At 46.8% G+C, this 71,142-nt stretch overlaps 1 protein-coding gene and 1 long non-coding RNA gene across 5 annotated transcripts; one reads left to right on the forward strand and one right to left on the reverse strand.

Annotated features, from left to right (window-relative positions):
* Positions 1-448: 448 nt before the first annotated feature.
* Positions 449-26,412, forward strand: SPARC (secreted protein acidic and cysteine rich). Of its 4 annotated transcripts, XM_063643158.1 has the most exons (11): positions 1,575-1,718; positions 1,974-2,030; positions 12,654-12,723; positions 14,173-14,235; positions 15,608-15,695; positions 17,131-17,252; positions 19,042-19,162; positions 21,257-21,390; positions 22,350-22,498; positions 24,611-24,759; positions 25,247-26,412. In XM_063643158.1, exons 3-11 carry the CDS (start codon positions 12,667-12,669, stop codon positions 25,273-25,275), a joined length of 912 nt encoding a protein of 303 aa, XP_063499228.1. In that variant the 5' UTR covers positions 1,575-1,718; positions 1,974-2,030; positions 12,654-12,666; the 3' UTR covers positions 25,276-26,412. The 4 variants fall into 4 exon arrangements, with proteins under 4 accessions (XP_055141539.1, XP_063499228.1, XP_055141540.1 ...); XM_055285564.2 differs by having other exon boundaries at positions 449-2,030; XM_055285565.2 differs by lacking the exon at positions 1,575-1,718 and having other exon boundaries at positions 1,889-2,030; positions 14,176-14,235.
* Positions 5,985-11,910, reverse strand: LOC129486137 (uncharacterized). Its single transcript, XR_008658866.2, has 4 exons — positions 11,805-11,910; positions 9,512-9,632; positions 9,101-9,169; positions 5,985-6,087 (listed from the first exon to the last, which is right to left on the reverse strand). It is a non-coding gene; the product is annotated as an uncharacterized lncRNA (long non-coding RNA).
* Positions 26,413-71,142: the final 44,730 nt, after the last annotated feature.

Here is a 71,142-nt window from a genome sequence, read left to right on the forward strand (position 1 = left end):
CAGTCTGGCCAACATGGTGAAACCCTGTTTCTACTAAAAATACAAAAATTAGCCTGGTGTGGTGGTGCGTGCCTGTAATCTCAGCTTCTTGAGAGGCTGAGGCAGCAGAATCACTTGAACCCAGGAGGTGGAGGTTGCAGTGAGTTGAGATTGCGCCACTGCCCTCCAGCCTGGGCAACAAAGTGAGAGTCTGTCTCAAAAAAAAAAAAAAAAAAAAAAAATCCTGGGGTGGGAGAAGCTTTGGAGTAGTTGAAGGACTGGAAGGAAGTTGGCATGGCTGGAGCAGCGTGGGTACAGAGGACAATGGTAGGAGGAGAGAATGGCAAGAGAGACAGGGGCCACAGCAGATGGAAGTGTATCATGAGGGTGTTCTCTGCCTTCTCCCTTTCCATGGTATTCAAACCCAACCTATGCTTCAAGGTCCACCTCTTTCAGGAATCCACCAATCTGAAGCCCTGGGATAAGCCTTAGAGTCTGTACCACTCATGTAAGTGGGTGTATGTGTAAGGCACAACCTTTCCAAAGCTCCTTAAATGGTGAGTTATCTCTATTGATTGATTGTTCACAGTCAGTTACAGATTGAATTCCTTGTTGTACTTTTTTTCCCTTCTCGGTTCTGCACTTAACTAGTCAAAAAATTAAAAAACAATTTAAGAAACCACAAAGCTAAGCTGGGTGCGGTGGCTCACGCCTGTAATCCTAGCACTTTGGGAAGCCAAGGCATTCAGATTGCCTGAGCTCAGGAGTTCGAGACCAGCCTGGGCAACATGTTGAAACCCCATTTCTACTAAAAATACAACAAATTAGCTGGGTGTTGTGGCATGTGCGCCTGTAATCCCAGCTAGTCTGGAGGCTGAGGCACGATAATTGCTTGAACCCGGGAGGCAGAAGTTGCAGTGAGCCGAAATCATACCACTGCACTCCAGCCTGGGCAACAGAGTGAGTGAGACTCTGTCTCAAAAAAAAACCAGAAACCACAAAACTTTTTGAGGACGAGGACCAGGTATTTATTAATTCTCATACCTCCCAGAGTTTTAGGCATGAAATAAATGTTCAACCAAGACCTGTTGCACTGAGCAGTTCATATACAACAGGAGTGACCCAAGTTGAAACGTAGAATCAGCCCACTCATACCACTTTTTGCCAGGTGATCATAGGCAAGTTACTTAGCATCTATGTTTCCTTATTATTAAAATGGTCATAATTACAATGTCTAAGATAAGGGGTTGCTGTGAAGATTATTAAATCCTCAGTAAACTTTGGCTATTGTTACTCCTATGATCATCATCAATATCATCAATTACCTTATCTGTTCGATACTGGTGGCACAGGTCCACAAGCTAGATGTCTAATCCCTTATGTGTCTATCGGTGGTACAAGTGGAGTTTGAGTGGGATTTTTTTTTTTTAAGACCAGTTCCAAATCATCAAGTATGATACCACTAGTAGCAGCTTGTCTTGTCTGTACAGTGGTAAGTCCTGGCCTTGCCTTTGTGGCAAATACAACCCCCTTGAATTGCTTGGCCCTTCTCAGCATTGCCTAATATTAGGGAGGACTCCTGTAAAGCTCACTGGTTAGAAGATCAAGACACTTGGGCCTGGTTCTGCCCCTGGGGGCTATTGGGTAATTCCTTGCAGTCTCCAGGCCTCGCTTGCCCTCTGAACAAGAAAGAGGCTGTTCTGGGTCATCCCTCCAGGCCTGTCCAGCCCTGGCACTCTGTGAGTCGGTTTAGGCAGCAGCCCCGGAAGAGATGAGGCAGGCAGGGTTGGGACGTTTGGTCAGGACAGCCCACCGCAAAAAGAGGAGGAAAGAAATGAAAGACAGAGACAGCTTTGGCTATGGGAGAAGGAGGAGGCCGGGGAAAGGAGGAGACAGCAGGAGGAGGGACCACGGGGTGGAGGGGAGATAGACCCAGCCCAGAGCTCTGAGTGGTTTCCTGTTGCCTGTCTCTAAACCCCTCCACATTCCCGCAGACCTTCAGACTGCCCGGAGAGCGCGCGCTGCCTGCCGCCTGCCTGTCTGCCACTGAGGTATGTGTGACCCCCGCCCAGCCTTTCCCTTCTATAGTTGCACCAACCCCAACACCCTCGTTCACGCCGTCAGCTCGTGTGAAAGGGAGGGAAGCTCTGCTGAGGATGTGCCTCTCCTCCCGGCTTCATCACGGCTCCCCTTAAGAGCATGGTCCTCGGTCCTGTCTGCCTGTTGCTTTTCAGAAGGTGGACTCACTGTGTAACTTTGTCTTCCCTTATAGGTTTACAGAAAATAATCTCACTATGTCTTCAGGGGAGCATTTTCTCACTCTCTGTTTCTCTCTGTGTCTGTCTCTGGTTTCAGAGGCTGCCTGCCTGTCCTTTTTGCTCCCTTTGCAAATGTGGCAGCCTCCTCCTTTCCTGGGAATCTGATCCCATCACAGCTGCCACAGGGACCTGGCCAACAACCGGAGTCTGTCCTCCAGATCTCGGTCAGGGGCTCTGTTTTCCAAAAGGGACTTTGCACGAACAATCAGTTGATCTCTGAAAGGCAAAGGGGGAGGCTTCACCATTAATCCACACCTCTGGGAAGCCTTCTGTTTTCATCTAATTCTCCCCACTCCCAAACACCACATTCCGTCCCCCCAGTACACAAATTTCAGTGCCATCCTGCCTGAAATGGCACCATCACAACCTCAGTCTTGGGCTAGGTGTTGTTCCTGTCCTGAGTTCCTTGGGATGGTAAACACAGGCAGTAGCCCTTAGTTTATCTAGATCTGAAGAACCCAGACATCAGATATCGCCAACCAAGACATGGGTGTAATGGGAGGTGGAGTGTGGGGGGGGAGATGTTCTCAGAAGGGGGAAAGGAGGAAGGGAAGAGGGAGAGAATTCCAGGGTCCCCTTCCGTACTCCACCCAAGACTGGTGTCCAGCCTGTCAGGGTGTCAGGTCTTCTTCAGACAAACCCACTACCTTTCTTCACCGCCACTGGCTCCACGAACTGGCTGTCAAGTGGACTTCCTTAGGGAAAGGGACTCCAAGGACTCCAAGGGAAAGGGGCACTGGGATGAGTTATGTCTTCCAGGAATCCCAGTCTGCCCAAAAGGGAACAGAAAGGCATGCATTTTCCTCAGGAAAGGACAGCATTTTTTTATTAGAGAAAATGTTTTCTCTAGTAATGTTTTAGAGTTAAATTTCTATACGCCCCAAGTGCTGGTGGTTTAGTGAGAAGCAAAGCAGAAGTAGGACACAGTCTTCGGGCATGCATTTTATGTGTGATCTTAGGTAAGTGTCTCCCCTGGATTTAGTGCCCCATCTGTAATGAAAGAAGGCTGAAACTGAAGGCTCTTCGGGGTGCTTTGTGTCCTCTAAAATATTCAAAGGAAGATTTCTTAACCAGGGTCTACGGAGTGGTCTTCGAATGGGCCTCAAGCCATCTGTAAGCCCCTAAAAATTGTATGCACTGTGTGCGTGTGTGTGTGTGTGTGTGTGTGTGAGAGAGAGAGAGAGAGCGAGAGAGAGAGAGAGAGAGAGAATGAATATGGGTGATCACAGCTTTCAGCTTTAAGATATTCTCAAATGGATTAGAGGGCATGACGTGGGGATGGAGTGAGGACTGGTAACAAATGTGTGTATTTGCTGGAGGATGAAGCCTTTTGAAAAGGGAGTGGTTGAGGAAAGAGTTAACTCGCAGCTATCAGCTGCCACATCGACAAAGCCTAGAGCAAAGAGGGGGAGGGAGGGAGGGGAGGAAGGGGGTTGCCTGGAGAAGGAATCAACTTTTGAAACTTTCTCCAAGTCCCACCCACCAGAAGGCTCTTCTCTGCCTGACTCACTCTCCGAGGAATGCGAGTTGCCACGGTAACCTTTTTTTCAGGGTCTCTGCCTGCTGGCTGGGAGGGGACGCTCGAAACCCTCTAAGAACCTCAGTCTGAACGTACCCCACCCCCAAATTCAAGGACTGCAGCAAATTCTAGGCCCTGCCCTTGTGATCTCTCAGGATTCCGGGGAAGCCTTGGGCCGTGATAATCTCCTTGCAAGGGTGTTTGAAGACCTGGGTTTTAGCTCTGGCTGTGCCCTGAAGGTACCATTTGATCTTGAACTAATACTTCTTTCTGGGCCCCTTTCCCTCTACAGTTAAAGAACAGTAACAGCATCCACCTCTAGGGAGTAGATAGTGTGTAGAAGAAATGGGATAATGAGCAGGGAAGCACTTTGCGAATTGTGGCGTTCCCTCATAATGCAAAGGGTTTTTGGAACTGATGGATTAATGGCATCCAAAGACCTGGTGAAATCATTCTCAGCTTTTTTTTTTTTTTTTGTCCTGGCAGCTCCATCATCTTGGGGTTTGTATAGAACTTCCCTTTACTAGAAGTACTGACAGGAAAAATTTTAAAATCATAATATTGTTTATCTTCATTTTGATTTGGGGACCTTCTTGTGTATTTCCCAAGACTGTTGTGCCCTCTGTGTAGGAAAAGCATTGGCTAAGGGTGGAAAAAAAAAAAAGTATGTTCTAACTCACAGTGCCTGACATTGGGAAAGACACTTCCTCTCTTGAGGCTGCAGTTTCCCAAACTGTTAAATAGAGGTTCTAAGCTAGATGATCTCCCAGGCATCCTTCTAACCCTGAAGTCCTGTAAACCTAAATCCCAGATACCGCTTTTATTCAAAGGAATAGCTGGCCTGCATTTTTAACACCCCCTTACTGTACCCCCGGTTGAAAAGAAAACAAGAAAGGATGGGCTAGGGGATCTTGAGTTGCATAACCATCATGCTGTAATCCTTATCCATCTGTAGAGATTTGTCAACCAATAGTGTGGCTGGGGTTTGCTATTCATGAGAGCAGCTTTCCTTGGTGAAAACAAGCTATAAATAAGAAAGAATGGTGAAGGAAAGGAAAGAGCTGAGGGTGTGAGGTAAACAGTAGAATATTTGGCTTTTGAAGTCATTTATGTAGGTAGATAAATATGCAGAGACAAACAGGGACAGGTACAAACCCATAGGGATGAAGAGTATAAACACCGATTTCCATCAACAGGCACCCACTGGCTCAGCTAAAAGTAAGTGCCTCATTACAGGAGCAGACACAGAAAGTCATTCACTCACACACCTCTTCCTGGATGACACTGATTTACAGACAAGTTCCAGAAATATATCTTAATGAATGTGAAAATTCTGACCCTCGCCTATTACAGGCTGAAACAGACAGATGCTAAGTCAGGCTGTGTGTAACTTACACAGACATGCCATCAGGTGTACAAACACACACCACCACTTGCAGCGACACGTGGATGGATGTGCACAGTCAAACATAATATGGATCATGACAATGAGACAGACATGTAACCTACATATATCACCAACCACCTCTATGTCTCAGAGAGAGAGAAACTGAGGCTCAGGAAGAGAAAATAACTCACTGGAGGTCACATAGCAAGCTAGCGTCTGAGCCAAACTTCCAGGTGTTTGGAGCCATTTAGATGTTCACCTTGCCTTCCCCTGCCAATCCCCATTTGTTCAGTTTGGAAACACACTCATGCACACAAGCCCCATGGATACTAAGTGGTGAGCAGCACTTTGTCTCTCCCGTTGGCTGGCCTGCAATGCCTATTCCAGCCCACATGGCTTTGTCATTAGGCCCAAAGGCCCTGCATGATGTGCCTGTAGGCGGCTGCTCCCTTGCCTCTAGCTGGCTCCCTCCCAAACGTCAGTCTCAAAGGAGAGAAGGGAAAACCGGCCTTGAGCTTTCAGCAACCCTGAGGACCTTGTTTCTACAGCACAGAACCTGATGCCTCCCTCCATTCCCTCCCTCCCTCCCTTCCAACCTCAATCCTGAACCCAGGGACAGCTGGGCTGTGCAGGGCCAGGGCCAGCAAGTAGTGACTTGACAGAATTATTTAGAAAAACAGCCTCTCCTCAGCTGGCAGCTTAGACAGGAAATCATCTCTGCTCTCACCCATCAAGCTATAGAGCTTTACATCTGCAAGGAAAACACAAACATAGACAACAATTGTTTTCAGAGCTGGTTTCTTTCAGAAACTTGGTATTAACTTCTCTCATCTGGGGATCCCTCTGGGTCATCTTGTGTTAGTCATGGCATTAGGATTTCAGACCTATCAGATAAAAAAGCAAAGCAAAGTAAACATCTGGATGTTTTTGAACATCTGGAAGTTTGGCTCAGACGCCAGCTTGCCGTGTGACCTCCAGTGAGGTATTTTCCTTCTCTAAGCCTCAATTTCTCTACCTCTACAATAAGAGGCATCACACAGAGGTTTCATGTGGCCTGACAACATCACTAATTCATCGGTAGTGGCTGTCAGAACTATGTTCAGGATTCTGATGACTCTCTAGGCTTTAGGAGAAGAGGTCAAGCGATTGATTAGTAATGTCTGCCACATGTGCAGGAGGGGTAGGTGGAGGCCACGTATTTGTCACGTATGCCACATATTTGCTATCTTTGGGATCTCGGAGGCCTTTCCAGATGCAACAGCCTGGACACTTTGATGTTATTTCTCATCCTTTCATTTGTGGTCACCACGATGCAGCAGCGGTCCCCTAGAGGGAGCCAAGGAGGAAGCCTGAAGCTCCACCCCAGCCTCTGCTTGCCACAGTGCAACGTGGCATCTCAGATGTCTTTATGGAATCTCAGGCTGATTCCGGCCCCAAACTCTGGAGCCACCTCTGAGTTGCCCCAGAAGCTCTCCAGTCCTAAGTTTTAGCTACCACACCTTAAAAGTTTCCTTTAGCGTCTTCCCTTCCAGCAGGAAATAGAAGTGGAAGCAGAGAGACAAGGGGCAAGTGGAGAGAGGCAATGCTCTAAAAAGTTTCTGCCCAAGTTGTTCCGGAAAATCAGAGCTGAAAAGAACCTAAGGGACCACCTTGCCCAAGGGTTCCATATTGTGTTCCTAGGAGAAACTATAGATGTTCCAAGGTATCTTAGGGAATGTCCCCGTGTGTAGGACTCCCAGTCCTCAGCTCCACTCCATTTTTATCTGCCTTTCTTTTTTGTGGATTTTTTTGAGAGGGAGTTTCACTCTTGTTGCCCAGGCCAGAGTGCAATGGCACAATCTTGGCTCACTGCAACCTCCGCCTCCCGGGTTCAAGTGACTCTCCTGCCTCAGCCTCCCGAGCAGCTGGGATTATAGGTGCCTGCCACCACGCCCGGCTAATTTTTTGTATTTTTAGTAGAGATGGGGTTTCATCATGTTGGCCAGGCTGGTCTCTAACTCCTGACTTCAGGTGATCCACCCGCGTCGGCCTCCCAAAGTGCTGGGATTGCAGGTGTGAGCCATCGCGCCCAGCCTGCTCTTGTTTTTTAATTTCACACTTATTGATTAACTAGATAATACCCATTCACATGTTTCAATACATGCTAAAAGATTTCAGCTGTTTGAAATATCGGACTCTGCAGAAGACTTCATTGAAATAAAGGATTTTCTGGCTTACGTAAGTTTGAGCACTGACCTTATACAGACAAGCTGGGGGTGTTAGTTCTGGAGAGCAGAGGAGACTCCCCTAAGTTCGCACAGTCAGCTGTGAGACATGCTGACTTGCTCTCAGCTCTCCTGACTTCCATGTCATGAGGCCACCTCTGAGCTGCTGTGTCTACCCCCAGGGGTGTGAGCAGGAGTGCCATTGTAGCTGCATGTGGCCACCTCTCTGGCCTGCCTGGCTCGGTCCCCACGTCAGCAGACCCCAGGCTCCTTCCGAGTCCCAGCTCCCTGGAGGGCCTGGCTCCCGGCTTCCTTTATTAGCCTCTAGACTTGTTTTCCTCTCTTTGGCCTTGTTTACCAGCAACATGTGTTTTTGGAGCCCTTGTTCCAAGCCAAATAGTGAGAGTGAGATGCTTGGCTGGTATCAGCTGCCCAAGTAAGAGGCCAACCCTGGGCCTGGTCTTCATCACTGTATCCTCTGGAGGCTGGACTTACCCAGACCAACAGGGGCAATATGCCCTTTGTTCCACCCAAACACCCCTTTCTCCCTGGGCTTATAAAGCACTGGAATTTTGCACTGAATTCTTTCGGGAGCTGGAGATTCTGGGAACCTTGCACTTTAAGATGCTCTTCCCAACAATGACATTGCTTACCTCTTTATTTGGATTCTCTTGTGTAAATCACCCATGAGCCTTTCAAGATTGGTATGTTATTGTTTCCATTTTACACATTGGGGAACAAATTGAGGCCCCAAGAGGTAAAGTTGATTTCTAAAGGTCATACAATTGCTAAGTGGTGAGCCAGGATTTGAACCTGTATATTCTGGCTCCAGAGCCTATGAGCTTACCTTTATGCTATACTGTCTCATAGTTTATTACCACTCTGTCTACCATGGTAGCCACTAGATACATGTGGCTATTTAGATTTAAGTTGACTAAAATAGACGGGCATGGTGGCTCACGCCTATACTCCCACCTCTTTGGGAGGCTGAGGGGGGCAGATCGCTTGAAGTCAGGAGTTCAAGACCAGCCTGGGCAACATAGTGAAACCCCATCTCTACAAAAAAAAAAAAAGAAAAATTCGCTGGGTGTAGTCACATGTGCCTGTGATCTCAGCTACTCGGGAGGCTGAGGTGGGAGAATCACTTGAGCCCAAGAGGCAGAGGTTGCAGTGAGCTGAGATTGCGCCAACTGCACTCCAGTCTGGGTGACAAAGGGAGACCCTGTCTCAAAAAAAATAAATAAATAAAAAAGATGTTTTCCACTATTCTCTATTGCAGTATTTCAACGAGGCATGGGTTAAGTAAGATTTTTTGGATTGGCCTCGGTCCTTTCGCATAAAATTTTTAAATAAAAATTGGTTAAAATGAAATACAATTTAAAACTCAGTTCTTCATTTGCACTGGCAACATTTCAAGCATTCAGTAACCACCTGTAACCAGTAGCTATCGTAGTGGACCACGTAGATATAGAATGTGTTCATCATCTTGGGAAGTTGTTGGGTTGCATTACTCTATAAGTTCTTTCCACCCAAATAAGATTTAATGATGGCAACTCAGTTTCTTTGCTATCATTCTGAGACCCACAGTCCATGATTCTATGATTCTGAGGTATCCCCCCTGTTCTAACGTTCAGTGGCTTTTTAACGTCCAAGGAGAGCCCAAAGGAGGCCCTTTATGTTTTGAGGATCAAACCTGGGGGCTGGCTGTACTTTTCCATCCTCGGAGTCTTTCCAGAGAGAGAAGTGACCTCAGCTTCAGGTCCTGCTGGCGCCAAGGACGGGTTTTCAGCAGTCTCCAGAGCAAATAAAGGCAAAAGGAAGGGACTTGATGTACGGAACAGGAGGCAGTGGTGGCTGGGAGGGGGCTAAGACTGTCTGCATTCGATGGCTACCATGCCAAGGGAAATATGCCTTTTCTTCCTCCCCTGGCCCTGGGCATTTTCTTTCCCAGGAACTCAGGCCAGTTCAAGGCCCAACTGAGCCCCATTTAGGTGACCACCCGGGAGCGGGTAGCTGCCAAGGGAAATAGTGTGCAGAGGTAGAGACATACCAGTAGTGGGGTAGGGTTGCACGGGTTCTCACCCTAGCCCTGCCACTCACTCACTCACTGCTATTAGCTGTTGGCAGGTTTCTCCTTTCCTCTAGGCCTTGGTCTTCTCATCCGTACTATTGGGCAGAAAGATGTGACTCGAGCCCCCAGTGGGGTGCTGGATTATGAAAACACCCTGAAAATGATAAATGTATGCATCATCACAGACTAAAGAAATACAAAGGAGGGAGTTTTCATTTAATATTGGTCATTTATATGAAGGGAATTTAAATTTTCACCAAGCACGCTACACCTAGGTTTGATTGGTGAAGGATCACAGCTGTGAGTTCTGAATGCTGGGGTTTGACACTGTGTTCTGACCTTGCTGGAGTGACTGTTATACTCCATTAGCTTTGCAGGATGCACGCAGGGCTGTTTGGTCAGTGGTAGTTTGGAGAGCCTCAGAGAGGTATCTTGTGGGGAAGCAGGGAGTATGGCTGTGCATCTGGAATAGTTCAGCTGCTTCCCTTCCCTCCCATCTCATCATCTGGGGGAAAAGCGCTCTTGGACTGGTGGTTAGCACCAGGTACTGGGCAGGACCCAGATTTTGTGTTTGTTTTTACAGTTTTCTTCCAAAACTTTGAAGGTGTATTCCAAGATTTTGCATTCTGTTCTTAACAGTCTCTCTGCATTTCTCCCCCACTCCCACCTGTCTGAGCATAATTCCTATTAGGCTCACCCCAACTCCATGAGTGAGAACGCTTGCCTATTTGGAGAGGGCCTGAATTGTTGCATGACTTTGGACAAGTGCTTCCTCCCTCTCAACCTCAGACTCCCCATTAGGACAGTGGGACTAAGAACCCTTCCACGCCTCTCTGCCTACTTCCCAGCATTGTCAGAAGGCTCTAGGAGACAGTGTTATGTGACAGTGCTTTAGAAACTATGAAGCAGCACTATAAGACTTAGAGTTATTTTTCTCTTCTGGCTGCAACAGCAGGGATAGGGGTGGCAGGGAGGGTGAGTGTGCAGCTGGAAAAGGAATTCAGGAAGATGGGGAGGCAGGACAGATGGAAGAGCCACCCAGCGAAACCTTCCCCTGGTCACAGAGGGAAGCGTGGTTACTCTGCTCATATGAAGGACACAGACTCAGGGAAATGTCTGTCTTCCTGTCTTTCTAATCTGAAGCTTACTACATTTCCAGTCCTAGCTGGGCTATTTCTTCAATAACATGACTTCCCTGTCATTGTAGCTCAGACAGGGTGACTTTTTGTTTTGTTTTGTTTCAGCTGCCATTTCACTTTGATCCTTCAACCTCAAACTATCTTAGACAAGTCCTTCCTTGATGTTTTCTTTTCTGTTCCATTTGTCCCAAGCCACACGCAGGAGTTATTTATCTTGCGTCTTCCAAAAGGGGAAGCAAGAAGGGAGATTTTTCCACTTAAGCCTGGGGAACAAGTGAACAACTGTGTGAGGGGAGGAACATTCCGCAAGCTGCCTCAAAAGGGAAGACTAGACTCCTGTGGAAGTTGGGGTCATTGTGAAGCAATACCAAACCCCCAGGTCCTTTACATTTCTGTTAGTTTTATTTCATTCACTCTATGCAATAGGGGGTGAGGTTTTGTGTCTCTTTAAGCCCAAGAAAGGACCATTATGAAGTCAGCTCTTCCTCTGCCTGTTTCTGCTTCCCAAATGCTATAGTACAAGTGAAGACAAATGATCCCAGAGGAGACTATATATGTCAAGACCAGAATGTGCTTGGGGTGTCTTAAGAGCATTTTAAGGACTGAGGCTGCCATCTCAAAGTTCACCTAGTCTACCCCTTTCAATTGATAGATGGGGGAACCAAGGTCTAGAGAGACCAAAAGACTTGATACTACTGTGGTAGAACAAGACCCCCCGGCATTTAATTTCAAGCTGAGTGTTTTTCTCCATGATGCCAGGTTACCTCCCACCACCATTTGGTCAGTTGAGAAGTCTTGGAAGAAATAAGGGATGATGAGCCTGACAGAGACATTTTGGGAGAAAAAAGAGGGAAGACATGGCCACTGTTGCTCCTGATGGAAGGTTATTTGTGGGTAGAGAGAGCAGGTTTGTTCTTTGTGGCTGCAGGGGAGTTGGGGTAGACAGGTCAGAAAGTTTGAGGGAGGCACATTTAGATCAGTAAAAGAAAGAACTTTCTAAAGTCACTTGAGAATGAAAAGCCATTTAGTTAGTGCAAGAAATGAAATGTCTCCACCACAGAGCCTCTGTTAGGAATAACATTTTGGTTTTGAACCCTCAGAGGAGATATTGCTCCAACATCCCTTATAGTCATGAGAATATTAGAGTCTAGAGCTTGGCATTTAGAGAATGAGGCCTTAACAGTTACCAGAACGGAGATATTTTCTAGATCTCAGCTAATATCCCCTCTGCAACACATGGAAGCATCTGGATGGTTTCCTTACAGGACCTAAAGAAGTGCCGTCCCTTCTGGGTAGAATGGAGAAAAATGTGGCCACCCTCAAGTTTCCATGGGTTACATTCCAAGACTATTGTTCTTTGTTTTAGAATGTGGATCTCATTGTCTCAAATTGGCAAGAAATTATTGCCTATTAACTTCTCCCATTGCAGAGGGAGTAGGAAGGAGGGGGAGGAGGCGACAGAGGAGGAGGAGGCGACAGAGACTGGGTTTAGGGAAAAAAATAATTTTAGAATATCAAGGATTGAAGGGACCTTGAAGATGATCTGGTTTGGCGTTGCCCAAACTTAACTAATTAGCCCATCACCTTAGTTGAATCACTTTGCAAAAACTTTAATAAATATATTACAAAAGCAGATTTTATATCATTACCATAAATGGAAAACTCTGTGTACCTTTCTCATAAATAGAAGGAAATTGTAAAAACAAACACTTAAAAAAAAAAAACAACTTTATTCAGCTCCAGCTGGATATAATTTCCTGTGGGGGCTCTGAGCTGGAGGCTTGTTCTCTCTTTGTTAAAAAAGGAGATAGATGAGTATAAAGGAGGTGTTCAAGACATCTTAGCACCAAACTCAGACTTTCTTCTCATATAAGCAGAATTGAAAGAATATTAAATGGAATCAACCTCCTCTCATGTTTTTCACTATCATTTAACTTGTACCATCTAACATTATCTTGCACGTATCAGGAATTCAGAAGGAAATCTCCATAAGGAAGTCTTACCCTCACTGAACTCTCAATCTCTCCTCCCCATAGGGTTCCCAGCACCATGAGGACCTGGATCTTCTTTCTCCTTTGCCTGGCCGGGAGGGCCTTGGCAGCCCCTGTAAGTATCTAAATATCATATCCTCTTGTTTTCATTCCTACCACTAACTCCAGGGGTTCTGAGCCTGCCAGCCCTGGATGCTGAAAGGGAACAGGGACTTCCCTATTTCAAGTTAGATGTCTTTTTTTTTTTCTTTAAAGATTTTTTTTTTCTTAAGTTAATAAGCTCAGGAGAAAAACTGGGATGAGGACCATTGGGTGGAGGTTTCAGAGAAAAGAGAGTTCCATGTAATGTTAGATAAACTTCTTAGTAGTCATAGCCTCCCAGCAATGAACTAGGATTGCTTTAGAAGGAAATGACCTCTTTGTCATATGAGGAATTCAAGCAGGCAGGAGACAGGATGTGGGGGATTGCTGGTAGGGGTGGTATTAGAAGAGATTCAAGCTATAGAGAGAGGAATGTGTTGGCTTCTGAAACAGTGAGGGTTGTTTGGTTGTAAGCAACAGTTCAATCTGACTAAATTGGGGGAGGAGGGGAAGACACAGAGGTAGATTATAATGTTAAAGGCCTTGGGGAGGACTGGAAAAGGGCAGCTCTAGGCTTTGGGAGTTAAGAACTAATGGACAGTCTCTGAGATGTTGCTATCTGAATGAATCAACTCCAGCAATTTTCACATCTTGAGAGAATGTGCCAAGCTGAGCCTGGGTCCTGAGCCAGCTTCTTGGCCAGGGGAGAATGGGGCTCCTTGATTGACAGACAGTTCCTCCAAGCACTGCATGCAGAGGACAGGAGTAGTTATCCACAGCTCATCTGGAAGCCTTCACCAGGAGAGGAGGAAGAAACAGGGCAGGCAAAAAGTGCAATTTCTTTCAATCTGTGATCCCCTCATCCTCTTTTCAGTAAGAAGTGGGAGTGATGGCAAACCCTGGCAATCTTGATCAGGCTGGTAGATGGAGGCAAAAGTTTCTCAAAGTTGGCATTAAGTTTTGAAGCAGCCCCAGCCAGCTAAGGGCCTCAGAGTTGTGTGTTTTCTTGCTTCCTCTTACTCCAAGTTGAAATGGCAAGAAAAATTGCCTAATAATAATAATAATAATATCACATTATTATGACTGTGAGGAAGATGATGACATCTGTTAAAATTCACAGTGTCATCCCCTCTGGATGTCAATTTTCCTATCTGTAAAGTGAGGGAATTGGTCTGGATCAGTGATTTTCAGACTTTATAAGAATTCAAAGCAGCAGAAATACTTTTCCAAACTAAATCTTAGGTAGACACCTAGGATATAAAATATATAAAATGGGAGCTGCTTGAGTGTTCTATGGTGCTCAGATGACTGGCTTCTTCTTTGTTCTGTCCCTCACCATGGCAGTCTGTGAGGCACAACTTTGGGGATCTCCAGTAAGCTGCTCTCCAAGCTCCCCTAGCCTGTATCCCAGGCCACAGGCACTTTGGAGGTGAAGCTGGCCTTATTCCTGACCCCTCTGAGCGCTACTTTCTCTTTCCAACAGCAGCAAGAAGCCCTGCCTGATGAGACAGAGGTGGTGGAAGAAACTGTGGCAGAGGTGACTGAGGTATGTGGGCAGTGACCACAGCCCCTTAGCCCCTCTCTACCCATATCTGTGCCCTGAGAAATTAGGGCGGATGCTGTGGGTCTCAACGCTAGAGTGGGGCATTCGTCTCCAAGTACACACACAGCATAGATGCAAACCCTGAGTATCTCCCACATCCTGACACACTCCTGAATGCTTCCCAAACCTTCAACGGAACCCTACGTTTGGGGACCCAGGACCTTAAAATTTTTGTTTTTTAAGCTGTGCAACAATTGTTCTTCCATGATTACCCACAGTTTTTGCAAACATAAAATAGAGGAGGCCGGGTGCGGTGGCTCACGCCTGTAATCCCAGCACTTTGGGAGGCCGAGGCAGGCGAATCACGAGGTCAGGAGTTCGAGACCAGTGTGGGCAACATGGTGAAACCCTGTCTCTACTAAAAATACAAAAAATTAGCTGGGCGTGGTGGCAGGCGCCTGTAATCCCAGCTACTCGGGAGGCTGAGGTAGGAGAATCGCTTGAACCCGGGAGGCGGAGGTTGCAGTTAGCCAAGATCTCGCCACTGTACTCTACCCTGAGCGACAGCGTGAGACTCCATCTCAAAAAACAAACAAACAAAACACACACACACACACACACACAGAGGAAAGGGGAGATGCTTGGGTGTGGCTGGCGGGGGTGGAGGCTTGACACCCTCTTGTGAACATAGATCTCAGTCAATTTAGAAAGTTTATTGTGCCAAGGTTGAGGATGTGCCTGTGACACAGCCTCAGGAAGTTCTGAGACATGTATCCAAGGTGGGCGGGAGTACAGTTTGCTTTTAGACATTTTAGGGAGACATGAGACATCAATCAACATGTCTAAATTGTACATTGGTTGAGTTTGCTAAGGCAAGACAAATTGAGAAGTGGGGGCTTCCAGGTTAGAAGTAGATAAGAGACAAATGGTTGCATTCCTTTGAGTCTTTGATCAGCCTTCCCCTGAATACACAATTTAATCTGGCTCAGTGAATCTGCATTTTTACATAAACAATAGGAGAGAGGAGGCAATCAGATAAGCATTTGTCTCAGGTGAGCCTCAGAGGGATGACTGCATAGAATAGGAGGCGAGTTTGTCCTATGGAGTTCCCAGCTTGACTTTTCCCCTTAGCTTAGTGATTTTGGGGTCCAAGATATATTTTCCTTTCACACTTTCTTTCCCTAACACCCCTGGTGACCTCTAAGGCAGCTCAACAGAATCCCACGCATACTGCAAAACACAGCAGGCCTATAGATTAAATCTGGATTCCCAACCCTGCATTTGTGCTTTCTGTGACCTGGAACCCTTCAGCTACCCTTATGGGTCTGGGATGGGAGTGGGGACCATTTTACCCATTCTTCTCCCTCAATTCCAGGTATCTGTGGGAGCTAATCCTGTCCAGGTGGAAGTAGGAGAATTTGATGACGGTGCAGAGGAAACCGAAGAGGAGGTGGTGGCGGAAAGTACGTCCCTTCCCTGTGATTTGGCACATCCAAGCTGCCCTTGGCTGCCTGGGCCTGGGGCATGAGGACAGCCTACATGAGGCTCCTTCCAGCAGAAATGCAGGGTGGGGTCCTCAGTGGGCTATGGAGGAAACACGGCTTTGACTTAACAACTGGGAAACTGTGGCACTCAGTCCCCTGGGATCCGGGCAAGATCGGTTTCCCGGCCATCCATGTGTGTGGTAGGAAGGAGAGTTCTCCAGCTGGAAATGGGCTTCTCCCCTCATAGCTCTTTGCCCTGAGTCCAAAGCTGAGTTTCCCAGTCCCACAGAGGTTGCTGATCACATCTGGTCGCCGAAATCCCCCATTGCTTCTGTATCAGCCCGTGCCCCACAGAGGAGTAGATCTGAGAGAAGAGATCAGGAACTTGCACACTCATAAGCTCATTGTATTTCACACAGCCCAAGGAAACGAGGTCCTGAGGAAATGCAACCTGACGTAATCGTACCATGCTATCCATGCATTAGTGCCGTGGGAGAGAAATGACCTAGGGGCTCTGGCTCCAGCCCTAGGTGCAAGGCATTTGTACCCAAGGGGTTAAGAGCAAGGACTTTGGAAGCAGTCCAACCAAGCTTTGAACCTAGGCTTCTCCACGCCAGCTTGCTTAGCATCTCGGAGCCTCAGCTTTTCATCTTTCCTATGGGGCTGATGAAGATGGCAGACCCTCGTCCCAGGGCTGCCGGGAAGTTTTCAGACAAGCTGAGTAGGCATCCGCTAAAGGATTATTAAAACACCAAAAATAAAGCATTGCGAGGAAAAGGCCACATTAAGCTCTCATCCTGAGGGGATAGCTAATGGTATTTGATCTAGCTGGGCACAGGGTTTTTGTTGAACAGAGGGACGTCTACTGAGTCATGTTCCTTCCCGCCTCCACACCCACCTCATCCGGTGTTTACCAGGCTCTATTGTCCAGCATGGACCTTGAGGCTCTTCTCCCTTTTCCTTTACAGCCACTTAAGTCTGTTTTGTTGGGCCTCACAGCTCCCTGGCTCAGTGTCAACAGCTGACTTTCTAAGCCATTCTAGAAAGCTTATTCTGGAATCCAGAAATGCCTCACTGTGCTTGTCCAACGGAGACCCAGGAACACAATGGTTGCTTCAATCTTTGGGAAAGCCATGTGGTATCTAGTGTTTCTGGGTCCCAGACTGAGCCTCCAGCCCCCCAAAAGTGCCTGACCTCTATCTCGAGCTAAACCTCTAATCCCCAGGCTGAACCAGCTGCTGCCCTAAATGTTGACTGCAAGGCTCAGTGCAAGAGCAGGCAGGACTCAGGGCTGTCCAGAGCCCAGAGTGGGGGCCACAGCCAAGGCCTGTCAGCCCTGAGATCTGTCCAGGTAGGATGGGGATGGATGTGCTAGTCCAGGTGATGTGAACTCCCTTGTCTTTCTGCCCTACAGACCCCTGCCAGAATCACCACTGCAAACACGGCAAGGTGTGCGAGCTGGATGAGAACAACACCCCCATGTGCGTATGCCAGGACCCCACCAGCTGCCCGGCCCCCATTGGCGAGTTTGAGAAGGTGAGGACTGAGAGACAGGGGCAAGGGGTAGGGATTGGGCACTTCGGAATACAGGATGTCTGCTCAGCAAACTGTTGGCTTGGTGGTTCTATGGGGCAGTGCCAGTCTCAGAAGTCCCCTTGCTAGACCTAGTCCCAGCAGGAAAGAGGGGATGAGTCAGAGTGCTCTGCCTGGCACTGGATCTTTTCAGCAACCACCAAGACTTTAAACAGCACTATCAGGTTCCAAGCCCTGTGCCAGACTCTTAGAGCTAAGAGTATAAGAGCATCAGCAAAGGATCAGGTCCAAAAATATGGGTTCTGGGACCAAACTGAAGGTTGACTTCAAATCTCATCTCCATCACTTGTTAGCTGTGAGATTTCAGCTAAGTTGCTGAACCTGTTCAGGTCTCAGTTTTCTCACGTCAAAAGAGAGGATTAAAAATAGTCCTTAACTCATAGAACTATTGTGGAGATGTGTCAGAAAATGTTTGGTACATAACAAGTATCCAATAAATGCTACTTAATTTTAAATTATCTCTCAAATATGTCCCTTCTCTCCAATAAGTTCCATCCATCCGTCCGAGTAAATATTTTTTGAGTGCCTGCTCCTGCCCACCATCATGCTAGTGGCAGTCTAGCTCATGGCATCAAATCTGGGGCCAGCGTTGTTCCTACAGCCTCCCATCTGGCTTCTCCATCTTCAGTTTCTCCAGAGACTACACAGCCTCTGGGCTCCGTATTTTAATATCATTGTTAACATTTTCCTCCTCCTCACCCCTCCCCACTCCCAATGCCCAGTCACCAGCACCCATCAGTTCTCCCTCTGCAGTGACATATAAGCTATACTAAGTAAGTACAGACAGGATGTTCAACACAGGCTCTCCTCCTCCTAACACAGCTACTTAGGCCACTGCCCTTGTCCAGCCCTCAACATCTCTGTGGCCACCCCTATGTTCAGAGATTGACTGGGACTCCATTGGCTCAGCATACAGTTGTACTCACAGCTAAGGTTTAGTACAGCGACATATTCAGGATATACAGCTGGATCGTAAGGGAAAAAGACACTAGCAGAGTCTGGAGGAATCTGGGTGGAGACTGACTTACTCCCATGAGGGGTCATCAGAGTGCATTCTTACCCCAGCTACAAAGATGCAGCCACATGTGACTGATGTTTCTGTCCAGGGAAGCTCATTAGAGACTCAGCACCCAAAGTTTTAATTGGAGGCTGGTCACATAGGTACCCTTTGCCTAGCATGCACCAGAATTTCACACTTCCAGAAGGAAAGCAGATGTTCAGCATAAACCAGATGGTTTGTGCAAACAGTCCAGGCATAGTGATCCACTCTTATCAGTTAGGGAAAGATTTACAACAGTGCAGGGAACTGTTTCCCAGCTAAGTTCCCAGACACCAGCCACACGCTGACCTTACAAGCTGGCCTTTCTAAGGATAACAATTCCAGGCCTGCTATGTTAACTCTTCTTTGAACACTCTTGTTTCTCTCCCATTCCCGTCTTTAACTTTCTCTTCAAATATCTTCCAGGATTTTTTTTTCCTGTATCTCAGACCTCACTCAGTCATGCCTCTGCTCAGAGACCATGGTTGGCTCTCAGCCTGGGCTGAGCATTGACCTGAGGACCCAAAGGGTGGATTTGTGTCCCAGCCCTACCACTAACTCACTGTATGACCTCGGGCTAATGACATTCATTGCTTAACTCTCAGTGTCCCCATCTCTGAAATGGACAAGGATAGTGGTATCAGCGAAGGGCTTTGGGAATGAAGGAGGGGTTACTCTGTGCTTTGCCAACAGGTGTGCAGCAATGACAACAAGACCTTCGACTCTTCTTGCCACTTCTTTGCCACAAAGTGCACCCTGGAGGGCACCAAGAAGGGCCACAAGCTCCACCTGGACTACATCGGGCCCTGCAAATGTGAGTGTCCTTAGGCCCTTCCAGACTCCCGTCTTGGGGAGAGAGCTCTGAGCTGGCACTGAAGCTGGCTCTGCCACCCCCATGCTGGGTGATCTTGGGCAAATCTCTTTCCCTTTCTGAGTCTCAGCATCTCCATTTATAAAATGAGGTAATTGTCTATGAGTTGGCTCCTCTCACCTCTGAGTTCAGGGCACTTTCTGGGGAAGGACTGAGCGACTATGGAAGGTCAACATCAGGGAAGATTTCTGGAGTCTCTCACTAGCATCTGAGACAACCGCATTTCATTTCTCTAATGAGGAAGAAGTTCTTCTCTCAGGCTAAGTTGAATCTTTCTTGCTTCAACACTGTAAAGCAAAAATGATGTTTGACCTGGGCCTACAAAATATTTTGAAAATATCTGAATTTGAATGCTTTAAAATAAGGGCATGCCTGTTGGTTTGCTTTGGGCCCTGTTACTTGGTACTGTCATATCTTCACCATTTTACTCTAATACATTCCTATCTGCCCTCCGAAAAGAGGGGATAAGCACCCTCTTCCAGAAACCTGGGAGTCAGTTGTCTGGGGAGAGATGCCAGGGTGTGGCCTGATCTTTGGTTAGTGACCCCAGCTGCAAACTCAGTGGGGCCAAGTGCCTTGTTCAGTATCCTCCCTCTCATGGGAGACCCCCAAGACCATACCTGCTCCCCCTCCAAGGCAACATCCACACTGTGGGTCTTGTGTATTCTGGCACCCGATGGCAATGAGGAGAGCCACTCACCTGCCTTGGGTGTACAGGGTGCAGAAAAGTGTGTAGGGGCGGGAAACAAAGTTCTCCTCGTGGGACCCCAGGTATGAAATTGAGAAGGTACAGAGTACAAAAGGAGGGTTGGGGGAAGAAGCGTGGGTAGGAAGTCCCTGGGCAGTGAGACTAGAGTGCCTGTCTTAAGGAGCCTTTACGAAGTGGCTTTGCTTTCCCTGGGGCATGTTGCCCACTCACTCCAACTCCTAAGGTTTTTATCACCAAATGTTCTCTCCCAGTCCCCAGCTGATGATGAAGGTAGCCTCACAGGGGGGACTTTCCCTGGTTCAATGATGAGGGAAGAACAGACCCCTAAGCCCCCAGGTGACCACACTGTCCTGGATGCTGGATGAGGCTCTGACAATGTGGCCTTGAGCAAGTTCCTTCTCTCCATGCTGACCTCTAACAAGTCCACTACAAAGTGTGAACTTGGGTCAGGCGCAGTGGCTCACGCCTGTAATCCCAGCACTTTGGGAGGCCAAGTAGGGAGGATCACTTGAGCTCAGGAGTTCGAGACCAGTCTGGGCAATGCGGCAAAACCTTGTCTCTGGAAAACATACAAAAATTAGCTGGGTATGGTGGCACGTGCCTGTAGTCCCAGCTACTCAGGAGGCTGAGGAGGGAGGATTGGTTGAGCCTAGGAGGCTGAGGCTGCAGTTAGCCGTGATTGTGCCACTGCACTCCAGCCTAGGCAACAGAGTGAGACCCTGTCTAAAAAAAAAAAAAAAGAGGAAGAAAAAAAGAAAATAAAACAAAAAGAAAAGTGTGGACTTGGATGAAATCTGCAGGTCCGACATTTGGGATTCTAAGCTCCAAAGACCAGGTTGGAATCATTTCTAACAAGGTTCTGGTGATTACACATTCCTGAGTCCTCTACTCCGCACTCCCTGCCAAGCTGGGCCTGTGGATAGATGTGATCCCTCAGCCTCCCAGCTTCATACACCTGCCAATGGTTGACGTGAACAACATGGGCTCAGTCTCAGCTAGGATCACACCCAAAGCCCAGCACCCAGTAAGGTGCAGGAGCCATCAGGAACCATCCATTTCCCTGAGCAGAGCAGATCAGGCTGAGGAAAGCAGCAGCTATGCCTTTGCACAATGCATTTCTAGAGCATTCTTCCCACACATAATCTCCTCTGCTCATTGTCCTGTGAAGAAACTGTGGCCTAGAGAGGTTGAGCCACTGTGCCAAGGCCACCAATGCAGAGAGTGTGTGTTGGGGGGCGCTGGGGTGGGCAGCACGGCCCAGGCAGCTCGTTGGCTCTCGGCAGGGAGATTCAGGGTCTGTGCTGACCAGCCTTGTGTTTGGAACCTAGACATCCCCCCTTGCCTGGACTCTGAGCTAACCGAATTCCCCCTGCGCATGCGGGACTGGCTCAAGAACGTCCTGGTCACCCTGTATGAGAGGGATGAGGACAACAATCTTCTGACTGAGAAGCAGAAGCTGCGGGTAAGTGGTCTCTCTGGCCCTGCTGGCCCCGTGCTGGCGAAGATCCAGTCCCATTCCTAGAACTGGGCCCCCAGCTGCAGGGCGGCATCCTGCTCTGGAGCGTGCATTTAGCCCTGAGCGCCAGGGCACATACTCCTCTTCCCGCCTTTGGAGGCTGGTGGTGCACATTGACATCTTAGAGGCTCTGAGAAGTCCTGCAGCAGAGACCTGCTCCCTTTGTTTAACCTAATGTTAAACAAAAGAGACACAAACAGCTCTTTTTCCTTTTTCCTTTGGAGTCTGTGGATCTTAAACTTTAATGAGCATATTACCTACCCCAAGAAGCTGATAAAATGCAGATTCTTTGGCCCCACCTCAGGCCACTGAAACAGTGTCTCTAGAAAGCAAGGCCCAGGAAGCTGCATTCTAAGTACTCCCCAGGTGATTTATGTTTATTTTATTTTTTTTTGAGGCAAAGTCTCACTCTGTTGCCAGACTGGAGTGCAGTGGTGCGATCTCAGTTCACTGCAACCTCCACCTCCCGGGTTCAAGTGATTCCCCTGCCTCAGCCTCCTGAGTAGCTGGGACTACAGGCATGCCACCACGCCTGGCTAATTTTTGTATTTTTAGTAGAGACGGAGTTTCACTATGTTGGCCAGGCCGGTCTCAAAACTCCTGGCCTCAGGTGATCTGCCTGCCTCAGCCTCCCAAAGTGCTGGGATTACAGGCATGAGAGTGTGCCCGGCCTTCTGCAGGTGACTTTGATGTGAGTAGCTATATGGAGAATTCTTTGAGGTCATCCCAGGCTTCTGTTTTTCTGAATGAGATGCTGATACCCATCTATGACACCTCCTTCCCCTCGCTGTGAGCTTTGGTCTGGCTAGTCTCTGCCTGCTCTGGCCTTCTGGCAGGGGTGGGAGGGCCCGACTGGTCCAGACAATCTCCATGGACCTCTTGTCACACAGTCTCTATTCCCTCAGGTGAAGAAGATCCATGAGAATGAGAAGCGCCTGGAGGCAGGAGACCACCCTGTGGAGCTGCTGGCCCGGGACTTCGAGAAGAACTACAACATGTACATCTTTCCTGTGCACTGGCAGTTCGGCCAGCTGGACCAGCACCCCATTGATGGGTAAGACCCCAGACCCTAGACTGAACAGAGCTCAAGGCTGGCAGGTGCACTAGCTATGGCCACAAAGCCTCTCAGCAGCCTACACAGCCTCTCAGCAGCATTCACAGTTTGCCTGGGGATTGGAGCAGAAGGATGAGGCATCTGGAGAAAAGATGTGGATCTGGGAGAAAGAAACCAATAAGACACCCTCATGCTGAGATGAAAGTCAGTAGGAGCTCAAAATAGCTCCGTAATCCTGCAAGTACTAGGCATGGATATCTGCATAATGAAGTAGTGTGAGTTAAGAAGGAGTACCAGGCTCCAAGGGGTGGCAGGGGACAAGGTGGGGTCAGCCACACGCTCCCTGTCCTTCAGCAGAACATCCAGGGGCAGAGCAGCCACCTGGCACTGTCTAAGCCCCCCCTCCTAAGGCCCAGCCCCAACAGGGCCCAAGTGATCCTGGAAGTTATCCAAAAAAGCCCGTCTATTTTGTAAGCCCCCAGTTTGAGGGCTCTTGTCCCTTGTCCAAATGAGTTATGAGGCCCTGTGCAACTGCACTGCCGAACAGGCAGGCAGCTGGCCAGTTAGCAAATGCTTATGAGTGTGCATTTTGTGCCCTGCACTATTCTAGGCAGGGGATTGAACAGCAGTCAGAGCTGGCATGGTCCTTGCCCTCATGGACTCATACTGTTCATAACCCTGTCACTACCTTCTGACCTTCTCTTGTGGTGATGAAGTGAGAGCCCCTGCTCAGCCTCAGATGGAGCAAGCCACACCTGCACCTTCCCAGAGTGGTTTCTTCTTTGTCCTTGGGTTGTGGAAGCAGAGCATCACACAGAGGGGAAAGGAAGGGCTGCCAGGGAACCTCCTCTCTAGGATGTTCACCCCTTGCTCTTTGTCCAGCCTGTGTGCCTGGAGTCTGCCAACCCTGCCAGTGATCCTGAGGGCTGGGGTCTCCTGAGTTCTGGGAATCTCCCGGCCACTTCTCTCCCAGGCTCTTGCCATGGCTGGGATCCAGCTGAGTCACTCATTATGGCAGGGAGGGGAAAAGTCAAACGGGAACATCTGGAGCTCAGGCAAAGCAACTGGATCCCACTGCAACAGAGGGCCTGGAGGGAGGCTTCCAGATGCGGTGCAAGGACGGCACATCTGGGAAAGGGGTCCAGCCTGGGCAAGGGGATCCGCTTCCTCCTCCTCCCATCCCAGGGCTGTAGGTGACCTTGCCTGCATCCCTGCCCCTCCCTGGGCCTCAGTTTTCCACCAGTACAATGAAGGGGAGGAGAATGTTCCTATCAGTTCAAACATTGTGTGATTTCTTTAGAGAGCTGGGTGGGGCTGGGAGGTCTAGAGGTTAAGAAGACAACTGGAGTCACATTGTTCCCTGGAGATCCTTGGCGGGGAGAGTGTTTTAGGGACAAGTAGTTGGGGGCTCTGGGGAACAAAGAAAAAAATTATACACATGCTCTGGAGTCTAATGCCAGCAGGGAGAATAGGGAGGGAGGACAGTCGGAGAGACATCCAAAGGGCCTCCCTCTCAGACATTACCGGATACACAAGCAAAGCTCTATGAAGATAGTTAGAGCTCCTGTTGACCCTCACTGCCAATCCCAGTCCCTTTCCACATTCCTCCCCAGAAGGCAGCACTGTCACCAGATTGGTGTGTCATTTTTAGACCCTTTACTAGGCATTTATAGATGTATAAATGTGTGTCCATAGACAATATACAGTGTTGTGTCATGCTAGATTTTTATCTACCCATAGGAGAAGTGCTGAATTTTGATTTTAAGTTTCTGTGTCCCAGTTCTCAGCCAATTAGGAAACAATCAATTACACCAAACAGACCTTTGTTTTTGAGCCCCTGAAACCTTAGAGCTGGAAGGGCCATTAGTAATTATGGCCAACTCCTCCTCTTTGCTGGAAGGAGAACTGAGGTTCCAAATGAGGCACTGCTGTTCTCTGAGTCTCAGAGCAGTCAGTGGCAGAGCTAGGGGTAGACCTGGGATTCTGGCTTTTTGTCCTGCTTTGAATATCCTTTCCTTCATGCTCTGGGTCAGGCTAACTCCCTGGTTGCCTCCCAAGGCTGGGTGTGGAGCTTTTCCATGCCTCAGGCCCTCCCTGCCTCCTTCCCTGCAGGTACCTCTCCCACACCGAGCTGGCCCCACTGCGTGCTCCCCTCATCCCCATGGAGCATTGCACCACACGCTTTTTCGAGACCTGTGACCTGGACAATGACAAGTACATCGCCCTGGATGAGTGGGCCGGCTGCTTCGGCATCAAGCAGAGTGAGTGTCTGAACAAAGAATCAAGGGGCATGGGCAGAAGCACTGCTCCCAGGGTGCTGGGTTGTCATCCCCCCACTCTCCGCCCTCTTGGTCTGTCTGTTGTCTGTCCTCTCTGCCTGTCTCTGCTCTCTCTGCCTATTTGACTCCTGTCCCTTGGCGTCTTCCTGATCCTTCTCTGTCCATCCGACTGTCCCTCTGTCTTTCCCTTCCTCAAGCGTTAGCACTCACCCTGTGCTAAACACTATTTTGGGAACTGGCAGGCACAAAGAGAGGAAACAGGAAGTGTAACTTGGCAGTGTGTGTAAGAGACAGGGACAGGCCAGAGACAGGGAGAGTGAGGTTCCTCCGGCACTGACTTCCTGGGTGACCTTGGACGGCCACCTAGACCCCTGCCCCTGGGGATGGGTGGGAGTCCACCGACTCCTTGGGAAGTACGTCATCATCGACACAGCCTTATTTTTAACCCTGCTGTTTTCTTGCTTTGCAGAGGATATCGACAAGGATCTTGTGATCTAAATCCACTCCTTCCGCAGTACCGGATTCTCTCTCTTTAACCCTCCCCTTCGTGTTTCCCCCAATGTTTAAAATGTTTGGATGGTTTGTTGTTCTGCCTGGGGACAAGGTGCTAACATAGATTTAAGTGAATACATTAACGGTGCTAAAAATGAAAATTCTAACCTAAGACATGACATTCTTAGCTGTAACTTAACTATTAAGGCCTTTTCCACATGCGTTAATAGTTCCATTTTTCTCTTGCCATTTGTAGCTTTGCCCATTGTCTTATTGGCACATGGGTGGACACGGATCTGCTGGGCTCTGCCTTAAACACACATTGCAGCTTCAACTTTTCTCTTTAGTGTTCTGTTTGAAACTAATACTCACCGAGTCAGACTTTGTGTTCATTTCATTTCAGGGTCTTGGCTGCCTGTGGGCTTCCCCAGGTGGCCTGGAGATGGGCAAAGGGAAGTAACAGATACACGATGTTGTTAAGGATGGTCTTGGGACTAGAGGCTCAGTGGTGGGAGAGATCCCTGCAGAACCCACCAACCAGAATGTGGTTTGCCTGAGGCTGTAACTGAGAGAAAGATTCTGGGGCTGTGTTATGAAAATATAGACATTCTCACATAAGCCCAGTTCATCACCATTTCCTCCTTTACCTTTCAGTGCAGTTTCTTTTCACATTAGGCTGTTGCTTCAAACTTTTGGGATCACGGACTGTCAGTTCTCTGGGAAGTGGTCAGCACATCCTGCAGGGCTTCTCCTCCTCTGTCTTTTGGAGCATCAGGACTCTTCTCAGCGGTTCTGGGGACTGCCAGGCTGTTTCAGCCAGGAAGGCCAAAATCAAGAGTGAGATGTAGAAAGTTGTAAAATAGAAAAAGTGGAGTTGGTCAATCGGTTGTTCTTTCCTCCCATTTGGATGACTGTCATAAGGTTTTTAGCATGTTCCTCCTTTTCTTCACCCTCCCTTTTTTTCTTCTATTAATCAAGAGAAACTTCAAAGTTAATGGGATGGTCGGATCTCACAGGCTGAGAACTCGTTCACCTCCAAGCATTTCATGAAAAAGCTGCTTCTTATTAATCATACAGACTCTCACCATGATGTGAAGAGTTTCACAAATCTTTCAAAATAAAAAGTAATGACTTAGAAACTGCCTTCCTGGGTGATTTGCATGTGTCTTAGTCTTAGTCACCTCATTATCCTGACACACAAACACATGAGCATACATGTCTACACACGACTACAAAAATGCAAACCTTTGCAAACACATTATTATGCTTTTGCACACACACACCTGTACACACACACTGGCATGTTTATACACAGGGAGTGTATGGTTCCTATAAGCACTAAGTTAGCTGTTTTCATTTAATGACCTGTGGTTTAACCCTTTTGATCACTACCACCATTATCAGCACCAGACTGAGCAGCTATGTCCTTTTATTAATCATGGTCGTTTGTTCATTCATTCACAAAATATTTATGATGTATTTACTGTGTACCAGGTCCCATGCCAAGCACTGGGAACACAATTATGGCAAAGTAGACAAAGCATTTGTTCATTTGGAGCTTAGAGTCCAGGAGGAATACATTAAATAATGACACAACCAAATATAAATTGCAAGATGTCACAGGTGCAATGAAGGGAGAGTAGGAGAGACCATGAGTATGTGTAACAGGAGGACACAGCATTATTCTAGTGCTGTACTGTTCCGTACGGCAGCCACTACCCACACGTAACTTTTTAAGATTTAAATTTAGGCCGGGCGCGGTGGCTCACGCTTGTAATCCCAGCACTTTGGGAGGCCGAGGCGGGCGGATCACGAGGTCAGGAGATCGAGACCACAGTGAAACCCCGTCTCTACTAAAAAATACAAAAAAAAAAAAATTAGCCGGGCGTGGTGGCGGGCGCCTGTAGTCCCAGCTACTCAGAGAGGCTGAGGCAGGAGAATGGCGTTAACCCGGGAGGCGGAGCTTGCAGTGAGCCGAGATTGCGCCACTGCACTCCAGCCTGGGCGAAAGAGCGAGACTCCGTCTCAAAAAAAAAAAAAAAAAAAAAAGATTTAAATTTAAATTAATTAACATTCAAAATGCAGCTCCCCAATCACACTAGCAACATTTCAAGTGCTTGAGAGCCATGCATGATTAGTGGTTACCCTATTGAATAGGTCAGAAGTAGAATATTTTCATCATCACAGAAAGTTCTATTAGACAGTGCTCTTCTAGATCATCATAAGGCTACAGAGCACTTTTCAAAGCTCATGCATGTTCATCATGTTAGCGTCATATTATGAGCTGGTGTTTTGAGACTCCCCTTAGAGATAGAGAAACAGACCCAAGAAATGTGCTCAATTGCAATGGGCCACATACCTAGATCTCCAGATGTCATTTCCCCTCTCTTATTTTAAGTTATGTTAAGATTACTAAAATAATAAAAGCTCCTAAAAAAATCAAACTGTATTCTAGTGTTCTCTTCTACACAATGGGAGGGAGAGCAGTAGGAGAGATTGGCCCATTTGGTGCTGGCCATTTGAGGAATGCAAGCCCAGCACTAGTCTCATAATCTCTAGGAATCTGTAGAGAGAGGAATTGAAGTAAATTTCAGCATTGGCTCATTCAGTCATTTGGCGACATTTATCAGGTACCTGCAATGTGTTAGGGAATCTTAGGAGTAGGCAGCGTGCGTGATCTTTGCTCCCCTGGAGCTTTCTAACATTCTAGCAGGCAGACCATACATAAATTTGCGATAGTGTTTCTGATAAAAACATGTGCTGCAAAGGAAATAAAGCAGAGAACTATCATGGAAAATGACTTGGACTGGGTGCTCCTTCAGGTAGGTGGGAGATGTAACATTTGCCCTGTGGACTGAATGATGCAGTCTGTCCCTTGGTCATCTCAGGGCAGATCATACATGGAATACATGTTACTATCACAGTAGCTCTACCACCAACTTACTGACGTTCAGGGAGCTTGGGTGACTTGGTCATGTGATGAGGCACTGAAAAAAGGGGAGAACTGGAACCTGGACCTTCCTCCCTCATATCTGGATGTTTCCCTATAGGGAGCTCCACAGTTTTCAAAAACAAGTCAGCATCAAAGAGCCATGATGTATGAATCAGCTCAGGGCCCCAGGAGGACAGGGTAGGGCTGCATGCCCTACTGGCTTCAGCAAAATTAATCAGCTGAGTTAACAGGGACCCTCAGAATCCAGAATCCTTAAGGGCAGAGCTTCTATATCCTCCTATCTGTCCTTCTCCCCACTTCAAATCAAATTTTTTTAAAAAACAAAAATTTTAACATTTAAAATAAATTGTATCATTACCTTAGATGAAAAATTAGTATCATTTACCATAGAGATAAACCTTAAAGATAAATATGGTAAAAATACACATACAATGAAAAAACAATGTTATGCAGTTATAAATGTGCCTTATGCTTCTTTTTTCTTAGACGGAGTCTCACTCTGTCACCAGGCTGGAGTGCAGTGGCGTGATCTTGGCTCACTGCAACCTCCGCCTCCTGGGTTCAAGAGATTCTCGTGCCTCAGGTGTGCGCCACCAGGCCCAGCTAAGTTTTGTATTTTTAGTAGAGACGGGGTTTCACATTGTTGGCCAGGATTGTCTTGATCTCTTGACCTCATGATCTACCCGCCTCGGCCTCTCAAAATGCTGGGATTACAGGCGTGAGCCACTGCGCCTGGCCTTGCCTCATGCTTCTTAAAGAATGCTCTGTTTCTTGTTTCAAGAAGAAATCTTAGAGATGTTCTCCTTGATAGAAAGACCAAAGGATAATTGAACTGTAATTAACTCAATGTTAATGCCAAATTCGTAACTCTCCTAAAATCATCTCCTAAACTGAAGCGGTGAGCATCCCTTCCTTTAGGCACTGACTCTTCATGGGAAGGTGTGGGTCCTTTGGAGATAATCCTGGCCCCCTGTACCATTCACTGAGGAGGAGTTGGCCAGGCCCTTGATGAAATTGGAGGCACCCAGGTCAAAGGGGCTAGAGAATGGAAGCAGCCCTCCCTCCCACTCCTGCTGCAGAACTGGATGGAGTCTCATTAGTCCAATGACCCAACACTCTGAACTTGTTTCCTCATCAGTAAAAATCCTGACGATAATGATCCTTGCCTCATAGGTTGTTGTGTCCTAGCATAGAGAAAGCCAATAAATAATCATTATAGTCACCGTAATAATTATCATCATCATCGTCAACTACCACTCCCAACTTAAATGTGAGGGGTCTGCTCTTTCCTCACTGCCTAGACTGGTCCTTTATCCATGAGTCATAATGTTTCCTTCTTCCAGACCACGCTCCCTCGGTGAAGTGACGCAGGGCTGTCTCACTCCTGTTAGGCTCTGCTGGGCTGGCTGGGGTCTGTATTGGTTTTGGCTACAGGACTGCAATGGTTAAGCACTTCCAGCTGGAAACAGAAAAATAAAGGTACTCTAAAGATGCAAAGGAGTCCTGGACAGGGTGATAGGAATCTAATTTCCAGGACAGATGTGTGAACCTGGAAAAGTGCCTATCCCTCTAGGGGTTCAGTCTTCTCTTCTAAATATTGGCAGACGGGGTGCTGGCTGAGAGGGTCCTATCTTCAGAGACTCTGATCTCCCCTTCTCTCCTTCTGAATAGGCTGTCCTAGTGAGAGGTGACAGCATGCTGGCAGTCCTCACAGCCCTCGCTTGCTCTCGGTGCCTCCTCTGCCTGGGCTCCCACTTTGGCAGCACTTGAGGAGCCCATCGGCCCACCGCTGCACTGTGGGAGCCCCTTTCTGGGCTGGCCAAGGCGGGAGCCGGCTCCCTCAGCTTGCAGGGAGGTGTGCAGGGAGAGGCGCGAGCGGGAACCGGGGCTGCGCTCGGCGCTTGCGGGCCAGCTGGAGTTCCGGGTGGGCGTGGCCTTGGGGGACCGCACTCAGAGCAGCCGGCCAGCCCTGCCGGCCCCCGGGCAATGAGGGACTTAGCATCCGGGCCAGCGGCAGCGGAGAGGGTACTGGGTCCCCCAGCAGTACCAGCCCACCGGCACTGCGCTCGATTTCTCGCCAGGCCTTAGCTGCCTTCCCACGGGGCAGGCCTCGGACCTGCAGCCCGCCATGCCTGAGCCTCCCACCCCCTCCATGGGCTCCTGTGCCGCCCGAGCCTCTCCGACGAGCGCCACCCCCTGCTCCACAGCACCCAGTCCCATCGACCACCCAAGGGCTGAGGAGTGCGAGCACAACCGGCAGGTAGCTCCACCTGCAGCCCCGGTGCAGGATCTACTGGGTGAAGCCAGCTGGGCTCCTGAGTTTCGTGGAGATGTGAACCTTTACGTCTAGCTCAGGGATTGTAAATACACCAATCAGCACCCTGTGTCTAGCTCAGGTTCTGTGAATGCACCAATCGACACTCTGTATCTAGCTGCTCTGGTGGGGCCTTGGAGAACCTTTATGTCTAGCTCAAGGATTGTAAATGCACCAATCAGCACCCTGTCAAAACAGACCACTCGGCTCTACCAATCAGCAGGACGTGGGTGGGGCCAGACAAGAGAATAAAAGCAGGCTGCCCGAGCCAGCAGTGGCAACACGTTCGGGTCCCTTTCCACACTGTGAAAGCTTTGTTCTTTCGCTGTTTGCAATAAATCTTGCTACTGTTCACTCTTTGGGCTCATGCTGCTTTTATGAGCTGTAACACTCACCGCAAAGGTCTGCAGCTTCACTCCTGAAGCCAACGAGACCACGAGCCCACCGGGAGGAATGAACAACTCCAGACGTGCCGCCTTAAGAGCTATAACACTCACTGCAAATGTCTGCAGTTGCACTCCTGAGCCAGCGAGACCACGAACCCACCAGAAGGAAGAAACTCCGAACACATCCGAACGTCAGAAGGAACGAACAACTCCGGACGCGCCACCTTAAGAGCTGTAACACTCACTGCAAGGGTTCGCGGCTTCATTCTTGAAGTCAGTGAGACCAAGAACCCACTGATTCCGCACACACTAGGGATGGGCAAACCTGGACTCTCCCAGTTTTTGCAACCTGGTTTCCAGATGGCCCCCCAGAGCCCGCGGGACCCGGCTGCATCCTGGCTGAGCCATTAGCAGGTGAGGCGGCTGAGGAGGGTTAGGGCTCCCCCTGCTGGGGCTGAGAAGAAAAGCTCCTAGACCTGTGCAATGCATCTTAACATCCAAACTATCATGACCCACAGAGGCCATCTAGTCCAGTCCTCTCATTTCCCAGATGGGGAAACAGGTTCAGAGGTTCGGAGATGCGGAAGATACTCCCTCAAGAAGGATTGTCAGATAAAACAAAAGACTCCTAGTTAAATTTGAATTTCAAATAAACAGCAAATCATTTTTTAGTACACATATGTCCCATGCAACATTTAGGACATACTTCTACTAAAAAAATACTTGTTGGAAATCTGAAACTTGAATTTAAGCAGGCATCCTATTTCTTTTCTAGATCTGCCAACCGTACCTCCAAGTCCACTCACTGAGTTAACGTCTGAGCTCAGACTGCATCCTGGACATAGGTCAGGGCTTCTCCATCATGCCTGACCAGTATCTTTCGGTTGCAGCCCTGCCCAGTACTCAGCAGGGGCATAGGAAAGGCTTGTTAACATCCTTCTGGGAGACAGCAAGTGGAAGGACATCTGAATCCTCCCTTTGATGATCACCAGGAGTGTTTCATACAAGAGGTGGGTCTTCCTCTGCCCCAAACTCTGCTACCATTAAAAATCCACCAGCAAGGTTTTAATGATAGAGATTCCTAACATCCCTGCCCAGTCTGGTTTACTAGGTTAGGGAGGGTCCTGGACATCTGTATTTTAAAAAAATTCCCCAGGGGATTCTCATGCATAGCAAAGACCCCCTGAATTAGCTATAAGGAAGAACTATTTGGATGAGAAGATTGAAAATGGCACTATCAGTAATTGTCAATATTCATTATGTATAAAAACCACTGGCCAGGTGCAGTGGCTTATGCCTGTAATCCCTGAACTTTGGGAGGCTGAGGCAGGTGGATCACCTGAGGTCAGGAGTTTGAGACCAACCTGGCCAACATGGTGTAACCCCATCTCTACTAAAAATACAAAACATTAGCTGAGTGTGGTGGCACGTGTCTGTAATCCCAGCTACTCAGGAGGCTGAGGCAGGAGAATCTTTTGAACCCAGGAGGTGGAGGTTGTAGTGAGCTGAGATCACGCCACTAACTCCAGCCTGGGCAATAAGAACAAAACTCTGTCTCAAAAACAAACAAACAAACAAACAAAAAACCAACTTTGTGGGTAAGGGAAGGGGAGTGAGGAAGGAATGTAAAATCTGCAAAAATGCATATTCCCAGTTCTACTTCCAGGAATTCTGATTGAGTAGGTCCAGATTGGGACCTTTTGATAAGCACACATATGTATTTGTAATGTGTTTTGTTTCTTAAAAAATGAAAATAAAACAGAAGCAAATATGGACAAATGGTAAGGGTCTTAGAAGCAGAAATTAAGTACATGAATGATCAGTATTCTATTCACTATAATTCAAATATTTCACTAAAAACACTTTTAAAACTTAGGTAGAGTTTAGGGGATTGTAATTCAGATGGTCAGAAAGCCATACCTTAAGAAATACTGGCTTGGAGGTAAGAGAGTGAAGAGAGTCACCCACTGCCAAACGCATATTAGGTGCCCCCCATACTCAAGAGCTGGGAGAGTTGAGGAAGTTTCTGGGAGGAGGTGGGCAGGACCTAGTCTTGAAGAGTGGGTGAGATTCAGAGAAGTAGAAGAAATTATGACCACCAGGAAGCAAGCAATCTGTGCAAACAGGAAAATAAGTGCCAGGAGACTCAGGTTGTATCTTGGTCACAGCTGGTGCCCTCCCTGTAAATGACCTCTGGAGTCTGCACCCTCAGTCAGTACACTGCAGGCATACTGGCCTCCCTTCTGTTCCTGAAACAGGCCAAAGTCTGTCCTGCCTCCAGGCCTTTGCACTCACTGTCCCCTCTGGAACTGCACTGTTTCCCCCTCTTGCCTTTTCTGCACCCTCAGCTTCTCAGTTCAGATGCCTCCTTCTCAGAAAGGCTTTGCTGCCTGCCCCCTCTCACTCCCATCTCTCCTTCATATCAGTGACCACAGCTGTAATTATTATCTTGTTTATTTGCTTTCGTTCCCGACCACCTTTCACCCCCTCCCAGTCTGCCCCACCAAACTACAAAATGTAAGTTCCATGAGGACAGAGACCTGGTGTCTTCTGCTCATTGCTGTGTCTCCAGGTCTGAGCACTTGATACATACTAAATACTCAGCAAGATGTGTTAAGAAAATGAATTAACTAATGAGAGGTTGGCAAGGCCAGAGTAGAAAGAGCCCTGGAACCTAGGGACAGGACAGATGGACACTGGAGTCTGAGAAACCGAAAAGCTTTCAGAAGAACCCTGATGGGGCACAAGAATGGGCATCAATTTTCTGAATCCGAGAGCACATGAATTTCTGTTCTCATTAGATCAGAGGTCCCAGAGTTATTAGACTCCATATCTCCTTTTAATAATAAATGGAGACATAGATAATGCAATAGACCTCAAGTCGTAGAGCCATTCGTTGTGATCCTTGATTCATGACTCACTGTCATTGGTTGGTCTCTGCATGACTCTCTTTTGCTTTTATCTATCAGTCGATCAATCAGTCTACCTACTATTTATCTATCAATCGTCTATTTACCTATCAATCATCTATATCTATCATCTATCAATTATCTATATTTATCATCTATATATCTATCAATCTATCATCTAGCCATTATCCATCTATCATCTATCTGTCTATCTGTCTATCTATCTATCTATCTATCTATCTATCTATCTATCTATCTATCATCTTTCAAATAATATATTGAACGCCCATGAGCCTGCCTCCCCACCTGAGAACTGGAACTGTGGCGACACCTATGTTCGTTCTCTATCCTGTCCTCTCTGTGTCTGCCACGTGAACTGACCACTCTCCTGAATTTTGTGTTTATCCTTCCCTTGCGGTTTGTTTGTTTTTTTGATGGAGTTTCGCTCTTGTTGCCCAGGCTGGAGTGCAATGGCACAATCTTGGCTCACCACAACCTCCACCTCCTGGGTTCAAGCGATTCTCTCGCCTCAGCCTCTCAAGTAGCTGGGATTACAGGCACGTGCCACCATGCCCAGCTAATTTAGTATTTTTAGTAGAGATGGGGTTTCTTCGTGTTCAGGCTGGTCTCGAACTCCTGACCTCAGGTGATCCACCTGCCTCGGCCTCCCAAAGTGCTGGGATTACAGGCATGAACCACTGCGCCCAGCCTATCCTTCCCTTATGTTTAAAAATTAATATCATTCCTACATTGTCTAGTGATTAGGAAAAAATAATAAATAAATATCACAGCAACATAAGCAAAAACACACCCACACATACACCCATATATATCTAAGCAATATGATGTATCATTTTAGATAATTTTAAAATTTATAACAAATGCTTTGTTTTTACATTGATAAAACAATTATAAATAATGTCCTGAGCCCTGCCCTTTTCACTTAACGTTGCATTATGAGTTCAGGCTTAGCCATATTGCTGTATATAGCACATTGCATTCATCTGCACTGCTGTATAAGATTTTGTTCTGTGTTTGTACCACAATTTATTTATTCTCCTATTTATGAGTGGTTGGGTTTTCTTCTATCATGAATAACTGCTAGACATGCATTACGAGTTTCTCTGGGGCCTATCTCCTAAGTAAATATATACCTAAGAGTGGAAGGAATTGTGGGGTTGTAGGAGTGTCAGTCAGGGTCTAATCAGAAAAAAGAGAAACCACTCTATGGATTTTCAGATACTTTTAATTTTGAAATAGTAACAGATTCACAAGAAGTTGTAAAAATAGTACAGAAAAGTACATGTACATTTCCCCCAATTTCTCCTGATAATAACATGTTAGATAGCTATAATACAGTATCGAAACCAGGTCATTGGTATTGGCACAATCCACAGACCTTATTCAGATTTCACCAGGGTTACATGCATTTGTTTGAGTATGTACATAGTTCTATGCACACATAAGACTTTATTACATGTAGATTTGTATAACTACCACCACAATCAAGATACAGAACTGTCCCATCACCACAAAGATCCCTCTGGCTGCCCCTTTTTAGGTACACTGATTTCTTTCTCCAACACCAACCCTGTCTTTAACCCTTGACAAGCACTAATCTGTTCTTCACCTCAATAGTTTTGTCATTTCTAGAAGGTTATGTAAGTGGAATCATATAGTATGTAACAATGTGAGACTGGCTTTTTTAGTTGGTAAAATTCTCTTGTGGTCCAAGAAAGTTGTTGCACGTATCAATAGTTTTTTTCCTTTTTATTGCTGAGTAGTATGGTAATCAATAGCTGAGAAGCCTCACAGGAGGCAATGAGGCAACCCATAAATTAATAATAGCAGGATGCTGTTACTACCCCTCCCTAGGACTAGAGAAACAAAGGGTTAGTGTCACCAGAGCCCAGGGCCAGGGTCACCTGGTAGAAGTTAGAATCATGGCTGGCTTTCTTGTGGGAAGTGGACCCATGGGAGAGCTGTGGCCACCACAGGGGATGCTACCTGAGAGGAGTAGGGGAGGGTGCTGGTTGAGAAACACCTTGGCTTCTCCCTTCTTTCCACCTTCCATTCTCTCTCTTTTATGGACTGAGCCCAGTTGGAGGCATGATGACATGGCTGTCGAGAGCCTGCTGGAAAACTGAGCACATAAGGGTATAGCAAAGAGTGGATCTGAGGAAAAACAGACCCAGGACCTGCACAGCAGCCTATGTGAGTGTTTGATTTTACAAGATAATGCCACACTTTTTCTAAGTGAGTGTCCTATGTCCTAATGCATACCCTCATAAGCGATATGTAAGAAATCCCATGGATCCGTATGTTCTCCAATACTTGGATTGTCTAGCTATTAAAATTTTGCCATTTTAGTGGACATAAAAACTTACCTTATTGGGTCTTGATTTACATTTCACATGAGGTTGAACATCTCCATATGTTTGCTGGCCATGAACATTTCTTCTTTTATAGAATGCCTTTTCTTTTGTCTATTACTTTCTGTTTTTTTTTCTTCTTTCTTGTTGATTTGTAAGACTTCTTTATATATTCTTAGTAATAAACCTTTGCCAGTTGTAAATGTTGCAAATATCTCCTCCAGGTATGCAGATTGTCTTTCCACTTTAAGTGAATACAAATATTTCATACTACTCTGCAATAAAATTCATAGACAAGATAAATTAAATTTAACACATCAGTATGATACCTTAACTGTAAAATGAAAGGAGAAATGCAAGTAGTTATCATAAAACATAACTTTGGCCAGGTGTGGTGGCTCACAGTTGTGATCCCACCACTTTGGGAGGCTGAAGCGGGCGGATCACCCGAGGTCAGGGGTTCGAGACAATCCTGGCCAACACGGTGAAACCCCATCTCTACTAAAAATACAAAAAATTAACTGGGTGTAATGGCAGGGGCCTGTAATCCCAGCTACTCGGGACGCTAAGGCAGGAGAATCGCTTGAAACCAGGAGGCAGAGGTTGCAGTGAGCCAAGATCGTGCCACTGCACTCCAGCCTGGGCGACAGAGCAAGACTTCATCTAAAAATAAAAATAAAACAAAACTTTTCAGTACGTAAATGCTGAGGCATGACTTCTTTAGAAGATATAATGAAATCTTTTGTCAGATGTGTATGCCTACTTAGAAGAATAAAGCTTAGATTTAAGATTATAGATGGAGCAGAAGTCATACCCATCTAGGAAGTACAGACAAAAAAAGAACGGAGGTATGGATTAAGGTAAAGAACAGACACGACTTATTCATGTATACTAACAGAGGAAGGATAACAAGGTTAACTGAGAAGGGAATGGCATACCAAAAGAAATTACAAAGTGTGGAAGAAGGGAAGATGAGGAGAGATGTGAGTCTTGCAAATGAGTTGGGCCTTGCGTACAAGTGTAGGGTCAAAATCTTGAGCTTTAGTGACACTTGAGGACGTGCAGCTACTCATACTATGGTGGAGGCCCGTAGCAACTCCCCACATGTCCAAGATATATTTGGCCTCTGATTCTTCAAAAGACTTGGAGACCATATCCTTTAGGAGGTGATGGGGACCACGAGATGATTGAGGAAAAAAAAAAAAAAAGAAAAATTACGCTATAAGGGGCATATAGAATTTATGTGGTAGATATCTGGGGACAGTATCAGTCAGGCTGAAAAAAACCAGGCAACCAAAAGATACGTAAATAAGAACATTATTTTTTTACAATATAGCTTTCTTATTATTGTGCTACCAAAAATTTAAAAACATAAAACATGGCAATAATATATATTTTAAACAGCCTTTATAAATGAAATAAAATATCTGTACTTCATATATCTTTGTGCTAATTTATTAATATTTAGTTCTCCATCTGTTAAAAGAAGTCTCAGATCTCCTTCATTACATATTTGCAAAGAGTTATGGCTACAAATGCAGATGGACACAAGTGGGTTGAAAAGGTGATTCCCACACAAGTGGCACAGGTGACATGATTTTGTGAGATGGTGAACAACTCTTGCTCTGGACCAAGCTAAGTTCAAGCATCCCTTGATTTACAGGGTCTTTGCAATTCAACATATCTTAAATGCAAAACAACAACAACAACAAAAACAAGCCAAGTGTGGTGGCGCCGGCCTGTAGTCCCAGGTGCATGGGAGGCTGAGGTGGGTGGATCTCTTGGAGTTGGAGGCTGCTGTGAGCTATTATCATGCCACTTTACTCCAGCCTGGGCAACAGAGACCATCTCTAAACACAGCAAAACAACACAAAACAGCACAAACGCAAACCACTTTGTTGATGTTTGTAAAGGGGAGTTAGTTCCAAGCTCACATCATCTGTTTATTGGAAAGCCATGCAGGAGGTGAGACAATTCTTCACTGTGCACAACTGTCTCATCCACTGCAGGATGTTGAGCTTCTCCAGCCCCTGCCCCAACAACGGCCAGTTAGAACACTTTATTGGAAGCTTACCGAGCGCTACCGGCAGAGACCAGCAGGGGGAACCCTGGCTCAAGGAATGAAAACTCCTAAGCAGCGTGCTCTCCAGCCTGGAGGAGCAGCAGCCTCAGCTAAAAGCATTGAAGAAGTGAGCTTCACTTCACCACCCACGCCCACGCCACCACTATGCAGGCGGGGAAACTGAGTCTCAAAAAAGAGAAGGAATTTGTCATTTGCTCAATATCTACTTTTAGTGGCACAGCCAGAAAAGGAATCCAATCGGCAGAAGCCCAAAAACCTAGAATGTCATCATCCCTGAGCACTGACAGTTTCATACCCCCAGCTCTCACATTGGACAGATGGACAGGAGGCAGAGCCCTCTCTGCCCTAAGTGTGGCTGTTGAGCTTAGAAGAGAAGGCAGTGTGCAAAAGTCAAAAGAGACAAGTCAGGAGACCTGGTCTGGTTCCAGTCCCCAAAATAACTGGATGACTACATGATCCCAGCCAAGCAACTTCCATCTCAATTTTCTTTTTGCAATGAAAGTAATACACATGTGATAAAAATCTACCAAACAAAAACTTCAAACTGTGCATAAGGGTGTAAAATGAAGTAAATTAACTATGAATATTTCTTGCATATCTTTCTGGAAATATATATATTAAACTATAAAAATAAAATAATATATAAGCATAGGCACATACTTTTTGTTGCATCAGTGGGATAACACAATACATTTTTATATATTTTTATTTATTTGTTTGTTTTTTTTGAGAGATGGTCTCACTCTTTCACGCAGGCTGGAGTGCAGTGGTGCAAACCCGGGCTCACTGAATCCTTGACCTCCTGGGCTCAAGTGATCCTCCTGGCTCAGCCTCCTGAGAAGCTGAGACTACAGGTGTGTGCCACCACACCCAACTAATTTTTTTTTTTGTAGAGATGGGATCTCACTATGTTGCCCACTCTGGTCTTGAACTCCTAGGCTCAAGGAATCCACCCGCCTTGGCCCCACAAAATGCTGGGATTACAGGAGTGAGCTACCTTGCCCAGCCACACTTTGTTTTTAATTTTAAATATCAATCATAGGCCGGGCACGGTGGCTCACGCATGTAATCCCAGCATGTTGGGAGGCCAAGGTGGGTGGATCACTTGAGGTCAGGAGTTGAAGACTAGCCTGGCCAATATGGTGAAACCCCTATCTCCACTAAAAATACAAAAATTAGGCTGGGCATGGTGGCTCACACCTGTAATCCTAGCACTTTGGGAGGCCAAGTGGGGGTGGATCACCTGAGTTCAGGAGTTGGAGACCAGCTTGGCCAACATGGTGAAACCCCGTCTTTATTAAAAATACAAAAAATTAGCTGAGCGTGATGGCAGGTGCCTATAATCTCAGCTACTCGGGAGGCTGAGGCAGAAGTATCGCTTGAACCAGGGAGGGGGAGGTTGCAGTGAGCTGAGATCGTGCCATTGCACTCCAGCCTGGGCAACAAGAGCAAAACTCCATCTCAAAAAAAATATATACAAAAATTAGATGGGCATGGTGGCAGGCACCTGTAATCCCAACCACTTGGGAGGCTGAGGCAGGAGAATCGCTTGAACCTGGGAGGCAGAGGTTGCAGTGAGCCAAGATCACGCCACTGCACTCCAGCCTGGGCGATAGAGCGAGATTCCATCTCAATCAATCAATCAATCAATATCACTCATAATTTTTCCATAATAATGAGATATATTTGCCTCCTTCCTTCTGGTGGCTGCATGGTATTTTGTAATACCAATGTAGCAGTTTAATGCTGCACTTACTGATAAGCACACCCTGTACTGTCTCTTGAGGTGTCTTGCACTGACAAAGCACACTACAGAGGACAACCTGGTACATACATCTCTGTACATATGCACAAAGATTTCTGTGGGATGAAGTTCCAGAAGCGGAATTGCTGGGCCAAAGGATGTATGTGTTTCTAAAACATTGACAAATATTGCTAAAATTTCCTTCAAAATGCATCACTTTTAACTTCTTCTGTCACAGAAGAAGGCCATCTCGTCTCCTGGTCAGCATTGGGAAGTACTCATCTTGGGGGCCTTGGTCTTTTCATCCATGAAATAAGAGGCTTCGCTGGGCGCAGTGGCTCAGGTCTGTTATTCCAGAAATTTGGGAGGCTGAGGTGGGAGGATTGCTTGAGCCCAAGAGTTTGAGACCAACCTGGGCAATATACTGAGACACTGTCTCTACAAAAAATATAAAAAATTAACTGAGCATGGTGGCGTGCACCTGAAGTCCCACACACGTGGGAGGCTGAGCTGGGAGGATTGCTTGCGCCTTGCAGGAGGAGGCTGCAGTGAGCCAAGATTGTGCCACCGCAGTCCAGCTTGGGCAACAGAGTGAGACCCTGTCTCAAATAAATAAATAAATAAGAAATAAGAGGGTTAGATTGGATGATACTGAAGCTTCCTTACATCTGTAACTTTACATCTGCAACTCTTTCCACTAAGTTGTCCGGCTTGAGGAGTAGAATGGGGCCATGAACTTAAGTAGTTCATTTCTGCTCTTCTCCCCTTCCTTCCCTTCCACATTCTTCTTTGTCCCTGTCCAGTCCTAGGAGAGTGGAAAAGGCATGCGGCCACCCTCCTCAGGCCAGGAAACCTGGTTCTAGAGGCAGCCCTGGATCCGAACCAATGTGGGAACCTACCTAAGTCCTTCCCTCCCACCCTATCTGTTTTCCCACCTGGTTTAGCAACTGCCTTCCCTCCTAGGGCTCCAACTTCATAAGATGTTGAGATAACATCTTATGAAGTCTTTTGCCAAAAGCATGCCTTTTTCTGCCCCTGGAAGGGATTAGTTTCACTTGTTCTGAAGAAGAGTCTCTGCAGGTACTTGTTACTCCTGCCAAGAAACCTGAGAGGCCCCAAATTCCTCAGCGCCTGGATCCCAGATTCGCTTAATCTGATGCTGCTCGCTTCCAAGGGGCGCTGAGATGATGGAGTTACAAGCTGCTTAAAGGCTTACAGAGTGTCAGCTTGAAGGGAGGAGAGAGTGGGTGAGCGTCTGCCTCCGCTTGGCTTGGCCTCTCAGATGAAAGAGCTTGGGAGAAGGGAGTGTTTACAGAGATCAGTAGAGACACCCTGGAGGGGCCAGCGCTCCCACTGGGCTTCTCCAAGAAGATTTAGGATTGACATTATCAAAGCCCCTAGGGAAGACTCTTTCCACCCCAAAGTCTCTTAACACCGGATTCTCAGATCCTGAAAGCACATAGGGCTTGGGAAGAACTATAGGGACTGCTCCACCTTGCACAGCTCTGGAGGGCTTCATTTACATTGATTACAAAGTGCATGGTGCACCAAAGAGGCACAAAGTGGGACGAGGCACAAAGTGGGCCAGGTCTGGTGGCTCACGCCTGTTATCTCAGCACTTTGGGAGGCTGAGGCGGGCGGATCACCTGACGTCAGGAGTTTGAGACCAGCCAACATGGGGAAACCCTGTCTCTACTAAAAATACAAAAATTAGCTGGGTGTGGTGGCGCAGGCTTGTAATCCCAGCTACTAGGGAGCCTGAGGCAGGAGAATTGCTTGAACCTGGGGGGTGGAGGTTGCAGTGAGCTGAGATCGCACCACTTCCCACCAGCCTGGGTGAAAGACGAAAACTCCGTCTCAAAAAAAAAAAAAGAGGTACAAAGTGGTGCTGGTGACAATATTACAGCAGCTAGCATGATCATTTAAAAATGTTCAATTAACAAAAACAAAACAAAAACCACCAATGACTTTTTGTTACAATCAAAACAAAATCCCTAAAGCTCTTCATGATTCAACCCTACTTTTCTCTCAAATCTCATATCCTGCAGTAGCTAAGTTCCAGACACATTGACCTTATTTCTGGTCTTCAAATGTACCCAGTGGCCTAGCTGGTTCCTGCCTCAGGGCCTTTGCGCAAGCTGCCTTTAGCTCTTCCCAAGGCTGGCTTCTTCTTGTTAGGAAGTGTTCTCCTAAAACACCACTTTCTCAGGGAGGGAGCCTCTAACCAGTCAGTCTAGAATGGTCGGTCGGTGTCTCCAAGGTTTCTCTGTAAAATGGAAGTGGTAATCCTCATCTTATCTTTCTCTCTGGGCTCTTTCTATTCATTCCCACCTTACAGTTTAAGTTCTATCTGCAAGGAACTTGTGCGCCCCCCTTTTCTCTCCTTTTTTTTTTTTTTTTTTGAGACGGAGTCTCCTTCATGTTGTGGTCCAGGCTGGAGTGCAGTGGCGCCATCTTGGCTCACTGCAACCACTGCCTCCCAGGTTTAAGTCATTCTCCTACCTCAGCTTTTCGAGTAGCTGGGATTACAGGAGACCCCCTACCCCCACCACCCCCAGCTAATTTTTAGATAATTTTAGTAGAGACGGGATTTCAACATGTTGGCCAAGCTGGTCTCAAACTCCTGACCTCAAGTGATCCGCCCGCCTTGGCCTCCCAAAGTGCTGGGATTACAGGCCTGAGTCACCGCCCCAGGCCATTGTGCATCTTTTGAATGCATTGTTCGTTTCCCTAGCACATTATTTCCAAACCACTTACTTCCCTCATGCTTGTATCCACAGAACCAGCACCATGCCTAGCACTTCAGAGATGCTCAAAAATATTTGTTGAACACTGAATCAAGTCAGGGCAATCTGGAAACCCTGCAAACTGTAAAGTGCCCTACCTCCATGAAAGCCACCCCAAATAGCAGAGAAACAGAGTGTGAGTCAGGAGGAACCTCATGTCTCCTAGCTTCATGGGTAGTTCTTAAAGAATAGAGAACTGCCTCATAAATTGTGAGCCCGGTGGCAATAACTCAATGAAACCCCGTCACACAAGAAAACTGAGGTTCTCCCAAAAGGGAAGATGACACGGCACATGAGTCGTGGAGTTGATTAAGAAGTCAGTTCTCACCCTTGCTAGGCCAGTGCACCCCAGTGTCTGCTGAATAGAAAATGAATAGAGGGCCAGGCATTTAACGCCTGTAATCCCAGCACTTTAGGAATCCAGGGCGGGCAGATTGCTTGAGCCTAGGAGTTTGAGACTGCCTGGGCAACTAGTGAGACCCTATCTCCAAAAAAAAAAAAAAAAAATAGCCAAGCTTGGTGGCACACACCTATTGTCCCAGCTACTCTGGAGGCAGAGGTGGGAGGATTGCTTGTGCCAGGGAGACAGAGGTTGCAGTGAGCTGTGATGGTGCCACTGCACTCCAGCCTAAGTGACAGAGGGAAATCCTGACTCAAAAAAAAGAAAGAAAGAAAAAGAAAAGAAAATCTTACATACCTTGGGTGACAATGTACAGAAAAACATAAGATTTACCGTAAGAGCAGAGGAGATAACCTACTTCCATCTGTCCCTCAGAAGCTGCCACATGCCTGTAATTTCCAGCCATTATCCTTTCATGAGTCCTGGGTGTGCTGTCCACAGAGGACCCCTATGAAGAAGAACTTTAGCAATATCTCATCCCTTAGAAGAGGTTGTTTCTCCAAGAAGCCATCTGAAAAAGTAAAGAATGGGGTCCTGAAGGGGAAGGGAGTTCCGGGCGATGGTGGTGTTTGTTATAAAGGGGGAAGTTTAGGGGTCTGGGCTCGTGGGTAGGAGAGTGGGAGGGAGGTGCGGCATCCATGCCAACCTCTGCCAATCTCATTTTGCTCCAGGCCGCCCTCAAACTTGAACCACAGAGAACTGTTCAAATGCCAACTAACAAACACAAGCAGCAACAGAGAGCTGTGTGTGCTGGGGATAACCAGTCCCACGGGTTTGGGTGTAGCGGTGGTTTGGGTGTAGAAGGAAGCAATGCTTGGGTTTTGGAACAGATAGCTTTTAGGAAGCTGAGGAGGAGAGACAGGGCCACCCCCTACCTCCCTGTGCCACCCTGCCCACCACTCCTGCATCCAGGGCTCATTAGCCACAGGAATACTTGGCATCAGAAGCACCTCCTGAGGGTTAGACCACACAATGTGAGCCACCGTCCTTTCATCTTGCCTGCCTGAAGTGGGGGTGGGGTGGACCCAGGGGGCTGCCTCTGGTGCTTGGACAGCTGGGATGGGCAGAAAATGAGCAAGTTCAGCAAGACTCTGATATTCTAGCTAACACACTCAGAGCTGTCCACACCCTGCTCCCTGCGGTCAACAACTGAAAATACCTACAAGAAACCCAATGCAACAAATAATGGCACCAGTAGAACGGGACCAGATAGTCCCTGGTTCTGTTGGCAAGGTTTGTTCCATTCATCCTCTGCTGCTTCAGGGATGGAAATGAAGCCCAAGAGCTGTTGCCGGAGCTTAGTTTGAAGGGTGCTGAATAGGCCTCCAAAGCGCATGTAATTTTGCCTTCCTCTCTCCTTATTCAAAGCCTGTCTGCTTGTAAAGGCTCAGCTGAAGTCCTTTCCGGTCCACAGCAAATTTCTCCCCTCTGAGCTCCGGTGGTTGTTTTCTTCACCTGCGTGTTACATAGGCCATCCTATGTCACCACTGATTATGACATGTCTCCCCAACTCATCCTCAAGCTCCTTGAAGTCGAGGGGATCACGGTGCCTTCTTTTATACCCTGGCACAGGGCGGGGCACACAGTAGGAGGCCCTGATCCAAGTCTGGAGCTGGATGGAAACTAAGTCACTGTAATTGTTCACTCCCTTCTTGTTATAGATGAAGAATCCAAGACCCAGATAACACCAGGGGCTTGCACAAGGGAGAGCTCAGCAGGGCTGGAGGTACTTGCTGAACAAAGGTTGAAGGATAATGGCATTCCAGTGTGGTATGTCCACACTGGCAGGCATGGACACAGGAATTTCAATTGATGAGTCTGATATGTCCTTAAACTTTCAGATAATTTGCTTTTTAAGAAATCAGCTGGCTAGGTGCGGTGGCTCATGCCTGTAATCCCAACACTTTGGGGAGGTTGAGGCGAGTGGATCACCTGAGTTCGGGAGTTTGAGACCAGCCTGACCAACATGGAGAAACCCCTTCTCTACTAAAAATACAAAATTAGCCAGGCTTGGTGGCACATGCCTGTAATCCCAGCTACTCAGAAGACTGAGGCAGGAGAATCGCTTGAACCCAGGAGGCAGAGGTTGCAGTGAGCCGAATGGCGCCATTGCACTCCAGCCTGGGTGACAAGAGTGAAACTCCGTCTCAAAAAATAAATAAATAAATAAATAAAATCTTGTTTTAGCTGTTGGGGGTATTGTGGTTAAAGTAATTATATAGCACATCTTTTCTTAAAAGTGAATGATCTGTCAGGATTCTCTGGTTGTGAGCATCAGAAATTGACTTCAAGTCATTTCGCAGAAAAAAATAATTACTGAAAGGATGTGGGGTTGCTTGCAAAACGGAAGGAAGAATTGAGACACCAGGCTTGGAAATGGCTAGGAGCTGGGCAACTCTGGAGATCCAGGTAGAGAAAGCCCTCAATAGGGTCAACAAAGACACAGGTGGGATCAACTTCAGTCATCTTCTCCCTTTGTACCTTTGTAAGGTTCAAAGCCCTTAGATAGAAAGGCCCAGCTTGCGTCATGGACCCACCTCTTGACCAGAACTGGCAACGTACCTTGACTGACAATTCTACCAAGATCACAGGCCCTGGGAAGACAGGCAGTTCATCAAAGGGAAATCAAGGTGCTATTACCAGAGTGGGGGGAAGATGGGGAACAATACACACCTGCTGGTCCCACACTTTAGTTTATTGGTTTAGAACAGGGATTAGAAAATTGCAGCCTATTACCTATTTTTACAAATTTTTGCAAAAGTTTTATTGGAATACTGCTACACCCGTTTGGTTGCTTTCACACTACAATGGCAGAGTTGAGAAGCTACGACAGAGACTATGGTGGGCAAATCCTGTAGGAACAGAGAGTAAATATCTAATATTTTAGGGAAAAGTTTGCTGACCCCTGGTTTAGAATGCTGTGCCACCTCCATTAGTCCCTCGTGGACTGATCTTGAATAAGTCTCTTTATTCATTTTTTAATTTTAATTTTATTCACATCCATGCATGCCTAGATGGGGTCTTTATTCAGAAGATTTTATTTACTCATTTGTAAAATGGTGAGTGTGAGCTGCGCATTCTTCCCAGCTTTCCAGCTAACTTAATTTAGCCCAGTTGTTCTATAGTTAAGCTAGTACAAGTAGTTTTTTATAAAATAGTCTTTATACCCATTAGGATAGCTATTATTGGGTGTCAGGAAAGAAAGTAACAAGTATTAACAAGGATGTGAAAACATTGGACCCTTTGTGCATTGTTAATAGGAATGTAAAATGATGCAGCCACTATGAAAAACAGCTGGCAGTTCCTCAAAAAATTTAACATGGAATTACCATATGATCCTGCAATTCCACTTCTGGGTACATACACATCTGAAAGAGATATTTGTACACTCATGTTCATAGGATCACTATTTACAATAGCCAAAATGTGGAAGCAGCTGTCTCTACTGGCAGGTGAATGGATAAATGAAATGTGTTACACATATACAATGGAATATTATTCTGCCTTAAAAAGGAAGAAAATTCTGACACATGCTACTATATGGATGGACCTTGAAGACATTAGGCTAAGTGAAGAAGTCAGTCACAAAAAGACAAATACTGTATGACTCCACTTCTATGAGGTGCCTAGAGAAGTTGAATTCATGGATATAGAAAGAAGAATGGTGGTTACCAGGGGCTAGGAAGAGGGGGCAAAAGAGAGTTGCTTAATGGGCATAGAGTTTCAGTTCCACAAAGTGACAAAGTTCTAGACATCTGTTTTACAACAACTATTGAACTGAAAAAACTTTTAATTGTGGTAAAATATACAAAAACTGCTATGTATATTTTACCACAATTTAAAAAAATGTTTAAGTCTTTTTTTTAAGAGATGAAGTCTTGCTATGTTGCCCAGGCTAGAGTCCAGTGGCTATTCGCAGGCATGATCATAACATACTACATTCTTGAACTCCTGGGCTCAAGCAATCCTCCTGCCTCAGCCTCCCAAGTAGCTGGAACTACAGGCATGCACCCTTTTGTCTGGCTTGGAAAAGCCTTTAAAGCTATTATGTGAATTATCAAATTACAGAACCTCCATGAGGTCAGGGAGTTTTGTCTGTTTGTGCACTGCTGTATTTCCAGCCCCTAGACTGGTGCCTGGCAATGGAGTAGGTGCTCATTACATTTAAGTAGTAAGTGAATCCTGGCCACTTTGCAATGATGTTTCACAACTCTTGTGTGAGGGTGACATCGTACCCACTGTTTGAAGGTCAAGCCAAACCCCAGAGGGACCTTATGGGATTTGCCTGTTCCCCTACTTCCTGCCACCAGCTGAAGTGCCCCAGCTCATGCCAGGGCAGAGGAGCCAACAGTGCATAGGCTGTGACAACTGAGAACCAATCAACACCAGACCTCACCGGCATTCTTACAGATAACAAACAAATAGCCATGTCGTAAAACACTCTTAGTTAATGATATTTGGCTCTGTGTCCCCACCCAAATCTCATGTCAAATTTTAATCCCCAGTGTTGAAAGAGGGGCCTGGTGGGAAGTGATTGAATCATGGGGGCAGCCTTCCCCCTTGCTGTTCTTGTGATAGAGATCTGGTTGTTTGAAAGTATGCAGCACCTACCCCTTTACCCCCTCTCTCTCCTGCTGGCCATGTGAATATGTGTCTGCTTCTCTTTTGCCTTCTGCCATGATTGTAAGTTTCCTGAGGCCTCCCCAGAAGCAGAAGCCTGTACAACCCACAGAACTGTGAGTCAATTAAATCTTTTTTCTTTATAAATTACCCAGTCTCAGGTATGTCTTTATAGCAGTGTGAAAATGGACTAATACAGTTAATTTGCTCTGTCAGACACAAATACATCAAATGAGATCTGAAATTAAGACAAAAACTAACAAACAAACAAACAAAAAACTATGTTCAAGAGGCACAATTTTTTTTTTTTTTTTCTGAGACAGAGTCTTACTCTGTTGGCCAGGCTAGAGTGTAGTGGCCTGATCTCTGCTCACTGCAAACTCCACCTCCCAGGTTCAAGCAATTCTCCTGTCTCAGCCTCCTGAGTAGCTGGGATTACAGGTGTGTACCACCACATCTGGCTAATTTTTTGTATTTTTAATAGAGATGGGGTTTCACCGTGTTGGCCAGACTGGTCTTGAACTTCTGACCTCAAGTGATCTGCCCGCCCAAAGTGCTGGGATTACAGGCATGAGCCACTACACCCAGTCACAATACTTCTTATTTCTGTTATAATAACTCTGTTTTGACTACATTGGGTCCATTTCCTTCTCTTTTACAAGACACTCAAATGTGGGGTGAGGGGAGCTGTGATTTTCCTTTGTCCTTTATCTGCATTCTTGCATAATAGTGGGAGCTCCTCAAATGACAGTATTTTAGAGCTAGAAGAGCTCTTTTTTCAAACTTTCACTCTGGGAAATTTCAAACATATGCAAAGGTAGACAAGATGGCATAAGGAATCCACATGCCCAGCTCCTAGCTTCAGCAATGATCAATTCACATAAATTTTGTTTCACCTCTGCTCATCCCCCTCCAATCTTTTTTATTCTTCTAATTCAGAAACACAAGTAGACCTCCTATCTTTTTTAAAAAAATAGTTAATGTAAACTTTTTAATTGAAGAAAAATATACATACAGAAAAATGCACAAATCATAAGTGTACAACTCAATGAATTTTCACAAACTGAGCACATCAGTGTAACACACACCCAGTTTAAGAAATACAACACAACCAGCTCTCCAGAACTCCTCTCAGGTCTCCTGGAAGGGCTCTTACTAATTAATTTCTGGTCCAACGTTTTCATTTTGCAATGGAGAAAACTAAGGCCCAATGGGGAAAATAACTGTCCCAAGAGGACAAAGTTCAAGGCCCTACTGCTACTTTAGAAGCAGACCTGGAAGTGCAATGACTCCCCCACAGAACATATCCTTCTGAAAGGCACTTGAAGTCAAGGTACGAGCTAGCCCTGCCACTTGCTGGGACGGTTCCTACATCCTGGCCATTCCCAAGGTTCTGTATGGACCTCGCCCTTGAGCACACACTCCTGAGAAGCCTCACATGATTGTGCTAGAAGGGCCCTTAGAGGTCTGATCATCTTATGGTTTTAAAAAAAAATAGAAAAAGAAAAAACCCCATAAAACATTATTCTTAAAATTCTCTAAATTAGTAGTTTGTTATTGCAAAAAAAAATGCTAAAAATAGGGAAACATACTAAGTAATGTAGAGTATTCCCTTGCCTGGATTTGACTTAGTCAAGGGCATAAGCGGCTACATGGTAGATGGGCTTTACCTGTGTGTATGTGTGTAGGAGTGTGTGTGTATTTTTTTTTTAAACAGCTGGAAGACAGAGCTGCTTCATTTCCTGTTCTCATCCTTGGCTTTCTCTCATAGTCACTGTTTTGCTGCCAAAGGCTGCAGGAAAAGGAAACAGGAAAAGGGTAGGGTGATTGCCCCTGGTTAGGTACCACGAGAGCCCAGCCTTCTTGTTAACTTTCAGTGTGGTGCCTTGGTGTGTGATAGAAACACAGAGCAACAAGTGCATTCTCAGAAGGTTAGAGGGGGATGCGACCTTAGTGTTCAACCAAGCCATCCTTTGTGTGGATGAAGATGGGGAAAACCAAGGCAGCTATGGAATTTCCTGGGATCTCTCCCACAAGAGCTCAGATTAAACCCAAGTGTCCTTTCCCCCAGTGCTGTGCTCTTTGTACCATCCTCCCCTAGACTACTTGAGTTCCAGGTTAATCCCAAGTTTTCTACTTATATCTGTTGTTCCTCAAACATAGCCGTGTGTTTGTTGTGCTATAGGTGTCAATTTGGAGTTTTTGAAATGGGCTCATTGTGGCAATAACTTAGAGAATCTGCGCTTGAGGAGCTAAGTCTGGCTAAGACAATCATGACTAGTAAGCATGTGCAATAGTCAGAATTTGTTGGGTTGCAAGTGACAGAAACTGAAATCAAATTAACTTAAGCACAAAGGGAATTCATTGGCTCATGTAATCAACAACTTGCAACCCCAGGCATGGCTGGATCAAGGGTCCTATCATTTCCATCTCTTAGCTGTGTTCTCTCTACATGTTTGCCTGTCTCCTGCTGCTTCTGAGCTCCTCCACATGGATGAGTGTGATGAGCTGCATAATGGCCCCCAAAGATGTCCATGTCCTAATCCCCAACCTGTGAATATGTTACCTTATGAGGCAAAAGTGATTCTGCATATGTTGACCAAGTTAAGTATGAAATGAGATAATAAAATTATCTATGGGTGGGCCCAATGTAATCACCAGGGTCCTTATAAGATGGGGGCAGAGGGTCAGAGTAGAAGGAGATGTGATGATAGAAGCAGATGTGAGGGCTGGGCGCAGTGGCTCACACTTGTAATCCCAGCACTTTGGGAGGCCGAGGCGGGCGGATCACCTGAGATCAGGAGTTTGAGACCAGCCTGGCCAACATGGCAAAGCCCTTTCTCTACTAAAAATATGAAAAATTAGCCAGGCATGGTGGCAGGTGCCTGAAATCCCAGTTACTAGGGAGGCTGAGGCAGGAGAATCGCTTGAACCTGGGAGGTGGAGGTTACAGTGAGCCGAGATTGTGCCACTGCACACTCCAGCCTGGGCAACGAGAGCAAAATGCCATCTCAAAAAAAAAAAAAAAAAAAGAAGCAGAGGTGAGAAAGAGAGAGGGAGAGAGATGGCGTGGAGACAGAAGCCATGAACTGAAGATTGTAGAGAGCCTAGAAGCTGAAAAAAAAAATCAAGAAAATAGATTCTCCCCTAGAGCTTCCAGAAGGAACATAACCCTGCCAACACCTTTTTTTTTTTTTTTTTTTAGGACTTCTACCTCCAGAACTATAAGGCAATATATTTATGTTGTTTAAATCCACTGAATTTGTGGTAACTCAATACTGCAGCAATAGGAAACTAATTTAAGGACCTTACCACTCCAGGTTTACATCTTCTCATTTACTAATCTAGTAGTCCATGGGGGTAGAGGATGTTTCTTTCTCTCTAAGTCCCCACAGGATTTCCAAAGAAAGATTCTCTTTGGCCACAGCCGGTTCAAGGAACTGTCTCTTGTGGTACAGATCACTGGTGCCAAAATGGGAGGAAGAGAGCCAGTCCAGCCCAGGTTACATGCCTGCAGTGGTGGTTTGGGTGGAGACAATGCGATTGATGGGCCCCTCAGAATCACTTGGAATTAGGAGGAGAAGGCCTGCTGGACAAATGGAAACAGCCCATATGCCCAGCAGCAGCTATATTCCAAGAGCAATGTAAGGAGCTGAAACTAAGGGCTGCATTAGGAGGTGCTGATGGCAGGAGAGAGGTGTGCAAACCAGAGGAGAAGTTGGCAGAATCGCCTGAAAGTTCTAGGTCCTTCAGAACCATGTGAGAATTTCTATTGCGACATTGCAGAGTTGTCTGTGCATACTGCTGGAGAAGACTTGATGGGGCGTGCATGTGTGTGCATGTGTGGGTGGGTGTGCACAGGAGGTAGCAGAGTGCAGTGGTGAAGCTCAGGAATTATATTTTTATTTTTAGAGACAGAGTCTTGCTCTGTTGCCCAGGCTGGAATGCAGTGGCTTTTCACAGGTAGTCATAGCTCACTATAGTCTTGAACTCCTGGGGTCAAGGGATCCTCTCGCCTTAGCATTCTGAGTAACTGGGACTACAGGTGCGCACCGTCATGCCTGGCTCATCAGGAGTTTAGAACGTGAAAAATCTGGCTTCTGTATTTCAGTTCTGCCACTTACTAGCTGAACAATCTTGGGTAAGGTTCTTCATCTCACCTAAGACTCAGACTCCTCATCTGTAAAATGGGGCCAATTGAAAACACTATGTCATGGGACCGTTGTGAAAATTAAATGAGATCAGGCATGTAAAGTGTCTAGCATGGTGTCTAGAACACAGTAAAGACCACATTAATGGTAGCTATCATTATGATTATTTTGGTTAAGGAGAAAAATCTCATAAAAGATTTTTGAAGGGTGTGATTTGCTTTGTGTGCTCCCGGAAGGCAGAGCCAAGGTCAAAGGGTGGAAGTCATAGTGCAACATAAAGAAAAAGCTTTCTCTAGAGCTATTTGAAGACAGAACAGGCTGCCTGGGGGAGTGGTGAGCACCCAACCCTGGAGGTTCTCAGTAGAGGTGGAGGGCCACTTAGAGGGGAAGCCATGGAGAGAACAGACATTAAATTGGAGATTGGAGTGATTACCTTTGCAGTTTCCTTCTGTGGTTTTCTTCCCTCGGTAGGAGACTTCCGCATGTAAGTTGAGCAGCTGTGATTTCAGTCACTCTCCAGGCTCTATCAAGTCCACATGCATTTGGGTTCTGACATGCCCTGCCTGGGATATCTTCCAGGTTTTAAGCTGCCAGCCCCAGAGCATGACTCTGTCCCTAACTTGTTCTACCAGAGCTTAGAGAGCAGAGGAGTTGGTTTGTGCTCAGTAACCACCTCAGGAATCCCATCTCAGAGAAAGGCTTGGGAAAACAGCGATGCCAGGTCCTGGCATCCCGTTAGATTGCTGCAAACAACAGCAGTTAGCATTTCTTGACCACTTTCTAAATGTGTGGCATTGTGCGAAGCTCTGGTACCAGCTAGAATTCAGTTCAACTGCATGGCAGAAGAGCCAAATCACCCTAACTTACACAGAAGGTTTGCTTTTCTTGTGTGTAAGAGAAGTTTGGATGTAAGTAGTTGTGATTTGCTGTGATGATTTCATGCAATTATCGGAGACCCAACTCCTTTTATGCAGTTCTCTTTAGAGCAGCAGTTCCCCAAAGGGTCTCTGGTCAGGTAAGCTTGAGACACATTACATACTATAACCCCCTTTTAGAGATTCACAAATCGGCTCTGATGTGCTCTGGACCCTACTTTGTTGCCCTGGAGTGATTCACTGAGATATATAGTGATATTTACTGAGATATATATATATATATATTTGCTTTTTCACCCAGTTTAACTTGCTAGAAAAACATTTAAGTACAAAGAAGAAAAAAAGAATAAAAATATATTGTCTTTATCTTTTCACCCAAGATAACTTTCATTAGGATTTTGGTGTGTTCATCCAGACTAGATATACAAAAACTATGAACATAAATATTTACAAAAATGAGATAATTCTCACACGCTCTTCTACAGCCTGTTTATTGCACTTAGCAAGACATCATTGACATGTTTCCATGTTAAGAAATATAGTCATAGCATCAAATTAATTTATTTAATTATTCAACAGTATTTATTTGGTGTCTACCAAGTGGCAGGCAGGAACTACTGCAGACAGGTGGAAAAAACCAGAAGCTGTCCTGTCCCTTCCTCTGGAGCTCACAGCCTTTCTCCACCGCACCATGTTCCACCTTGGGATTGTTGACTACACACACGTATAGCTTTCATTGTTTACTGAGATATATATAGAGTGAAGGGAAGACGTTTTTCAGGCACAGCGGTTAAATGTTTGCACGTGTATGCCTCCATGTACCACCTCTCAGATACAGCATATTTCTAGCACTCCAGAAAGTACCTTCTTGCCCCTTCCCAGACATGAATCCCTCACAGTTGAAACATATTTGGGGGTGTGTGGATTTTTCATGGGAGTGGGTTTTGTCTCTGGAACTAGACAGAATGTGAGATCCTTGACCTAGTCAGTGTCCTGCACCCCTCTTGATCCTAGAGGCCAGGGAAGGCTGGTGGGCGTTACTGAGGGCTGGTGAGTGTGCCCTCTGTACTTTGCACTCACCTATCCACCTGGCATAGTCTCGGGGTACTCCTGCGCTCTCAGGTCAGGCTCGAGTGCTCCTCACAGCGGCACCCCCCATTCTGTCTTGCCTGGGTACGCTGGAGTGGGGAGGGCAGTGGACAGGAGCACTCAGAGGATGGGAGGGTAGAAGAAGGATTAAAGGCCTTGTTCATGTTTCCCCCAGAGGCAAGCAGGTTCCTGGGCACAGGAGTCATGAGTGCAAAAAATCGCCAGTTCTGAGGTGGGGTGGGAGATAGTCAATTATTGGGACAATGGAGGAAATTTGAATATGGACTGTGGATTAAATGGTAGATTGTATCAAAGTTAAATTTCCTGATTTTGATCGTTGTACTGTGATTGTGTAAGGGAATGTTCTTGCTTTGGGAAACACACCCTGAAGCTTTGAGAGATGCTATCTTTTACTTACTTCCAAATAGTTCATGCCTGTGCATGTGTGCGTGTGTGTGTGTTTGTGTGTGTGTGTCTGTAGGAAAGAGAAGGGTAAATAAAATAGGGCAAAATATAAACAAATGGTGAATCCAGGTCAAGGATTTGTGGGAGTTTTCTGTACTTTTTTATTTTTAAAAATAAATTTGAAGTTATGGTAAGATATAAAGTCACAGACTACAATGGCATGTGAGACCCTCCTGGGTTTTGGATGTGTCCACTCTATTTCTGGTGAGCTGCATGATCTTAGGCAGCTGCTTTTCTCTTTGGTCCTAATGCGTCTAGAGTTGGTTCCTTCTGGTGGGTTCGTGGTCTCACTGACTTCAAGAATGAAGCCACGAACCTTTGGGGTGAGTGTTACAGCTCTTAAAGGTGGCATGGACCCAAAAAGTGAGCAGCAGTAAGATTTATTGTAAAGAGTAAAAGAACAAAGCTTCTACAGCATGGAAGGGGACCCCCAGCGGGTTGCCACTGCTGGCTGAGGCGGTGGCCAGCTTTTATTCCCTTATTTGTCCCTGCCCATGTCCTGCTGATTGGTCCATTTTACAGAGTGCTGATTGGTCCATTTTACAAACCTCAAGCTAGCTGCAGAGCACTGATTGGTGCGTTCCTATAGAGCACTGATTGGTGCATTTTACAAACCTCTAGTTAGCTGCAGAGCACCGATTGGTATGTTTTTACAGAGCACAGATTGGTGCATTTTACAAAACTCTTGTAAGACAGAAAAGTTCTCCAAGTCCCCACTGGACCCAGGAAGTCCAGCTGGCTTCACCTCTCACTAAGACTTTACTATGTAGGGCAGGCAAGTGGACACCACATGATCTTTATAAGACTGATCAGCTCTGACTTTCTGGAATTCTAAGGCTCTGGGCTTTTGGAATGACAGAATTACACAGGTGACCCATTGGGTGACTGAAGTGTAGGGTCCCTCTATGTTCCCATATTTATCAAATTACCTGGAGTATGGGGTTTGCTTCCTGCTGGGGAGGAGAGACGATTTTTCAGTGGCTGCCTTTCTAACAAATAAAAAAAATTCTTCTTTCTTCCCTCCTTCCTTCTCTTTCTTCTTTTCTTCATAACAATAAAAGTTGTGGCCAAATTACCATTACACTGTACTTTAAAAAGAACTAGGACATTTTTAAGAAGTGTGGAAAATAGAAAATAAAAAGCAAATGGCAAAGGCATCTATAATCTCACCACCCTAATGATGGCATCCATTTGACAGGTACAGTTTGTTAGAACAAGAAGGAATCCATACTTACTGTACAGCTGGGGAAATTGAGGCCCAGAGAGAGTGAGTAACTTGTTCAACACCACACAGAAAGTTGGTGGCAGAGTCAGGACTAGAGATTATGTGTTTTGAGTTTCAGACTAACCTAATATTGGTTTTTATTTTATTTTATTTTATTTTATTTTATTTTATTTTATTTTGAGATGGAGTCTCACTGTGTTGCCCAGGCTGGAGTGCAATGACACAGTTTTGGCTCACTGCAACCTCTGCCTCCCAGGTTCAAGCAATTCTCCTGCCTCAGCCTCCCGAGTAGCAGGGGCTACAGGCGTGCGCCACCACACCTGGCTAATTTTTGTATTTTTAGTAGAGACGGGGTTTCACCATGTTGGCCAGGCTGGTCTTGAACTCCTGACCTTGTGATCTGCCCACCTTGGCCTCCCAAAGTGCTGGGATTACAGGCATGAGCCACCTCACCCAGCTGTTTTTTAATATATAATTTTATTTTTCCAGTTATGTAAAAAACACATAAAATTTGAAAATACATAAAACTCTGAGGAGCCATATCTAGTGGATTTTGCTTGCTGGTTTCCACACTCTAACAATCTCCAGAGTTCAGATGGGGCTCTCCTCTCTCTCTCTGGGGTACACACCTGGCCCTTCCTTCCACCCCAGCAGCCTGGACAGGGCAGGGCGGGGCAGAGGTTAACTCCATTCCTCTGCAAGATGCTTCCGGGTGACAGCTGGAAACACTGGGGCCCTGAGTAGTCTTCCCTGCTGGCTTCTTCTCATCCTTCCATGGAAAATTGGGCTGGGGCTAGTGCAACAACCAGGTGCCGTATATGCCACCCACAGAGCCTGACTCCAGGGGCCAGGAAGATAAACCATACATGTATTATCCTACCTGAAATTTAATAATCACAGCTTCATTCCAATAACTGAAACTTTGGCCAGATTCCTCGGGTTGCCATGTCCACCTCTAGAAGAATGGGTTCATCAGAAGTTTGGGGTCATTCTGTCTGTGGGAAGAGAGGTGTCCTGCTCTCCTTTTTCACACACCCCAGAACCCCTTTAGAGCTTTTGGCAAATAGTGAATTCTGCTCTGGGGCCATCCCTGGATGGCTTTATTGTGATCTTGAGGTAGGTCAAGGTAAGAATGCCCAGAAGCAGATACATTTAAGTTGTTTTACAAAACAAAACAAAAATCCTCGTGGATCTAAAGTTTCCTGAGCTGCAGTTTTGGCGTAGGCACCCTGCTAAGTGCCTGACATGCATAAGCTCTTTTAATGCTCACTATTGCCCTAGGAGGGATATTTTTTCTTTTCCCTGGTTCATTCATGGAAAACCTGGCTAGAGGGGTGAGATTCTACATGGCTGCAAAACGGAGTAGGGATGGGTCAGAGACACAAATCCAGGTCTCACCCTGGGAGGACGGAATCACGGTTGCTTTGGGGGTTTGGCCATCCTCCAGCCCCTAGACCTTCTCTACCACCGTCTTTGGCACTGGACAAAGGCCCTGGCCCCCTACCTCCTACCAAAGCCCCTCGTTTTGCTCAGACTGCTATAAATTGACACTTGGAGTGGCCTGCAGAGGTGATCCACACCAACCTTCGTCCTCCTTTCGGCACAGCCAAGGAAATTGCGATTAGAAGCAGGGTCGCTGGGTTACACAAGCCTGGGCACATTGTTTGTCTCCCGTGTGAATGGGACTTCCTGAAGTTGTGAAACGCAGGGGCTGAGAGAGACGCACAGGGACTAGTCCAAATCCCAGGGTCCGTGGAAGAGCCGGGACTTTAACCCAAAGCTAAGGCACTTCCTGGCAACTGGGGCAGTGCTGCTGAGGGTGCTCTGGGGAACGCGGGGGGTGGTGGTAAGTCTGGCCTCATGGGTCTATGCCCAGCAGGCAGGTCTAGAAGGCTTGCTGTCCAATCCAGCCATTTCTGAGGGGGAAGCCTTCCCTGCAGGAGAATCCACAGCCTCCCACATCTCACCCTGATCCTGAGCAGCTCTTCAGGAGAGCCCGGCAGAGAGCAAGTGGTGAGACCTCCTCCCCGAGCCGGCCCTGGCCCGGTGCCCGCCCTTCCACACCCCGCCAGCGAGCACAGGGCAGAACAGGTCACTCCTTTCTTACAAAACCTTCTGTGGTGCCCGTTGCCTGCAGGATGGAGGAGTCCAGACACTTTGCTCAATTTTCAAGGCCTGCTACAACCTGGCTCAAACCTGCCTTTCCAGCGGCAGCGGGCCACAGCTCTCTTACCGCTCCGTCGACCCCAGACCATTGCCCGTGACTGCCTGATGCCTTGAGCTTTCCTGCCCTGTGCCTGAGCTCAGGCCGTTCTCACCTACCCAACCACCTTCCTCCTCTCTAACCTCTTGATCTCACCCTACTGAAACCTTACCTACTCTTTAAGTCTCGGTCCAAATAGATTTTCTCTAAGAAGTGTTAACTTACCAGAATCAGAATTATCTTTCCTCTGGATGCTGAAAATATTCAACTGTCCATTATCCGTCCATGCATCCATGTCTCCTTCCTTCCCTCCATCTCTCCCACTGTGTCCTTTGTTTAAGAATTAAGTGAGGAGGCCGGGCGCGGTGGCTCACGCCTGTAATCCCTGCACTTTGGGAGGCCGAGGCGGGCGGATCACGAGGTCAGGAGATCGAGACCATCCTGGCTAACACGGTGAAACCCCGTCTCTACTAAAAAATACAAAAAATTAGCCGGGCGCGGTGGCGGGCGCCTGTAGTCCCAGCTACTCGGGAGGCTGAGGCAGGAGAATGGCGTGAACCCGGGAGGCAGAGCTTGCAGTGAGCCGAGATCGCACCACTGCACTCTGGCCTGGGTGAAAGAGCAAGACTCCGTCTCAAAAAAAAAAAAAAAAAAAAAAAAAGAATTAAGTGAGGAACACTGCATGGTCTCTGCCCTCAATTAGCTGTCAGTGAGAGAGGCAGACACCTAAGCAAGGAACACGGTAAGTGCTGCCCTGGGGGAAGGGAGGTCAGCAAAAGCCTCATAGGGAGCCCAGACAGTTAATTCCCCTTCAACAAGTGAAGGAGACCTGCACGGACTCAGCTCCACACTACATTTGGAATCAAGAGAATAGCTGGTGCTGACAGGCAAGTGGTCCAGCGCAGTTTGTCACCAGTACTTTTGTTGTGTGTCCTTAATAACTCCCCATATTAACATTTGCTTTATGCATGCTTTCTTTTTTTGTTTGTTTTGGTTTGGTTTTTGAGACAGTCTCGCTTTGTCGCCCAGGCTGGAGTGCAGTGGTACGATCTCGGCTTACGGCAACCTTCGCCTCCCGGGTTCAAGTGATTCTCCTGCCTCAGCCTCCTAAGTAGCTGGGATTACAGGTGCGCACCACCATGCCCAGCTAATTTTTGTATTTTTAGTAGAGATGGGGTTTTGCCATGTTGGTCAGGCTGGTCTCGAACTTCTGACCATAGGTGATCCACCAGCTTCGGCCTCCCAAACTGCTGAGATTACAGGCATGAGCCACAGGGCCCGGCATACTTTATGCATGCTTTCTGTGTTCTCATTTGTGTCCCACGATAACTCTGCTATTTATAGATGAAGACACTAAGGGTCAGGGAGGGGAAGTGACTTGCTCACATAACCCATCTAGTACAAAGCAGAGCTGAGACTAGAACCCAGATCCCCTGATTTCGAATCCACTGGCCTCTCCTTTATATCTAAGTTGCCTTCTTATATCCACTGCTTCCCTGTTACCTCAACAGCTGCTGAAAGAACCTCCTCCCCACTGAATTTAACTTTGGGATGGATATTTCTTCTCATTCCAATCAAAATTGGCCAGTTCCTGTCCCATTCCATCCCTGCTAGGGAGACAGAAGGAAATCACGAAGATTTCCCAAGGTAAGCAGGTCTTTTTTTTTTTTTGAGACGAAGTTTCGCTCTTGTTGCCCAGGCTGCAGTGCAATGGTGCAATCTCTGCTCACCACAACCTCTGCTTTCTGGGTTCAAACAATTCTTCTGCCTCAGCCTCCTGAGTAGCTAGGATTACTGGCATGTGCCACTGCTCCCAGCCTGTAAGTAGGTCATTAAAAAATATTATCTGCCCTTGTGTCCATTCTCTTCAGAATTCCTTATGGGGCCTGGTGCAGTGGCTCACGCCTGTAATCCCAGTACTTTGGGAGGCCAAGATGGGCAGATCCCCTGAGGTCAGGAATTCGAGACCAGCCTGGCTAACATGGTGAAATGCCATCTCTACTTAAAATACAAAAAAAGGAGCCCTGTGTGGTGGTGCGTGCCTATAGTCCCAGCTACTCAGGAGGCTGAGGCATGAGAATCACTTGGATCCGGGAGGTGGAGGTTGCAGTGAGCCAAGATCATGCCACTGCATTCCACCCTGGGTGACAGAGTGAGAGTCCGTCTCAAAAAAACAAAAGACAAAAAACAAAAACAAAACAAAACAAACAAAAAAACAAACAAACTTCCTTACTCGAGCAGTTTAAGTTAGCCCCTCCTCATCCCTAGGCTGCAATTTGTCCATCTGGCCTAGCTGACTTACAGAGTTCCTTCCAGGGGTGGCCACTGGTCAGCATTGCCCTTCCTCCTTCCCTCTCTTCCTTCCTAAGTTTTCAGGTGCTCAGCATGTACCAGATGCTATGCCAGAAACTGGGCAATCAGCTGACATGATGGTCCCTGCCTTTACACACACACAGGACAACAGCCTTTCCCCTCTATCCTATTGAGAAGGGTTCTCTTCTAGTGAGAACTTGCAGCTACAGACCCCAGCAATTGTAAATCCTTTCTAGGGATTCTCTTCCTGGTTGGTCATGCTTCAGCAATGCGACCTTGGCCAAGCCACATAACCCCTTTGGGCCTCTATTTTCTTATTTATAAAGGGGAAAACCATCACTTCTTTCAAAGAGAGTTGGTAGGATGAAATGAACTCACACATATAAAGTAATATAGTGATTTACAGCTTGGGGTCTGGAGTCACACATATGTTGGTTCAAATCCCAGCTCTTCCACTCACTAGCTCTGTACTCAAGGAAAGTCACTTAGCCTCTCTGTGCCTCTGTTTCCATGTCAACAAAATGGGACTAACAATAGTAATCAACTCTAGGGGTTGTTGAGGAGATTAAAGGAGACGATGCATGTAAGAATTCAGCCCAATGTCTGGCATTTTATAAGCCCTCAGGCTGGTCCTCCTCTCCCTTCTTCTTTCTTCTTCTTTTGAACTGTACTCTATTTATCATTTGAGTAGGTAATTCATGCAAAAGGTACCAAAGCACATACGAGAGGCCCTCCTCACATCCGTTTGCACAGTCAACTCTAGGAAGTCTCTGTGTTGCCAATTCTTTGAATTGTCTTTCAGTGTGTGTGTTTGCATATAAGCAAATTTGTTTATATATTTTCTCTTTTTTTTATACAAATGGTAGTTTCCTATATTTAGTGTTTTACACTTTGCTTTCTGCTACTTAATACTCCATTGTAGAGACCATTTCATAGTATATATAAAAAGCTTTCCTATTCTTTTTCTATAAAAAGTTGTTGCATTACATGAACACCCCATGGTTTATTTAACCAGCCTAGGGCTGGTTTAGGCTGTTTCCAATCTTTTCTTTTCTAATTTTTATTGAGATAGGGTCTGGCTATGTTGCCCGGGTTGGTCTTGAACTCCTGGGCTCAAGTGATCCTCCTGCCTTGGCCTCCCAAAGTGCTGGGATTATAGGCATGAACCATTGCGCTGGGCCCCAATCTTTTCTAATTACAAAGAGTATGGTAGTGAATGTGCTGTTCTTTTGCATTCCTTTCAGCCTCTCTCAGCCCATGCTCACTCGCTGACCCCTGTGGAAGGGAGACAGGGCCTACAGACACAGGCAGCAGTGACTAGTGGGCAGAAGTGTGGGTCCTGGCGCAGTCCTTGGCTGCCACCTGCTGCTATGCAACTTGGGGGAGATTCTTATGCTCTCTAAGGCAATAGCACCTGGGAATTTGCATTTCTAACACATTTCCAAGTGATGCTCATGTTGCTAGTCCAAGAATGAACTTTGATAACCACTGCTCTAAGCCACCCAAAGGGGTAATTTGATGATTCCCATCTCACAGGCTTATTGTCGGGGTTAAGGTGTATAGCCCCTTAGCACTGTGCTAGTATCAGACTAAGAACTTAATCATACATGTCAGTGCATATTACTATATCCACCTCTCACGACAAAGAGAAAAGTGAACCAATGCAGAGATGATGAACAGTGATGCTCAGAGCCTTAATCTGTTCTCCAGAGGTTCTGGGTGTGGTGGAGCTCCTCCCCGCAAATCTCCTTTAAGCCCCAAGTCTTGGAATGGCTGGGGAACTCTGCTGAGCTGTCAGCAATCAGAAATCTTCATTTTTCTGGCAACTGGAATGTAGAAAAATTCAGAGTAGAAGCCCAACCAGAGTTCCAGCAATGACCACAGGGATGGATGCTTCTGTGAGCACCGTCCTGTGCCAGCTTGTTCCTGGGGGAAGCACATTGCACAAGAGGACAGAGACAGCAGGCTGGTCCCACCCCAGCTCTCACCCCTGCGGCCTTCAAAGGGTCCCTTCCATTTTCACAGCCTTTGTAATTTGCTCTCATTAACCTTGCTTTGTTCTGGGGTTGAGGGGCTGGTGGAGAACCCCTAGGCAGCCACAGCAGGCCTGATCATGCCCCCACAGCCCTCTCCTTCCTGCGCTGGGAGGGGAATCCTGGAGTGAAGGCTGCTGCTTTGCTCCCTTCCCACGCCATCCTCTCTGTAGGGAGCCAGGGACCAGGGGAGCCTGCCATGGCGGAAGCGTGTGAGTCTGTTAGAAGAGGGGCAGTTTGTCCATCTGTGAGTCTGTTAGAAGAGGGGCACTTGTTGCAGTGCCAAAATCCCTGGGCTGGAAGCAAGAGTGGGCTGGGCTCTAACTTGTTGGGTGACCTTGGGCAAGGCCTTTTCTCCCTCTGAGCTTCAGCATTTCTTTTTGTAAAATACGGTGTGCTCCAGCTCTGTGCCTGGTGCCCCAGTCGGTGTCTGGTGCCACAATTAAGAAATCAGCAGCATTTTCTTTTTTTTTTTTTTTTTTTGAGACGTAGTCTCGCTGTCGCCCAGGCTGGAGTGCAGTGGCGCGATCCCAGCTTACTGCAGGCTCCGCCCCCCGGGGTTCACGCCATTCTCCTGCCTCAGCCTCCCGCGTAGTTGGGACTGCAGGCATTTTCTCTTGCTCACCTGTGTCCAGCCCCAGAGATGCTGAACTTCTAGCACCTGCACTCAGGCCTACTCTTCTGCCTGGCACCTGAACCTGCCACCATTTCATCCCAGCCTCCTTCCACTTTCTCCAGCTTGTCTTCCACGCCCCAGGCCTTCCAAGGATGACCCACCTCCATGCTGCACTGTGTTACTCGCTGGCTGTGGGAGTTCAGGAGTCATTCAAGCACTGTGTAAAATGGAAATGACATGACAGCAGATAATGAGCGTTCAGTGAGACGACATATGCAGAATGCTTAGCACCATGCCAGGCCCACGGTAAGCTGTCAGTAACCATGAGCCATTCTTGTCCTTATCATTGTTGTTATTATTTCTAAAACTAAGCAGAACCAGCACTCTGGGTAGACAACTCTTGGTTGATTTTCTGTTTTAACATTTTACCATTCTCTCCTCCTTTCTGCACTATCTCAAACACCTAATTATCTACAGAAAACATTCAGCTGTCTGTTGTTTGCTTTCTTTTCATCAGTGAAAACACATGGTTTTATTTCTTCCTTCTTTCCTAAAACAGACATCTAAATATTGATAGAGTTTCTACCACATCCCTGACATGACAGCCATTGAAACCAAAAAGACTGAGAGGGTCCCAGGACTAAGGAGGGGAAGGCAATGAGTGATCACATAAGTTAGTATGTAATTACAACTTAGAAGTGTGTTCTAGATGGCATGACAGAGGGAGGAGAGGGCTTGGATGTCTTAAGCTACAGTCTTCTGTAGACCTCATTTGGCCCCTGAGACTGCACATGAGGTACGTTTCACAACAGGACAAAATCAATGCGCCAGGACCTCTATCCCTAGTGTGCTCAGATGAGTTTGGATGCAGAAGGTAGGGTGGGGTGGGGAGGTGCAGAGGGCCATTCTCAGCTACAGCAGCTACACACAGGCCCTGTTGAGTGACTTTGATGAGTCACATGGCCTCTCCGATCTGTTTAGCTTATTTAATAGGGGCAAAAAAAAAAAAAAAAAAATGCCTTTTCCCTGTCCTAGGAAAGGCTGGAAAGCCCTCTTGCTGAGAGAGTTGTTCACATGTGCCTGCACTTATTCCTGAAAGATTCCTGCATGCCTTCCCCGTTCGCTGCTTTGGGGGAACAATGAACCCATGGACTTGGCTCCTGAGCGGTTCATAATACCAGCCAGCATTTATCGAGCTGTTACTATATGTCAGGCACTTTACCCATATTAAGTCATTTTATTGTCACAAGAGCCTTATGAGGACAGTTATTACTATCTATATTTTATAGGCAAGAAAAGTGAGGCATGAAGAGGTTTAACAATATGCCCAAAGTCCCCAACAATTTGGCTTCCACCATTATACTAAGGTTTTCACGGAGTGGTCTGGGGACCCCTGTCGGGATGGTCTCATAACCCTTGTACATGGTCCATGAGGTCAAAATATTTTTCATGATAGTTACCAAGAACACATTTACCTTATTGCTCTCATGCTCTCCCGAGTGCTCAGTGGCATTTTCCAGAGGCTGCATCCTTATGATATCATAACAAGCAGCTAGGAGAATCCAGGTGTCTGTTTAAGACATTTGCAAACATGTAAAACAACGCCACACTTACGATTTTTTTTACTTCAAAAGTATTGTTCAGGACATGGTGGTGTGCACCTGTAGCCCCATCCACTCGAGAGGCTGAGGTGGGAGGATGGCTCAGGCCCAGGAGGTCAAGGCTGCAGTGAGCTATGATTGTGCCACCACACTCCAGCCTGGGTGACAGAGTCAGACCCTGTCTCCAAAAAGAAAAAGAAAATATTATGATTATGTGAAACATGTAGTGGGCTTATTGTTATTTTTAAATAAATTACCACATAAATATTTATTTATTATTTATTGTTTATTTATTTTTATTTCAATAACTTTGGGGTAACAAGGGTTTTTGGTTACATGGATGAACTGTATAGTGATGACGTCTGAGACTTTAGTGCACCGTCATCCAAGCAGTGTACAATTGTACCCAGTATGTAAACTACCATGTAAATATTTAAAACAGTCTTCTCAGTTTTTTTTTTTCTTTCGAGATGGATTTTCGCACTTGTTGCCCAGGCTGGAGTGCAATGGCGCGATCTCGGCTCACTGCACCCTCTACCTCCCAGGTTCAGGCAATTCTCCTGCCTCAGCCTCCCAAGTAGCTGGGACTATAGGCATGTACCACCATGCTCAGCCAATTTTGTATTTTTAGTAAAGATGGGGTTTCGCCATGTTGGCCAGGTTGGTCTCGAACTCCTGACCTCAGGTGATCTGGCCCCCCCCCCTCCGCCTCCCAAAGTGCTGGGATTACAGGTGTGAACCACCGCACCCGGCCATCTTCTCAGTTTCAATTCCTGATAAAGACAGAGTGTAAAGGGGTCCTGAGATCGAGTGGCTTGAGAACTGCCACATAAGCCTAAAGGGAAACACTCCCCGCTCTTTGGCACATGGGAGCTAATGCTCCAGGAGAGGCCCACTTGAGGTGTGGTCCCAGCGTTGCCTGCCAGTCTCATTAACATGATGAAGTCTTAGATTTCTGGATTGTGCTGCACAGAGCTGCCCGTGTCAGCACCAGCTCCCTCGAAAATCAGTGCTGGTGATTCAGAGCATCTGTCTTTGTGACTTGCAATATGGGACTTAAATTTTGAATCTATCTCTGTGCTTCCCTTTCTACAGCTTCCTGAGAGCTATAGCAGGCCTCTCTTGGTCAGCAGCCCCTCCAGTGTCTAAGATGATTCCCTGGCAATTTGAGACACACTCCCACCTGAGCCCTGCAAAGTAAATTTTGTTTCCTACATAGTGTATACTTTATACAAAATGTTTGCAAACATTCCTTCCAAATTTGGTGACAGCCCATCAAGTCACTCTCAGTTGATGTTGTGGCCACTAGAAACTAAGTAGTGAAAATGATGATAACAATAGCTTCGGGAATTCAGTAGGTGCTGATGGCAGGAGTCAGATATACCACGCATTTGCAAAATCTGTTATATGTGTCCCTTGCAGGGGAATCTTGTTTTCCGGATGGCATTTTAAATTTAATCTTTCATATTAACTTTTAGATTGTCCTCTTTATCTGGAGCTCCACAGAAAGCTTCTTGGAGGAATTCTAAAGGACATATATTCTAGAAGGATTTTATTCCAGAAATATTAAATTATGATCAGACACAGGGAGGATTCTAGCTTTTCAGTGTTTCTGTAAAGGTTTCTTCGAAAGACACGCAAGCTACGTTTTTCTGCTGTATTGGTTAAATTACTACAGGTGCTGGGTGTGCTGATTTTCCACACCAGCTCCCCACAGAGCGTCCTGTATCACGCTTGGCAACTCTTCTTGTGCTTGGCTCCATTTTGAACTTTGTAACCCATTCAGAGGCTTGCCTGAGAGTGGATCTTGTTTTGGAAGCTCACAATGGCATGGTGTCAAAAGGAATGAGCCTCTGATCTGACCTGAAAGGATAGTGCAGACCACAGATTTCTGCCTCTGAATCGGAATATTCCTATGTGATCCTGGCTGAACTGTTAGACATTCTAGAGCTTCGGTCCTCAGCAGTCAATAGAAAAAGAAATCTATCCTTCTTACCCTTACAGTATTGTTCTGAGGATCAAATGAGGTAAAATACTTTGAAAAACAGAAAGCACTTGTCATCGCTGGAGGCTTTAGAGCATGCTGTTCTCCCTACTTGGAACCTGCCCTCATCCTTCCCTATAGCTGTATAATCCCAAATCATCCTATGATACTGCTAACTCTGCTCCAGTCACACTGGTCTACCCCTGCAAACAAAAATCTCAGGGCCTTTGTACTGGCCATTCCCTTTGCATGAGATGCCCTTCCCCAGCGACTGCATGGCTGGCTCCCTGACTTCCTTCAGAGAGGTCTCTGTTCAAGTGTCACTTTATCAAAAAACCTTTATTTTAAAAAAAGTTTTTATTTTTAGACAGGGCCTCACTCTGTTGCCCAGGCAGGAGTGCAATGGTGTGTCATACATAGCTCACTGCAGCCTTGACCCTCCTAGGCTCAAGCAATCCTCCTGCCTCAGCCTCCCACATAGCTAGGAGATAGGCATGCACCACCATGCCCAGCTAACATATATATATAATATATATACATATTTTAGACGGAGTCTCACTCTGTCACCTACGCTGGAGTGCAGTGGCGAGATCTCAGCTCACTGCAGCCTCTGTGTCCCGGGTTCAAGTGATTCTCCTGCCTCAGCCCCCTGAGTAGCTGGGACTATAGGTATCTGCCACCACGTGTGGCTAATTTTTTTTTTTTTTTTTTTTGTATTTTTAGTAGAGATGTGGTTTCACCATGTTGGCCAGGCTGGTCTTGAGCTTCTGACCTCAAGTAATCTGCCCACCTCGGGCTCCCAAAGTGCTAGGATTACAGGTGGGAGCCACTGTACCCAGCCTTAAAAAGCATATATTTTTTGTAGAGATGAGGTTGTGCTGTATTGCCCAGGAGGTCTCAAACTCCTGGGCTCAAGTGACCCTCTTGCTTCAGCTTCCCCAAATGCTGGGATTACAGGCAGGAGCCACTGCACTCACCCAAAAAGGCCTTCTCTAGACTCACTATATGAATTAGCACCCATGCCCTGGGAGTTCTCGATCCCTCTTACCCAGCATCAGTGTTCTTGATAGCATGTATTACCACCTGATGCATCATATTGATTTACCTGATTGTTTGACTTTAAAATATCAGTTCCATAAGAGCTGCTTTGTTTTGCTGTAATCTCAGTGCTTAGAACTTGGCACACACATGCCCCTCCACCAAAAAAAAAGGGAGGAGACAAGAAAAAATAATCAGCAGACAGTGATAGCAGAGTATGGGACAGGGTGGGCTGGGTGAAAGAGATTTCAGTGGGCCAACCATACAAAACAAAGGACAGGAGACCCCATGTTCCCTGCTGCCCATCCTCATCTCCTGGCTTAGATGCATTAGAGCAAAGCCTCAGTGTAATTATGGGCATTTGGATTGTTTACTCCTCGTTAACCACCCTCTTTGCTCACTTAATTGGTCCAAAGCCTGTGGCATGAGTAACTAACTGTGCAGCGATTTGGCACGTGGTCAGCCAGCAGCGGCAGCCGTAATTGCACAGCAGGTACTGCACTCATACTAACTGGGCGGGTCCTGTGCAGTTCTCACACGGTAATGGAGCTCAGACAGGCGGCTGCCGCTGCCTGCAGCACCTTTGATGTCCTGGCAAACACACCCATGGGACTTTCTCAACCCCAGGATCTTCACTCTTGGCTTCTTATGGGTTCCCAACTAGTCTCCCAGGTCCCATGCTGTCTGAACATCTTACACAAGTGGGCAGAGAAATTCACACCCCTGGTTTAGAGGGAACTAAATCCAAGTTGCGAATACATGGCCTGGTTTCTGCCTGCCTGGCCACCTCCCCTCACACCTCTCCTCCTCGGATTGCTCTGGTACACTCACCTCCTGCCTGCTTTCCCATAAAGGTCGTGCCTCAGGCCCTTTGCACTAGCTCTTCCCCCCATATCTTCACACGGATACCTCCTTCTTATCCTGCATGTATCAGCTTATATGAATACATGAAGGAATTGTATGGCTGTGGGCAAGTCCCAGTCCCTCTTGGAATCTCCATTTACCCCTCTGACAAGTGAGTAGATGGATTCAATCTCCATGCTCTTTTCACATGGGTATTTTATGTCTGAGCATTGTGCTAGTCAATGAATGAGGCCACAAAGATGTTTGGAGCCTCTACTATGCACTGAGCTCTGGGTGCTAAAGTAGAAAGTGGTAAGGAAATAAAAGAGAAACACAACCCTCAAGGGGCATGGCGGGAGGCGACTGACAGGCAGTAAACATACACACAAAGAAATAAGATGATTTCTGTTATTGATAAGTGCTCTGAACATAAAAATAAGGGAATATGATGGGCAATGAGTGATGCAGGGGTTTGGTTAGTGTGGTCAAGGAGGACCTCTTCGAGGAAGTGACTTTTGAGCTGAGATCTGAAGGATGGGAAGCTGGGGGCAAACATTCCAAGGAGGAGCAACAATTTCAGAGGCCCAGGGAAACGAACAAGTGCGCCATCTTCTTGGAGTGGAAAGAAGGCATGTGCATAAGGGGCAATGTGGAGGGGAAGGACGTCCTGTGGGCAGCAGACAGATGGTGAAAGTCTCGTCCAGGGGCCATGGTAGAGAGTTTGCGTTTCCCACTAAGGGCCATGGGAAGTCCATGGAGAGTTTTAGCAGGAGAGTGACTTACTATCTTAGAGCAAATCACTCTGACTGCTCCTTGGAGAAGAGACTACAAGAACAGTCATCCAGGAAAGAAAAGGTGGTGACTGGGTGTAGGGCGAGGGGCTGAAAGAAGTGGTGAAATTCAGGGCGGGTGTTTCGGAGGTAGAGCTGTGAGCACTCACTGATGGGTGAGATGCACTTGTGAGGGACGGAGAGACATGTGGGATGCAGTTGGTAAATGTCTAGTAAATTATAAACATGGCCCAGGGATCCTGTGGGGCTCTGGTTTGCCAAAGAGCTTAACTTTGGGATTCAGGCACATCTGAAATAATAGGATGATCTCTGTATTTATCACCTGTCACTGCCCTTGAGGGGAGGAACCGTGTGGATTTTGTCACTTTAAGTGCCTAACACAATCCCAGGCGGAGTGGCACTCAGTCACTAAATTGTCCCTGAAGCTTGCGTCTCTCTCAGGGACCTCACAGGAAGGATGGGAGGCTGTTTCAAGAAGGCATTCCTGGGTTCACAAGCCACATGCTCTCTGATAGTCCCATCAGTCCCACGAGTAACCAAGCCCAGTAGGTGAGACAGCTTTGCCCCATCACCCACTGCTGTCCCGGGTCACCCAGAGCCCTCTTCCTGGGCCTCTGCCCCCTCACTGGCTGCAGGAGCCCAGGCTCCCAATTTGATGCACTCTGACCACTTTCTCAGGTCAAAAATATGTTCATTGCTTAAAATTCACCAATAGACTGGATCTGTTCCCCCAACCTCTTCCACCGCCCCCCACCTCTGCTTCTTTCTCTGTGGGTCACGCTGCGTTCACAAAGACCTTTGGAGACCGGGAGCCTGTTGCACATGAAGGGTGGAGTGTCAGTTGTATGTGGGAAATGTTAGGGGCAAGGGTGCATTGCCAGGAGGTGGTGTTTATCCAGACTTCTCTCTGCCAAGGGGCTTCCCACTTTGTTTATGATTAGGACTGGTGCAGGAAAAAAGACACTTCTTGTTTAGAAGGTCCCCCCGAGAATTTCCCCAGAGGGAAGGTTGCTGTCCCAGGAAGCTTCTCAGGGAAGGGACTCCAGCCTTTGCATTCTTGGCCCCGCCTGACATGCAGGCTTCACCCTGTTCAAGGGCTGATGAGAAAGCACGGCCCCAGGCACTGGGACTTCATATTAAATTTTTAATAGCCATGGTGGGTTTGATCCCACACTCCCGAGAGAATTAGTCACTACAGGTTCAAGTGAGGAATTTATGGACAGGCCTCAACAATCTGCTTCTAATTCGGGGATGGAAACTTTGATTTAAGAATCCCAAAAGGCAATATAGTATGCACAGAGGAAGGAGCGCAAGGTGGGGAGGCCTTGATTCCGGTCATTGAACACACTTTATTCATCTCTGTGTCTGGCACTGTCCTAGTCGAGGCCCCTTCCTGTGAGTCAAAAGCTATGTTACCTTGGGCAAGTTCCTCCCCATCTCTAGGCTTCAGCTTCCTGACTGGCAGAAGGATGGAATGCAGCTCCCTTCTGGCTTTTGTTGGGGGTGGGGTGAGGGGGCTTTGATGCCATGAGTCTGGGTCTATGAAGGACAAATGGCATCTCCAGCTGTGGCTGCTCCCAGGGAGGGCTCCCCTATGGAAAGTTGGCTTTGGTGGCACAGCAGTTCCTGGAAGCCCGTGCATGCCTGAGATGCATTCGTTACCCCCTGTCTGGAAACCCTGCCTGCCCTCCTGTTGCTGGGGAGGCATGGAAGCGGTTAAAGTTGCTGAGCAAGGAAGGAATAGACTCACTCCTTCCCCTCCCTTGTCAGGTCCTCTCCCCCTTTTGTTCTCAGGGATTTGCTCAGCTTGCTGGGGTTAGGTAAGCCTCCACTCTGGGCTGGGAGCCGCCACTCTGCTGTGTGGAGAGAACAGAACTGCAGCAACTTGCCCTGGCTCTTCCCCCAGGCAAGAAATCTGAAGCTACCACAAGGGGTGGGGAAATCTTGGAACCTGAGACAGTGGCCAAGCTGGAGCTAGAAGTGTCTTTAGGTATCACTGAGCCCAACTAACTCCTTTTGCAGATAGGGAAACTGAGGCCCAGAAAAGAAACATTTGTTGGGGTCGCAGCTAGTTAGCTG

This window comes from Symphalangus syndactylus, chromosome 7 (genome assembly GCF_028878055.3).
Source record: "Symphalangus syndactylus isolate Jambi chromosome 7, NHGRI_mSymSyn1-v2.1_pri, whole genome shotgun sequence".
In the NCBI taxonomy this organism is placed as follows: domain Eukaryota; kingdom Metazoa; phylum Chordata; class Mammalia; order Primates; family Hylobatidae; genus Symphalangus; species Symphalangus syndactylus.

Excerpts from the sequence above, each read along its gene's own strand:
- SPARC (XM_055285564.2), top strand. The coding sequence starts at position 12,667 with ATGAGGACCTGGATCTTCTTTCTCCTTTGCCTGGCCGGGAGGGCCTTG. Across the intron at positions 14,236-15,607 it reads CTGTGGCAGAGGTGACTGAG|GTATCTGTGGGAGCTAATCC; the intron begins GTATGTGGGCAG and ends CCTCAATTCCAG. Across the intron at positions 19,163-21,256 it reads CTACATCGGGCCCTGCAAAT|ACATCCCCCCTTGCCTGGAC; the intron begins GTGAGTGTCCTT and ends TTTGGAACCTAG.